Source organism: Chanos chanos, chromosome 2 (assembly GCF_902362185.1).
Source record: "Chanos chanos chromosome 2, fChaCha1.1, whole genome shotgun sequence".
NCBI lineage: Eukaryota > Metazoa > Chordata > Actinopteri > Gonorynchiformes > Chanidae > Chanos > Chanos chanos.
In genome coordinates this window covers 8,691,360-8,757,317 of record NC_044496.1, presented here as the reverse complement: position 1 = coordinate 8,757,317, position 65,958 = coordinate 8,691,360, and the positions used below count along the sequence as shown (strand labels likewise).

Sequence of the window (65,958 nt, the reverse complement as noted above, 5' to 3'; positions counted from 1 at the left end):
TACCTAAACCAGCCATGGTCAAGGTTTCAGTTTGGTCACCGGGTACAGCGGCCAAAGGGTGACAAGTCAAGCTAAGCGTGTCAGATTACTGCTTCTTACGCTGAAATATTCATCAAACAAATCAGTGGAAAAACTGAAATCAGTGAGTTTTAAAATTGCTTCTCAGCTCCGTAATTGATGAGAAACAAAGAAATATGAAGGAGAGGCCATTAACTCTTGATTAAAGTCTGGTTAGACAGAGAAATATCTATCTCTTCATGTATTTTTCAGAGCCACAAGGTAGAGATGACAAAATGAACAGATCATACTCTCTTGTGCTCTCTCTTTCACAGACACACCTATCCAAAAAGAGATTTAACCCAGACTGTGATATTTTTAAATTCTACCTGAATCTGCACAATGGGTTGTCCTGTCCGTCTGTTTTGTCCTATCATTAAAAAAATTACATTTAATTTATTAAAAGACTGCTGATTTTCTCAGACAAAAACAGGGCAAAAATATTGTATGGGAGATTGGGGTGAAAATGAACATAGGGCAGTTTTAACCTTGAAATGTTTGGAGGTCTATTGAAGCTATTGTGATATTTATAGTTGAGATACCGGAAGGTAATCTATTTATTCCTCCTAAGAGCAGCTAACCAGTCTGAAAAACCTTTCTAGACTTCTGGACAAAAGGTATGTTTTAACATCACCTTAGTGTATTTCCTTACTCTATTATGCTTGTATCTCAAGGAATCCATGATTTTCCTCACCATTTAAATAATGAATAGACAGGATAAGAGTCCTATTGGTTCATAGTGACTGTGATTAACGAAATATTACAAATGGGCTAACTAACTATGAATTATGGACCTTGCAGAATAATTAATCATTGAAGTTACCAATTCAAGTTACTCATTCAAGATATTTCTCAAATTCCAAAGAAAAGGTGCTACAGAAGTCAGTTATATTCTAACTCACTTCATGAAGGAAGTGAATGATAAAAAATTAGAATTTTTTTTTGTTGTATTCCCAAATAGATGACTGAATTTAAAGTACTTGCCATGAACTGACTGAATTTAACTGACCTCACCTTACAGGTTTTCTCCATACTACCTGATTTTTGTTACACAAATCTAAGACTTCACATCTGTATGGTAAATGGCATCATTATGAGTTTATTAAGAGGTTGACAGAGTCAAGGCTTTGTGTTTAAACAGGGGCTAATTTTAGGAGTGAAAACTCAATCACTTACAGCCTGTGTTGTGGAGGAGACAGATAAATCATGTTTCCGTGGTGGTGTTAATAACTCAGAGCCAGTTGGCAGAGCTCTCGTCGCTGATCCTATTCGTCAACTTAAATGCTCCTGCCAGCAAATGCAAATAAGCACCAGTCTCCTGACCCTGCGAGCAAGCAACCCAATAATGGCTCCACAGCATTTTCTGCAGGGCCACGACATGGCCTGGCAGCAATGCAGCAACTCTGTACAGGCACACACACACACACACACACAAATGAACATATACAAGCACACACACACACACGCACGTGCGCACGCACACACACAAGTACACATACATGCCTAAATGTTCACTTACCATACTCCTTATGGGACCAATTTCACATTTTATTGCAGGTGAGAGTTTAGAAACAAAGATTTAGGACATACACATTAATCCATTAGTGTGATAAACTATCTATAAGCATTTTATAATGTATGTTCACTACTGCATAACTCCAAGAAAGGCTGCTCGCTGTCACTGCTGGATTGATGTGCATGTCTCATGTCATTCACATGCAGACCCCCCCCCCCCCCCCCCCCCCCCCCCCCCCCCCCCCCCACACACACACACACACACACACACACACAGACACATACACATTAACTGTCCTACCAAAAAGCAATACAGTACTCAATCAAAGGATTGTCGTCCTATAATCTATCTGCCTAGAAAGACACACTAATCAACCTAGATGATACATAAGAAATGAAGGAATCTGCATTTAAACAAGATTACAAGGTGGAATCAATGCTAGAAATCACATCCACACATATAAATAAGTAAACTGAGGGAGAAGGCAGGGGAGGGAGAGAGATAGAGAGAGAGAGAGAGAGAGAGAGAAAGAGAGAGAGAGAGAGAGAGAGAGAGAGAGGGATAGAGAGAGAGAGGGAGAGAGAGTCTGATGCAGTACAGTATTGATCGTGTGGCGGCTCCTGTCTGGTTAATATGGAGGGCAGGGTGATGAGCAGACTCCAGAGAGCCATTTACTAAGTCTGTAAGAATCAAAACCGCACCGCCTCATTGTCAGACAGAACAAAGCCCACTGAAATACGAGCCTGGATTGTACCTGGCTTCTATAGCTCCCACTTTTTCATTAAAAGCCACAGAACTGCAGCTGAGGCTCCCCAGTGTCACAATGCACGATTGAAACACAAGGGCAAACACATGCGACCTGCTCCTAGCCTTCAAATTAGAAAGGAAAAAAAAGAAGGCTTTTTTGCAACAGGTTTGAATGTAAATGGATGTTCGAATAGAGATTGGGTTTGTACACATGTCTGTCTGTGTGTGTGTCTGTCTGTGTCCTCTGTGTGTGTGAGATTGGTCTGTCTGTGGGCTGCTTTACAGTAATGGCTCTGACCACAACCTCTCTTTCCCTTTGTGTCTTTTTACTCGTTTACTCCATAGAACACAGTCATTACTAAAGGCCATTATATGTAAAACCAAGCTCTCCATTAGAGGATACTATTACAGACATCTGCACCTCAGATGACATGGATAAGGTATGCGATAGTACATTAGTGACATATTAAACAGATTTCATGTCATCTCTACAGTTCCGGTTATTGTCCATGTGCAATGGATGAGTGTTCATAGCTGTATGTGCGTGTACCTGTGTGTGAGCGCTTGCGTTTGTGTGTGTGTATGCGTGTGTGTTTGTGTGACGGGTCAAACTGTAGAGTAATTACATGGTGAACGTTCAGCCCTCAGCTACATCAGAAATGCTTGACTGTTATACATCACCATCTGCACATGACCCCCGGCAGCCATAGAGATGACCCTGACATATTTCTGCCGTCGTTTCAATTTTGCAGTGTTCACAAAGGTCAGTGGCATTTTTTTACTTACCTTTAATGAGGAATGTGGCCATTCAGAACTGATGTAATCTAAACAGGGTGTGTTTAAATGACCTGTTCCACTTAAGATGAAGAGTAGAGAAAATAAAGTCACATCATAACTGTAAACCAAACAGTTTATTTGAAGACAAATAATTTATGTATGACTGATGTTTGTTTTTCTTCTCCGATGTAACTGAGGAAGTCCTTCATGGGCCCATCTATTCAGCATTAGTGGAATTGACAAGCCATTGCTAGGTCACAGGAAAACCCAAAAAAACAAATTCATAAATTAAAAAAAAAAAAGAATTGAAAAGGGCAATCTTATCCCTTTCAGTTCACTAATTATGATGGCAGGTTATCTAACATGTAATCAAAAATGATTCATAAAAACCTAAAATGGGTCTCAACAGCACCCTCTGATTCTAACCATTTAACACTGCCCTCTAGTGGCAGACTGTAGGTTTGTAAAGGACATGTTCAACTCATGCAGAAACACTTAAAGTGGATTTGATAATGATTTAGAAGGGTGAGGAAGAGCAAGAGCTCATACACAGATGGTAAAACCAAAATGTTTGCTCCAGTTTTCCTACCAAAGCTTTGAACTGCCTGATGAACTCCCAAGTAATTGCACTGTAACACCTATGTATTTACAGAGTTAAAGCTGTCATAAGTTCCACAAAGAAGCAATTATTTCTAAAAAAATTTGTACAATAATCACTTGTGTAGTCAGCATTATATCATTAGCAATCTCAAGCCATTTCTGGAACCAGAAATACAATTTGGCAGTCAATGTTTGGGGAAAAAACACAGTGCAATGTAATTTTTTTCCTGATCCATCTAATGCAGAACTCCCATTGACAGTCCTAAGAGAACCAGATCTCATTCCAGAGCTGAGGGTGATGAGATGGGGAAAGCTGATTGGATGTGTTTTGCGGAGCTGAGTGACTGAGGAATCATCACTGGGTTCTGCAATAGGGCGAGAAACAGTAGGCAGAGAGAATGGTTAGTGCCAGCTATTACTCCCTATGGACTAATCTAAACTCTATCCACGGGGTGGACAGTATCTTCTACATATTTGCCATCTGTACAGTTGGTTCTCTAATCCCTGACATTTGTTTCCTTTGTAGGTATGACTCTTTGTCATCAGACTTCATCCTGTTCATGTATTGGATCGATTAGCTGAAAATGTAAATAGCAGTTATGTGCTAGTAAATGAAACAAGGTTGATTTCTTCAATTCAGTCTGTGCTCAGAGACAGCCCTGTGAGAGCAACAGCATATACACAAATGTAGACAAAATGCACACGCGTAGATGAAAACCAGTGTCAGGTCCATCACAGAGACAAATCGCCACAGCCTGTCTGTACTGTCACACATTAAAGACATACAGATAACCGTAGAATTGCCCGCACAAAGTTTAACATTTGTAGTTGGGCTTGTTTCCATTGTGGCCAGCATTTTTGTCGTTTCAGCAGTCAATTCTTGGCTCTCAATTCAGTTCAATTCAATTCGAAATGCTTTTTGGCATGACAAATTAGTTATTGTTTTGCTATAGCCTACACCAGCAATACAAATATGTATACCCTTAAAAAAACAAAAACTGTATGTGTGTGTATTACAGTGGAGACACTCTTAATGTCTCTCTCTCTCCCTCTCTCTCTCTCTTCCTTTCTCTCTCTCTCCCTCTATCGCTCACTTTTACTTTTATCCCTACTCAGGCCTCTGACACACTCCTGAATTGTGCGATTCCTGCTAGGTCAAAGGTCACTCCTTAAAAGAGGAATTAGTTTATCGACACAAAAAGACATGGCACTTTATTTGATGTTCTATCACCCTGCCTCCTCTGCTGTCTTGCGTTTGAAATTCGATTGCTCTGGTCCCAAAGGAGGAACAAAGACAGCAGCTATAAAAATGAGAAACGTCACTCTGGTGTTGCCAGCATTAGGAGCAATTTGCTCCACAGTATCTGTTTCATATTGGTAGGTTTACCAGTGATATTTTCCAGCCTTTATGAAGACATTACCCATGCAATTTTAGCAGTTATTGTAAGTAACAGACAAAAAACTACAATACAACATTCACATTTTATATCTGAGATGTAAGGTCAGGACGCCACTACAGCTGTATCATTGGAAAGCTAATTGAAAAACATTCCTTGAATGGTCATAGAGCCACTACACATTTTTGCTCCATTACTACTAGAGACTGTTGCAGAGCTGTGATAAAATACTTTGGTTCAATTCAATTCAATTTTATGTGTATAGCACTTTTTACAATGGGCATCATCAGAAGAAGCTTTACAGGATGCTGGACCTAATACCCCCAGTGAGCAGATCCAAGGTAACACCGGCAAGGAAAAACTCCCTTGTACGCACTTAGGAGGAAACTTTGGTAGGAACCAAGACTCAACAGGGGGAGAGTTTCCTTCTCTGGCTGACCTGAGATGGTTACTTTGACTGATAGATTATTACATAAAAAGCGACAGAAAGCAAAAAAGATCTGTGAGGTTAGTCCAGGATCGTGATCCGTTATCTCATGGGTTGACTGAAGGTTTCATGGTTGTCCTCCGCTAAGCTAACAGAGAAGGAAAAGTGTTTCTGGGTCTCAGGGAAGATTCACCCTGCAGGAGTGAAAGAAGAAAAAAGGAGAGCATTAGTGAGTGTATGAGGAGGGATGGTGTATGAGTTGCATGCTTAAGTAGAGCAATGTGGGACTCCAGCAGGCCTAGCTAGGGCAGCATAACTAATAATATTAGTTGCACGGTTATGAGGGCTCCATGAGATGCCAGCATCTCTCCAACTGCATAGTCAACTAACAGGAGTGATGCTTGAGATGGAAGGGTGACAGCGCCAACAGCCCAGTTCATCAAAAAAAAAAAAAAAAATGTCACCGGCACTCCTCCAGCTTCACTGCTTGGCTATAAAGTTGACTGAAGAGGAATTCCTGATTTAAGCATATCTAGTTGTTAGCTTGGCTAAACATGTGTATTTATAACCTGGGTTTATAGATTGAGAATATGTCTGAGTCCCAAACATTTGTTGGAAAGCCGTAACTGTGGCACTCTGAAGGCGAATGCTCTGTTGCCTGCTATAACCTTTGAAATTCTAGAAACTTGGGTGCCCATATTTTGGTTTTCGAAAAAGAGGTCAGGGCAGGGCGCATGGGGGTGGGGGGTGGATGGTGGCGGGGCTGATGCATTCACCTCAACTTACGGGAAAATTAAAGTATATGTCACTTTTGGTTCCTATCGTTGCGCATGTAAGGCTGATGGTTGACAATGCAATGAGAAACTGCATCTGTACTTAACTGCCGCAGTACATAGCCGGCTAGTCTTTAATAAGACAAATAACTGCTAGCATAATAACAGTGGCAAGATGACTTTATTTCTTTCCATTCAAGTTTTGTGGCGTGACGGCTTTCCTACGGTCTCTTGGCTGTTGCTGTGGTGTTAACGGTAATGAATCAGATGCAGTTTAACCAGTGTTTATGGCATGATAGTGTGCATGACCTTCCATTGGTGGCATGCGAGAGAGCGGGACCCAAAGAAAAAGGTCAAAACAATGCAAATGCACACGCAAACGAATGGCAACTGTAGCTAAATCCAGGACAATTTTGGCATTTTAGAAATCTTGGCCGGACATGTCCAGGAAAAAGAGGACGTATGGTCACCCTATAGAAACTGCCATAAAACCTGTGCCTTGTGAATGGACTTGCTGAGAGGAATTATAAGGAGCCAGCACAAAGATACAGGAGAGTGAGACCATTCAAAGCTTTGTAAGTGAGCAGCAGCAACTTGTAATCAATGCAAAATTTAATAAGATACCACTGTAGGGCTAATATGCTCAAATGTTATAGTTTTAGTGAGAATTCTAGCAGCTGCATTTTGAAATAGCTGTAGACTGTTCAAGGACACTAAAGAACATCCAGCAAAAAGAGCATTGCAGTTGCCCTGCTTGGCAATGTTTCTTGAGTGAAAAAGGCTACTCTATATATCTTTCCACTATGAGAATCACATGAAAGTTCTGTATAAATAATAACACCAAAGTCTTTGATAGATGTAGCAGGCACAAAAGAGAAAACAGCTGGGTTTTCTCTTATTCCTAGCACCCTTTTGTTTTAGCAGCCTTAGGACCAAGCAACAGTACATCTGATTTCTACAGCTGTGTATCATCAGCATAAAAATGAAGGTTTATAATATGTTTACATATAATATCAGCTAGAAGTAGCACATGCAGGGAGAAAAGCAGTGGCTCAAACATGGAGTCTTGAGGAACACCAGATTTTACTTGAGTGAGCTCTGAAGATCATCATTTATAAATACAAATTTGTAATGGACAGGTAGGATCTAAACAAGGAGAGTGCCTATCTATTTCTGCCATCAAAGTTTTCCAGAGTATTTATGAGGATATCATGATCAATTAAATTGAATAACCCCATCAAAGATATGCAGTCATGATCTGAAGTGAGGTTCAAGACCTTAGCAAGAGCAGTTCCTGTACTACGGTGTACTGGGTAAAGTCTGATAGAAAAACTTTGTAGTATCACTTCAAGAATGAATATAACTGTTTGGCCATAGCCTTTTCTAAGATTTTAGAAACAAAACAAACATTTAAACTAGGCCTGTGGCTGGACAGATCATTTGGATCAAGAGCTACTTTCCTAATAAGTAGTTCAGTAACAGCTACTTCAAGTGCTCCAGGTACATGTCCAATCTCTAAAGGTAAATTTAGTGGTTTGCAAATTGAAGGTAACACTTTTTAATAATTTTGTAGGGATGGGATTGAGAATACAAGTTGAGGATAAAGTGACCAGAGCAGTAAATTCTAAATTTAAATTACTAAGTTCAGTCCAACTGGAGGGAAACAAACAAATCATTCTCTAGGTTTTGTGGTTAGTTCAGGAGGCAGAGTCCAGATGAGATATGAGAGAACTTTGAATTTTATCTCTTATCTTTACTATTTTCCCATCCAAAAAATCATGAAGTCACTGTAGCTAAATCCCAATGGAGCGAGAGGCTTTGCTGCTGTCTGATTCCTGGTGAGTTGTTCCTATTGTTTTTAATCAGATAGGACAGCAAGTATTTGTTTGTATTCTAAGAGACTTTTTCCCCCAAGAAATAGGTAATACTGTCAGTTTAGTCACATGCTATCTCTGTTCCAGCTATCATGTAGCCTGTTTACGAGCTAAAGTCTGGTGAATATACTGGGGTGCACATTTCCTCTCCCTGACTCTTTTCTTCCTAAATGGTACAACCATATCTAGAGTATCATGTAAGGTAGCATTTAGGCCTTCAGTTGTATTTTCAAGAGCAGCTATATCACATGCCTTATTTATGAGTAATGAAGAGTTAGGGAGGTTGGCAAGGAAGTCTACCACAGTGGATGAAGTAAGAGTGTGACCAACACAATATGTGGGGGCTAATACAGTACGGGAAACAAATTCCACTTCAAGGGGTATAAGACCTTGATATGAGATAAAAGCGCTCTGATGAAACAAATACATTTTCCACACAAGTACCATGGCTTAAAATCAAGTCTAGAGTTTGATGACTGCGATGCATGTGCCCTAATACATCTTGGGATGTCATGTGTCAATTTGCGGTCACATACTTAAGAGTGACTTGAGTTTTCTATTGTCATATTTAGTATACCATAATACTTTAAAGGTATACACCATAAGTTCCTAAATACTCTTCCTCTCAACCTGCAGGTAAATAAAAAAGCAGTTCTCATTTTGATTTTGATGAGGATAAAGATCATATCAGACGTGATGAAAATGAGGATTCACAAGTCTTTGCTGTAGCCAAAGAGTAAGTTAATAACATTGGTCTTATGGTGATACTGTTTAAGGAGGTTCATTCGTGATATGACATAAGATGTGACCTGAGGATAGCCCATTGATTCATGCTTTACATTATATGAGCTACAGACCTTGGCACTGATTTTTCTAACCCTCGCAAAGTCATTCAAGAATGTCTACAGCAGAGATCTTTGGTTTACCTATGTTAAGATTAAACGTTTCTTAGAAAGAGAGAGGGAGAGAGAGGGGGGGGGGGTTGTTTAGACATCAGACTGCTGGTCATTAGACTGCTTTGTGGCTCACAGGCCTGTACTGTCTAAAATTTTTGCCACAACTCTCTCTCTCTCTCTCTCTCTCTCTTTCTCTTCCTTTCTTTCTTTTTCTCTTTGGAGCAGGTGATAAATGCCTATGCAAACCAATCAATCTTGAGATCAATCAAAGGCCAACTCTCAATCCTCAGATCAATACTACTCTTGTTCCTGGAAGAGGACAAAATGGCATAATGACTTTGGCACTTAATTATGTTGTTAATTGCTGTGTTAAGCATTGTGGAGGAAATCCCTCAGGTTGGGAATTGAGGGTGACTCGACCATCGAATCCCAACACATTACATTTATTCACAAATTCAATAACTACAGCTGAGTGTTAATGATTCTTAAACCCAAGCTCATTCATATGGCTCAGCCCTCACTGTTAATTTGCACACAGAGCAAATATGCCACATTTTCCAGCACAGTCACACCTAATGATTGAATGAATGACATTGTGAATTGCTTAATAGTTTTTATTCATGAGAATTCTGATAGACCTTGGAAAACATTGTTCAGGGATTTCTAGTGAATAGTCATTTTATGTCATATGTCACTTTTTAAGATAAGTCTCATAACAAAAATAACAAAAACATGCTAGAGAGTTTTAAACAAAATTGCATTTCATATATATACAGAGAGAGAGAGAGACAGAAAGCGAGTGAGACATTTGTGGGGTTTTGAAAACAGGAGAATACCGTGTCCTCCATGACAGGCTGCCAAAACACTGAAAAGACACACAAGCGATGAAAAGATTTATTAATGTTGATTCAGTGGGGGGGGGGGGGGGGGGATCTAAACCTTGTTTTGGATCTGAGGAACATATGAAGAACAGTGAAATTGAGTGATGACATTAGAGGTTAAAAATTGTTTGGTTTGAATGAAAATGATCTTTTTGGGTCTTGCTTGCAAAAGCCAAGGGTACGTTAATTTATTCGCAGCATTTTAAAGAGTGATAAAACTGTGAGGTTACAATGGGAGTGCAAATTTCACAATTTGACTTTAAACACAATGTTTACTGTCCACATTCCAAACATCAAGGTAAGGGCTCCTGGCTTTTGCATTACAAGATTCTTATGAGAGAATGAATTGTCAGTCACGTACAAAAAAGTATCGAATGAACAACATGTTTCATTATTTTCCATTTTTTTGTACATGCCGATGTCAATCATACGTTTCATTTTTTTATATAAAAAACAAATAAATAAATAAATCACTTGTTCCATCTGTTGAATCTTCGGAGTGTAATTTCCTGATGAGTTTAATTATAAACCGTGGCAGTGGCTACAGAGCCCGTTTCTTTGGAGAACTTCTGTGAAGTCCAGCATCTGAACATTCAATTCCCACGAGCCCTGACACGTCACCCAACCAAACACCCCGAGGCGAACACACTCCATCATCCTTTTCCCCTCAGGCAACTGAATAAACAGTTTCCCAAAGCAGCCAGTTCAACAAGAGGCACGCTTCCCACGCATTTACCCCCACCCGTCCACCACCCACCCCACCCCACCCCACTCCGCCCCATCCCACTCCACATCCGAAAAACACCACATTGTGCTTGATTCTATATGGCCTCACAGGGAGCTGTATTCTTTCCAGTGACTTTGCAGGCTCTGCTTCCCTGCTGAGCCCCCCAACACAGCTAATAATTAAACAATATGCAGGCAGTCTGCTTTAGAGCATGGGACTGAGTTCTTCTCTTCGCATCCAGGCTGTAGCGAGAGAATTACAGACGCGCTATAGCTCCGAATCGGGAAGGGATGGGTAGATCTACAGCTGGTAGTGCAGCAGTAAAAGCTTCACACTCCCATTAACAGAAGTCGTAACATTAGCCTGTACTAGGCCATGGTGACTGCACAAAGACAATAGAAGAGCAAACGAGTGAACTGAGGAGAGCAATAACGTAGCTGTCGACAGTACTTGATGTTAACTGAAATCTGTTTATATAAATGACTTCAATGTGGGACATTTTGTAACTTGATGTCATAATATCCATTACGGAAAGTATGAATACAACTGTTTTTTTTATTAAACGAATTGTACATTTCCCAAGTAAAGGCTCCTAAGTGTACGCAAATTGATTTTCTGTAATTCCTCCATTATCTTACCAAGTAAATGCCACAAAGATTCCCTCCACTTTTCTGAAGTTTATGTAAATGTGATCAAAGTGATAAACCTGAGTATGGTGTGACTATGCAGTGGTTTTAGAAAGTGACCAGGTTATGGAGAGGTGGGAAAGACACTGAGGACAGTCAGGACACTGAGAAATAACCCCTATGTTCCTCACTCCGCAAACAGGCTTGCCATTGATTAAAACAGCGAGGTGTGCAATAAAAGCCTAGGCAAAGTGCTGGGACCATATGGGCTTAAAGGCCTGAGGGTACAGGCTTGTGATGGAGCCATGCTGCTGTTCTCCTTTCTCTCTCTTTCTCTCTCTCTCTCTCTCTCTCACTCTCTCTCTCTCTCTCTCTCCTCTACTCTCTTCTCTCTGTCCCCAGATGGTGAAAACACAATTTAAAGCCCTTCATCGCTCCACTACAATAGGTCCTGGCACAGATTCAACCGTTTACTCCAGTAATTAACAGCACTGATACCACAACAATTACAGGCTGGGTACTAACACTGTCACCCCATGAAGTAGAAGAGAGCTAATAGCTAAGGGGTACGGTCGTCGTCCAGCAGCCCGCGAGACAAGAGCCACCGACAAACACCGCTGCCGCTTTGGGTGAAAAAAAAAAAAAAAAAGGGGGAGAGAAATGAGAAAAGGTAGTAAAAAAAAAAAAAAAAAACCATGCTCATAGCACACAATGATTACCTTGTAATTAGTTTACACAAAGCTTCTCGTCTAATGGCGAAACCCAGTAATTAACGTGTGACAGAAAATCAAAGGCTACTTTGTAAGTGCAAGAAAAATTTACATTTCAGGCCTGAAGCTGTATGTACTGATTACAAACATATTAAATCAATGCACTGCTAACTGCTCGGCATAAATAAGCCATTTGGTGAAGAGCCTGTAATTGCAATAGAATACGAGAGAAATTTCTCTATGTCCATACAACTGGGAGGACCAAAAATTATTGGTGACACTATTTTGCACAAAGTATAATACTCTATAGCATTATTATCCATTGTCCATTCCCAAAAGGGCTCTGACCTTCAAGCAATCCACATTACAACGGATCAAAGCTTGATCCACTCTAATTATTAAATCATTATATCTGAAGTCCACTCAAATTACCCAGCCAGAGAATGCATATTGTATCAGGCTCAGCAAATAAGACGTATTGATACGTTACAGCTGAATGGATTTAAATATCAAGGACGTACAGAAAACAGAACAGTGGAAGAGGTGAACATATTTATGTTGAAATGTTTGTGTAAACAGATCCTGGTTGTAAAAACATAATTCAGCGAGTTCAATCTCGTCATGAGTTTGAATGCTTGGTGCTTGTTCAAAACACTCAGTGCTTTCCTTAGTTGACCTGCCTTCATAAAGGATCAGAACAGGATCTGATTTATACTGATCATACTCTATCAAAATGAAAATTCAACACTAGATCAAACAGTAACGCCATTTCTCCTCTTCCTTTCCACATAATCATGAATAAAAACGTAAAAGATATGCATTTTTTTTTCATGGTAGTCACGGCTTTTGAAAACCTGTGAGTATGTACAGTAGAACAGTATACTAGCTTGAGGTGGTTTGACTTTAGTCCTTTCTGTTGTTCTGTCCAGAGTTTGTCTCAAGACATTGCTTATTTTATTGAGCACACAACCGATATGTTATAGAAGGCTGCTTGGGGTTTGAGATGTTTAGGTCTCTGCGTCATTTAAACTCAGGGACAGGACCAGTCCCTCACATCTTAAGAGCAGTGAACTTGCAACAACCTCTTTGGGAATAGAACTAATTACTTCGCATCTGTATTTATTTAATCCACATTGAATTCTAAACTGTGTCACGAACAGGAGGCGATGCCAGCCTTCCTGACACTGATTCACCTCTCTGACATCTCTGGCATAGTTTACCATCAAACCTGAGACCAAATCAATAGGAGGAATGGAGAGAGAGAGAGTGAAAAGGACTTGTGTCTGCACTTTTCCTTAAGGAAAAAATATCACACAGACACCTGAAAGTCGTAAATAAAAGTTAATGAAGACGGGCGCTCTCATACTTGCGGGATAAGTTTGTTTTTGAACTGTTGGGAAAAGAAAATTGTGTACTGTGCACCTTTTCCCATTCAGACACATGGACTCTCAAACACAGCAGGTTAGAATCTGAGAAGGGTGGGAGTATGACTGGTAATGAATTGAACAGGTTTATTTTTAGTGACCCCTGGAGGTTACCAAGGGAATGATACTGTAACTCTTCTTTTTTTCACATAAACAGCTTGCTAACAAACACAGAATGTCGAATTTGAACTCAAACTACTTGAAATTGTTACAAACCGCTGATGACATTCGACAAGGAATTTGATTGCACTAAACTCCAGGCATTATCAACATCCTGAACGATAATTTGAAAAGAAAAAAAAAATTCATAAGAAAGCACAAGCCTGGTAGGACAGCAAAAACCCTCTGCTGACAATAAATGAAACTGTATTGTGTAGTAAAAACAGCTTTAATAACAAACATCTACAGTTGCTGAGAAGTGCTACTACCAAATTTATTACATGGATACACGTTTATAGAGCTTTCCCTAAGACATTTCAACTAGGCTGGATATTGGACTTGAAGATTTCTCCTGAATTCAGTTCTTTCCTATTAGAGCAGCCACATTACACATGGCCATATGCTGAAGGGGATCCAGCAGGGTCAAAACGCGTTTAATGCAGGTTGATGGAAATTGAACAATTGGAGATGGTGTTGAATCTGATTAACTCAGCGGGACTCCAGCAGAATCCTGGTGATTCTGACAGTGGCTCGCACCACAGGTAAACTAGCTTTGCTATTAGCACTGTGCGCTACATCAGGAGAGGACAGCTCAGACACAAAGCCCTGATGCATTAATTCTGCCGCATAGAGCATCTGAGCCTTCAAAAAAGTTACACTGCTTAAAAAAGCATAAATGTAATTAAATAATTAAATTAGCACTAATTAACACTAGAGTGTTGATTATTAAAGCGTAAAATGAAAGAGAGAGAGAGAGAGAGAGAGACAGAGAGAGAGAGAGAGAGAGCTGAGCTCAACTTCTTAATTATTCTTGTGTACGCAGCCTTTCTGCTGTTCAGTTGCCCTAAGTGCAAATAAAGCGCCCATCTGCTTGTAATTAGATCTAAATAATTTCAGACATTGCAGCTAATCATTTTGACTGCACATTTGATTAAAACTGGTAGAGAAAACTTGCCAGTTTGTTTTGTGTGTGTTTTTTTTTTTTGTTTCCTTTTTTATTCCTGATGGGTGAATTCAGGGTTATTGAGGTCCATCAAAAAATGAATAGACAAAAATGCATGATGGGGACAAAAAAAAACAAATGAAATGATGAAATGATCATTCTGAAGTCTCATGAAGCCAGGGTGTTAAAGAGGGAAAAAAACACACACATAAAACAGTAACTCGCAGTCTCCCAATCTTTTATAGCTCATTTCCTGTAAATGAGGTGGAATTACAACGCGTCTCTCCTGCCTGCATCTACAGCACGAGCTGGCATAATGGCTTAATCTCCAAATTAAATGGCGTTTGAAGCCAAAGACTCTCTCTTGTCTCTGCATTATAACTCTCATCACCAGGAGGACATTTGCCTGCCGAGACCAATTTAAATAAGACAAGCAGACTGTGTATGTGTGTGGGCAGGGATGATGTGGGACTGAAGTGTGTGTGTGTCTGTTTGTGTGTGTGTGTGTGTGTGTGTGTGTGTGTGTGTGTATGTGCGTGTGTGTGGCCTGCGGGCAAGGAGGAGGGATTTCTAATGATGGGAGATGGGTAATAGCCCTCCTGGAGAACCTGATGTGTTTCCAGTTGGCTGCCAGCTGCCAGAAATCAAGACCAGCATTGATCAGTGACAGGGCAGTGATCTCATACATATACACAGATGCATGCACCCACACTCAAACACAAACACACATGCATGCATGCCCAAGCACACACATGCATGCACAAGTATGCATACATACATGCATAGGTATGCATACATACATGCATAGGTATGCATACATGCATGCACAGGTATGCATACGTGCACACACAGGCATGCATTTGCAAGCGCGTAAACATGCATAGATTTATGTATGTTTCTACAGCGTGAGCAGCACATGTTAGATGTTGCAAGTATAAATTACTTTAATGAAGTAGTTACATGCATCTCACCGCCATAAAATCAGTTTGTAAACAACATCAAATAACTGCCTGGGAAATCTGGGAAAAGTTATGAGATGTAAATAAGAATGTTAAACCACATATGTTAAGCCACACACACACACACACACACACATGCTCAATCATATAACACAGTGTCTCTTTCATTTCTGTGAGACAAGAAAAGCTGACAGAAGGAATATATAGCCTTTGTCTTCTAATAATCATTCTAATGCTTCCTCAGGTGTCTGAATGATTTCAGAAAAGATATGCAACTGCTGAGTGAAGCCATACTGTACTATACTGTCCTACCTCTTTAAAGCATATTTATATGTGTGTGTGTGTGTGTGTGTGTGTGTGTGTGTGTGTGTGTGTCTGTGTCAGTGTGTGTGTGTATGTGTGTGTGTGTGTGTGCTTAAATGTATATGGGTTTGCTGTTGTGAAAGGATACTAAGGGTGTGAAAAAGAGAAAAAAAAAAAGAGAGAAAAAATGGAGACTCAGTGCTAGGCTATGCTTACCACTACCCTGGTAAGCTAATATTCTCCAGATGCTGAATTCACTGGTGCCAGTCTGCCCACAGGGCCTCCCGATGCTTCCTGTCTGTGGATGCCAGGAGGTGCCAACTCTGCCCATCCGAGACGACACAGATATAGATGCCCCCTTATGGCCTGCCTACTGCTTGTCCCTGATGCCTTTACCAGGTAAGCCATCAAAATACGACGCAAGCATTTTTAAAAAAAATATCTGTGTAAATGCATTATATAAAAGTTACCACAACTTCACTCTACAAGGTGTACAAGTGCACAACTTGTATTTGATGAGGGCATGGCTTGTCTGAGTTCTGTAGTCACCTCAGTGTCTGTCTTCATCATTGTAACACAGGCCTGAGAGGGTTATCAGGGATCGTGATTAAAAAGCACTTAGGTCAGTGTATTAGAATTCATACAGTAGGCTCATGGGGTATTTAAATCTACAGCCATCAAAGCATCATTCCCTGAGACTAATGGCAGTCTACTTTAAGTCTGATGGGCTGAGATGCATTAGAGACAAAGCAACAACTCTCCAAACCCAACTCTCACTCATCGCCATCTCATTAGTAGAATAACATATGAAATCAGATTAGTGTGCAGAGGAGGAAGTCAAAAGAAGAGATGATTTATAAGATCTTCACTGAGAGGGTCGCAGGTTTGAATCAAGCTGTCAATGACTGCTTTTTACATTTAACACTCCCTTATGTTCAGGTTGAGTTGTACTGAGTCGAACCAAGTCTATGATGTCAGTGATCCCCACAGTAACGCTGAACGTGTATTACGTCAAAACCCGGCATCAGAACATCTCTCAGCACTCGGGTTGGTTACAGTCTGTACGTTTTGGAAATATTGCTCATGGAACTCTGATCAGTTAATCGCGGATTGCAAAACTATATCCATGGGGCAAATACTTTGCGTTGGTACGAAGCTCTGCAGCAACACGAAACATCTGGCAGAAGGAGACAGAGGACAACGCGACATGACAGCAGAACACGAGCCTGAGGCCCCATCACATTCCAGCTGCTGTCTGCTCTCTTCCCCCCAGCTATACTGGCATAGCAGAGAGATAGGGAAAGATAGAGGAGAGAGAGAGAGAGAGAGAGAGAGAGAGAGAGACAGTGAGAGAGAGCAGATGTTGTATTAACAAACTGGCAGAACGTGTATTCATTTTTAGTTTCCTTTTGTGTTTTTGAATATAAAGACGTTTGAGTAGTTGTGCAGAAAATAAACCCTCAGTGTTGTAAAAAGGAGATCATCTATGAATGAGATGAGGTTTGATTAAAAGAAATGTTCGTTAGCTTTTTTTTAACTTTTCCCGTTGTGTTCTCAGTTTAACACAGCAAACCTCCATCTACAGACTTGCGTAAAGAGCATGAGGGATTAAGAGTGAAAAATCACTGAGTCTTTTTAATTGAAATTTCACTATATCCAAATGATGGCACTGACACTAGTTTGCATTTTTACTTTTATTTAATTTCATCTTCCTTTTGGACTTGAAAATACTTTTAAAATATTAAAACACTAGGAAATGACTCCTTTATTTTGTAACTGTCAGTTTGAGATATCCATATATGTTTTCCGAATGTGCGAATCTGTCCGCTCTTGAGTTTCAGCTAGTTCTGTTGTCTGTTTACTCCAAAGGGACGCTGGTCAGGGTATACACACATACGTGGCAGAGGAGTGGTCGTTTGGAAAGGTTAGATTATTAACCTCCTGACCTATTTAACTTACAGTCTCCATCACCACCGGCTGCCGCTGCATTGTCTCTGTTCGATAACTCACTCAGGTATAATGTTATTAGTTCAGGGTCACTGCTTTGAAATTTCTCTCTTCTAAAAGGCTCCTTTTCACCAGACAAAACTGTTGGCAGTCATTAATCTACAGTCTGACAGCTGGTGGCCAAAACTGTATTTTCAGAGGTTTTTGTCACATGACAAGGTTTCTTTACACTTGTTTATTTGTCCCATTTTATTTGTTTGTGTTTTCCTTTTCTTTTGAACTGTTTCATGTCTTTATCAACTTCTTTTTTTTTTTTTTTGTCGACTTTCAACAAGACCAGTTTGCAGTTAACTTTGCAAAGAGATATATTATTCTATCTTGTGATAGCACTTTTGCAGAACGTTGGCTGTGAATTTAGTTTCGCAGTATTTCTTTTGTCTGGTGGCAAGCCGCCCTACTATACAAACCGTCTTCATCATCCCCATGTGTCCGCTCCCCCCAATTTGTGCTTGCACGGTGCTTTTTTTTAGAGAGTACAGCTCTTAACTGCAACAGAGAAAGTAGCCAGGTGTTCATATGGTATTTGTGATGAGGAAAGAAAGGGAGTGTGAAAGTCTTTGACGTGGACAGAAGGTTTTGGAGGGAAGTGCTGGCTGGCATCCGCGAACACTGGCAGGCACAGGGCCAGTGGGCGCCAGTTTGGAAAGTGAACAGCGGTCACATTGGCATGCAGAACCGGTTAGAGGCTTTCCGAAGGCTTCTGTCCGCGGACAGCTGTAAGGCAGCAGCCCATAGCATTGCAATCAGGTGTGAGGCACTGTTGAGGAATGCTGATAATGCTACAATCTGTGATACGCCGAGCCAGGCAGCCGGCTAGCAGCCCGGTCCATCCCAATAACAGATTCCCTACGCTCCTCATGACAAACATTGAGAAGGCGGGGGGGCGGGGGGGGGGGGGGGGGGTCGAGGATGAGAGAAAGCGAGAGAGAGAGAGAAGGGGGGGAGGGTGTCCGCTCAGACAAATGGCGACCTTTGGAAAGATTAATTTGTTTACCAACAAATGCGGCGCTTGTCACTGGCGTGCTGAGTTGACCTATTACCTCACTTTGTGCAGGTATGGGCGGAGATGAAGAGAGTCATCTGTTCCTTTTAACTTTTCCTGTCATGCCTCTTTTAGCGGCATCCAACAAGCTACAAAAATCAAATTGTGGTGGAGAGAAGGTCGATGACTGTCCATTAATACACACTTTGTCTCTGTTAGAGATCACAAACCCAGTAATAACTCTAAATCAAATGCACCTAAGTGGATGCAGAAATTTAGATTGATAGGAAATGCAACTTAGATGGCTGGAGTTGAGAGGTATCCAAGTTATTACTGAAATAATGACAGTGAAAAATGAACATATGATGCTTGTAACACACGCTGAGAGAAACAAATGACCTCTGACCTCTCAAATGCTGACATAAGTAAGTAATAAGACCTATACTACAATGTAAAACAAATTGCCCTCCAACGTGGACCTGACATCAGCTTTATTTTCCTGGTAATACTTTAGGATAGGATTTGAGTAGTTGGCCATTGCCCCTAGTTCACCATAAAAGGGCAATTACTGCCAGGAGAACCAATGGCTGGACATGAGCGGGTTTTACTCATTTGCAGGATTTTCCGTCTTCTTCTTCTTCTTCTTCTTCTTCTTCTTCTTCTATCCCTTTGAACTACAGCAACTGATTATTTTTAACAGTATGTTTAGGTTTGGCCAAAGATGCAAAAAAACGAATATTTATAAATAAATAGGCCTAGATATTCAACCAGAAATAGTCCGTATTTGTGACTTGCACTGGCCCACACCAGATCCAGTACAGTGTAATATTTTTAACGTCAGAAACGTGCTAATGCTCACGAACATGCCAAATAATGTAATCAATTACGTCAGTCACGACTCATGTTGAATAGCGTTTGTCTGGAGATTAAATCTTGTAGTTTTAAAGACATCTCAGTCATTGCCTACCCATATGACTCCTTTCTAAATCTCATTGTGCAAGGAGGTTGCCTGTTCCTATCTATCTATCTATCTATCTATCTATCTATCTATCTATCTATCTATCTATCTATCTATCTATCTACTCACAAAGTTTAATATTTGTTTTTTAGTAGATTCTATGCAATTCAGACGCAATATTCATGCCACACACAGTATCTTTCCTATGAAAAATGTGGTGTTTTATCCCAGAAAAACGCGAGTACAAACTGAGGCGGGTTAGACGATATAAATCACTCTCTCAGTAACCCTGAGGAAAACCAGGTGTTATATATTTGGGAGCAAAGTCTGACAAAGACCTTAAAACAATCGGCTTTGCACTGAAAAAATTCAACAGAACAAACAAAGCCAACATACCAGACACATCTGTCTTCGGCTGTTTGTGTGCGGTTATTTGTCTTATTGAGTCATCGCTCTAAAACACATACGCACTGACGACAGCGGTGATTATTTATTTTACCAACTTCCCCCTTTCACCAACAGAGGGAGCCAAAACAATCTAATCAAATGACGACTTCAGACACCCGACGCCTTGTATTTTCAGTGCTTCACCGGTAAATAACCCTTACCTAGTATTCAAAGTATATACTAAAATTATCGACTAAAAAATCTGCCTTATCATCTTAAATTTAATTATGTTTTATGTCGAACTTCCACTGCACAACCACACATACCCTGGCAAACTGAATGAGTCATAGCCCCTAGTGTTAGTTGGGTTTTCACCCAAACCTCAGCCTTAATTATTCAATAGCAGGGTTTTGATTGAGAGCTCAGGGGTTTTCCTGGCTGTCTGGTCACTGTGTGAGCCACGAACTCTGAGCTACCTGTACTAACCTAAGAACGTTAAAGATGTTTTACTGTTGTGTGTTTCCACACAAAGTCAGGTAGAACGGCCAAACTGTCTAGAAGCTTTAAATAGATGTAATAATGCAGTGTATGAGCACATGAAACTATGATTTATGAATATTTTATTAATGTTTATTTCTGCTGTGGCAAACAAAAATATTAAATTCATGCCACATTATGAACTGACTCTTTTTAAAATCACTGTCATCTTAATTTCAATGCCAATCCATGTCAGTCAGTCAATGTTAATGACATTTTATGGGCTGAAGAGATGGCAGATTACTATGGGGAGAGTATTGTCTAACATTGAAATAAATGTGCTGAACTATGTAAGAAGATGGGAAACCACACCAAAAAGACACAGTCACACAACGGTGGGAAATAATAAACCATTTAGAAAGCAATACCAATACTGTACTGTGAGAGGTCCAAAACAGAAGTCTTTATTAACCCAGACTCCAATTTCTTAAGTGTCTGGTTAGGTGTGAAAAAGGTGCTTCCCTCCTAACCCTTAGGGCAGGAGGAACAAAGGCTGCCTTCATGTAATTGTGGAACCCAACATGTGTGTGTGTAGGCACAGACTGACTTACTTTACCAGTAACCCAGCAATGCATAAACACAGACTCACAGATCCAGACATTTTCACAATACTTGATTGTAACTGTCAGTCTCAATCTGGCAGATTGGGAAAAGAGAACAAACGTAAATGAGTAATCTCACTGACTAAGATAACACAGACAGGATGAAAGCCATCAGCAGTACTGAGGCATACTGTACACTCTGCCTCTGCTGACCTACCTGGGCTACAGATGAAATATACACAGAATTTAATATATTACAACAAGAACATCAAGTCAGTTCAATCAATCAAATCAAATCAGTTCTTATGTTTTCCTTATATAAATGAATTTAATATAAGAAACTCAAACTGTATATGTAACAGGAACTGCAACAAATTTGTAGTATAAATGATGTATACTGTTGTTTTGTGATGTAAAATTACTCAAAGGAAAACAAGAACGAAAACAAAACTGTGATACAATTTTTTATTAAAAGACCAACAGTAACAAACAAAATACAATGAATTATTTCGAACAAACATTTCAGATGCAATGAGAAGAAACAAGGAATATATATTTATACAAAAAGACACAGTTCTAGCACAACAAATGCACGACTAACCACAAGACTAAAGTTTAAGAAAGTTAAAACAAGCACATTAACCGCACATTACTCAAAATTAATTCAACAATTTGTTGATAGAATACAAAAAAGGATACTGTTTTTTTTTTTTCTTCTCAGAACCACCAACAGCATGTTTCACTGGGTTTAACTGACATTGAGCAGTAAGATGGTAATCTCAGCACCTCTGTGAGGCTGACAGTAACTCAAGGATACACACGAAAATGAATCATATAGTCACACATACACAGCAATAGCTTCCACGTTTAACCACAGCAATGTTTCAATGCCTGGGTCCAAAAATGTCAGGCAAGTTCAATTTAGATGTCATATATCAAAAAAAAAATTAAATTTGAGTGCTAAAATGAATTCATTTTTGAATACAAAATTTACCTGTGATTTCCCCAGAAACACACTGAAATATCTTTGACACACGGAACATATCTGGTATCATCTCTATCAAGCATCAAATAGTAAGATTGCTGATTTAGGATCATTTCCTCCAAGTACATATACATGTATTTATTAGTGTTGTGAAAGGCAAAATAATCCTAGATCAGCATTACTACTCTGAAAAATTTGATAAATACGATCTGACTGAAAACGAATTCTCCGTATAAACTGCAGTGTGAAGTGACAAAGTTATCTCAGAGGTTCTTATAAAAATCAGTCATTTACATAGACACAAAGGCATGCAAAGCACTGCTCTAACCAAAAGCAGGTATAAACACAACCACTCACTGATTAAACAGGACTTGGCTTGTACAATGCCAATTTTAACAAAGGCCCCCCCTCTCCAAAAAACTTCCTTTGTGCCCAGTATAAAAAAATACAAGGGTATCACTTGAGTCTCTGCCAGCAGCATCATCTGTCTCAGAAAATACAGAGTATAATTAGACCATAAAATATCCTTCCCATCTCTACAAAAATATGTGGTAGCAAAATAGAATTTACGTTATAAAGAGAGAAAATTCCCCCACCCCAGCCCCACCCCCCAAAAATAAAAGCATGCAATGTTATTTTTGAAGATATATTTACACATTATTATTTTTTTCAGTTTTGCCAGAGTAAAAATTCACAACAGCCCTGAAAGGACAACATGTGTAAGCCAGATAATCTGAACAGTAAATATCTAAAGATATATGCACATGTTCTGTATATAATGAATGAAAAGTCTATATTTTCAGATGCAAAGGCACACTCATATAATGTTGGATTTTCACCACCAAAGTAGTAAAAATGTTGACGGGGGCACAAAACGAGAGAGCTATTTTCACAGGTGTCAAAGACTGTTTGGCTGAATAGCATAGACTCAAATCTGGGCCATTTCAAAGACTATGTCCTGCATAACATAGAGTACTAACAGAGTATTAACAAAGGAAATTAATCACTGAATAGTTCATCTTATCTTTGTGTTAATATAGGGAAGGAATTGATTTTATTCTGGCAAACATACTGACATAAATTCAGAAAAACGTTTGAATTCTATTCAACTGTACAATAACTGGCTTTTCAAAAAGGCTTCCACACACACTGGAAGAAGTTTTAGTCTTGGGAAAAAAAAAAAAAGTTAGCATGTCACAGACAACAGGCAGATGGCCTCTCAGTCTGACACCCCTGACCTTGAGATAACTCTTAACAGACTTTCCCATTCAATTTATCCTCACGGCGCGGTGCTTTGATTCTTTCACCAAAAACAACACGGATGAGAGTTACGGTAACTGCACAGACAGGCTGGTTGATGGATGAGGGAGTGCCTAGGATCGTGTATGTGTACGGACAGGCCCATATCTGCGCTCAGAAGAAGGCCAAACACCCCAGGGACAGCTGGTACACAGATTAAGCAGCCAGAACTGGCACGTCCCAAACGGAGAACAGAGACACCTGGCAGAACTCCACAGAGACAGATTACAAACACTAGCTAGAGACTCTGTTTAAAGGATGAAGCATCCTTGACGCTGTGCCCGTGGTGCCCTTAACAATGACAAAAAACCACAGAAGTGACAACGCTTAACACTTACGGATCTGCGGATTCATCCAAAGGCACTGTTTCATAGAACTCAAAGTGAATGAGAAAAGGGATTTGAGAGGACACGAGGTTACAAATGTTTAAAAAGGATCATTCTAACACAACGCTTAAGCACAAAAAGGTGGAAGAGATGAGGAAGCTGGATGGAGAACACAGATAAAATACAGAGAAAATATTTCTTTTAAATCTACTGTTCAGAGGTGCAGGTGAGACGTCTCTCATTCTAACACAATATCATATACAGTATATAGTGCCATTAACATGGGACGAATTTCTATAATTTTGCTAAAACCAAAACAAATACAATCTAAACAAAGATCAATTAAGTGAAATTTATAAAACTTCATTATTCACAAAATAGCACTTCCTTTACTTGGTTTTAAAATACCTCAACTGTCTAATGCAACTGCTGTGTATATACACAGCTAAAATTCGAATATAAATTTATAAGACAAAAAGGAAGGAAAAGTTTTATTTAAAAAAAAAAAACAACAAAACAAAACAAACTATGATACATATGCTTACCTGCTTTGGAACTCAACACCAAAACAATAAATCTTTTACAGAAATGACATGATACAAACATTGTGTACGAGCATTGTTCTGTGTAATGCACTCTTCCCCTTTGAGACAAACATGTATAAAAGTGCTACCAATGACAGGGTGATAACTGAGACTACAGGATCCGTCAGGCTTGGGAAGCACCCTCTGCCCTGACAGGACCCATCTTTTTCTATTTCTATTTTTTTCCTAGATTTGGTCTGTACACTTCCTGTGAGGTTGTGAAGAGGGGAGAATTTTTTCTAGGACACGCTGGAGCAACGGATGCTGGGGGAACCCATTTGTGTGAGCACCTTATCCAGCCACTGTAGGGGCCCGTTTAGATGCAGCTCAATCCAGCAGGGGGTGCTAGTGACTGTCTGTCGCCTGGAGAGGAGAAAAGAGAAGAGAAGAGAGGAGATGAGAGGAGAAGCAAGGAGAGGAGAAGAGAGGGAAGGAGAAGAGAGGAGAAGAGAGGAAAGAAAATGTTATGTGCAAAGGTTTCATTCAGATTTAGTTGTTTTAATGAAATATTATTCAATGGATACTAATCAAGTCCTATCCTGGGTGTGTCTCACTCAGATGTTCTGCTTCTCGTTGCGTATATCAAAATACCAGTAACTCCTGTTTCTAAAATAAGACATACACATTAAAAAAAATAGCTTAGATTCACCTTGGGAAAATAATTTTGTTTTCAGAGATTTCCAGCTCAATCACTGACAATATCCCGAAAGTCTGAGAGCCAATCCCAAAGCAGCATGCAGGGCAGTTCAAAACGGGATTTTTGTCACAAAAGGACTGCCCACCTGTCTGTCCGTCTGTCTGTCCGTCTGTCTGCCTGTCTGGATATGAGCTCAGTCCCACACATAGAAAACTCAGCACAGCACAGTAAAGCACAGCTTTATAACAGTTAATGTCCCACACAGGGACAGGACGCCCTGCCAGACACAGAGTCCTGCATTCCAGCCCGCTTACACAATACTGAGTCCCGGCCAGTCTCTGAGAAAGCAGCCGGCCTCCTCATACTGCTCACGTTCTGTTCTTACTCTCCCGGGCGCTGTGACCCACAGGCACACACACACACACACACACACGTACACGCACACACACACACACGTACACACATGCACACACACGCACACACACACACGCACGCACATGCACGCACACGCACACACACGCACACACACGCACACACATGCGCGCACACACACACACGCACACGCACACACATGCGCACACACAGACATGCACACACACACGCATGCACACAGACACGCATGCACACAGACACGCACACACACACACACACATGCACACACACACACACACACACACATACACACGGTTCTTTCAGTCCCCCTTTTGTTTGCTCTCTTTAGCGCTTGCTTGGGTTTCAGGAGTCACTTTAGCACTTAGAGAGAATGTTTGAAACAAAAGCAAAGAGAGCAGTTAAAGCACTTTGACAGACAGTTTTCTCCAGAGCTCTTTAATTCACTTGTGTTCTCCTGTGAGAGTGTGCCAGACTAGGGTCTCTCACCTGCCACTGTTAGAGCCCTTCAACGCTTAAGAGGCTGCTGGCAATAAATCAAAGTGAGAACACTGTGCCTTCAAGCACTCAGCTGGCCAGAGAAAGAAGTTCTGACTGAGAGGCCTACTGCCACTTAACCACACTATCCTCTATCCTCCAGTTCAGCTTCAGAAAACAGAAAACGGGTTCCTCTGTGGGCAACTTAGAGAAAGCAACATAAAAGACAAAATCAAACAACAACAGAAAATCACATGACCATACACAGGTACATAGCAACAAAACCCACTAAAGAAGCATTTGTTGCAACACTGCTATTGGCAGAATGTTTCTGATCTCTTCTGTTAGGCTGACAAAGTGCGAATCATGTAAAACAGACAGAACAGAATAGAATGCAGCAGAGTACAACTGAAAAATACGAAATGAATAAACGCAATAAGACACCCATCTTTCATCATAAGGCGCTCATGCTTCCTCATGAAAACGTTCACAGTTAAAAGAGATAGAGAGGTCCTCCTCCAGCTTTGCATCAACATCACAACAATCTTTCAACTGTAACACAACATAGCATTGCCCCAAGTATCTCACTGCTTTAGTATACTGCCTCTAAACCTGAGACATCTCCAATTATATACTGCATTCCTCTCATTAACATATGGGACAAGTACATACGTAGCCTGTCAGTGATTGGTCAACAAATTTCCCCATAATAAGTTTTACGAGTGTATTTATGAGGTCCCTACACCTATATACACTTATCGTCAATTGTGTGACCCAGGCTCATGCTGAGAAATATGGGTGAAAGAGAGATATGACAGAGTATAAAGAGTAAAAGAATGAGAGAGATAAGAAAGAAAAGACACAGACCCAATCACTCACACACTCTCTCTTCCTGTCTCTCTCTCTCTTACACACACACACACACACACACACACACACACACACACACACACACACATTTATGAGCCCTGGTTGCTATACTGAAGTTTCAGGGTTCAAATAGTAATAGTGGCACAGTTTGGTCACAAAAAAGGAACGACTGGCCAGGGACGTAACATGTTTTGAGTATATAACTTTCACAAGGGCATAACTGTGGTATTTTGCTCGACAGTATTTTGCTTTCATAGGTCATCTTAAGATGAAAAACAAGACAGAGAGAAACAGTCAGAGAGAGATGGCAAATGAGAAAACTGAGACTGAGAAAACTGGAGGGGGCGTGAGAGAAAGAGAGAAAAAGAGAGAGAGGAAGGGAGAGAGAGAGAGAGAGAGAGAGAGAGAGAGTGTGGAGAAAGTCTTGGGGCTCCAGACAGTTAGGCATGTGGAGACACTTAAGTACAAGCTCAGGTTTCAGCAGACACCCACTCTCCCTCTCCCTCTCCTTCTCCTTCTCTCTCCCTCCTCTTCTCTCTCTCTCTCCCTCTCCTTCTCCTTCTCTCTCTCTCTCTCTCTCTCTCTCTCCCTCTCCTTCTCTCTCTCTCTCCCTCTTCCCTTGTCTCTCTCCCGCTCTCTTTCATGCGGATGTCCCAAGTGGAAACCAACAACTGGCTCTGATCAAGCTTTGGTTCCTCCCAAGCAAACAATGAGATTACTCACAGTGGACCACTGGATGGGGAAAAAGAGAGAAAAAGAGAGAGAGAGAGAGAGAGAGAGAGAGAGAGAAAGAGAGAGAGAGAGAGAGAGAGAGAGAGTAGGAAACTCTGACAGCTCCCCAAGCACAGCGCATGTGTTTGTTTTCAGAGTGGTGCAACTAGCTATAGGCAGACCTAATAGTTTACACGTCCTGCATTCGGAGCTGGTGGAGTCCAGGTGTTAGTCAACCATTAAGCTCTGACTGACCCATTGGTCAACATGCCCTGCCCTTCTTTCCCCTCTCGCTCTCTCCGCGACATGCACTCTCTCTCCACCACAGCCCCCAAAGAGGAAGACCTGCCCCATAAGACCTGCCCAAAACCTAGATTACTTGAGTCAGGCACAAATTCTCCTTTTTTTCATTTCCCTCTCTCTCTCTCTCTCTCTCTCTCTCTCTCTCTCTCTCTCTCTCTCTCTCTGTTCAAGATTGTGAAAGATCAGGACCAGAGTTAGATGAAACACAGATAAAAATTGTGAAATGCCCTCTCCTATAGTTGTGAAACCGTACACGGTTAAACTGCAGGGTACTTTCATGTGACCTTCCCAACTTGATTCACTAATTCAAGGAATCAGGAGGCAGGATGTACTGCCCACTATAGTTAGTAAACACATATCATAAAATCTTTTGATGGACTTTTATTGACTACCCTACATTAGTTTGAGAAATGACCTGTGGCGTTATATGTAAAGTAAGACAAAGAGATGAAGAGATGAGGAGAAATGAATGGTACTGTACCTGTATTCTGCGCCCCAGCCTTTGACAAAGCTCATACGGATGGTGCACATACGCGTCAGCTGATACACAGCCTCAAACCCCTGGTTTACCGACTGAGCTAACAGAGCTGCAAACTCCTGATTGTTGAAGATTTTCAGATTACAGCCTGTAAAAAAAAAAAAAAGGGAACTTTTAAATAAACAAATCAATAAACAAACAGCAAACAGCAACAGCAATGATCAGGGACGCAATGACACGGTGACAAAAAAAAAAAAAAATCAAACAGCCCAGTCCAATCTGTAGGTCGTCAGACCGTACCATTTTATTTAAATTCAGCGCTGATCTTGATCAGAAAGGCAATTCAAATTCAAATTCCTGCTACATTCCATTTCTTCCTGATTCAAATGAAGCCGTGTGCGCATCTCACCTGGTGGTATCTTGCAGACTGTGGCAGGGTGCCAGCCGTAGCGCTGGTTACAGTTTGGGCTCTGGACAAAGATGGCACTGTCACTGAGACACTCTGCAAACACTTCTCCGCCAATGTAGTACAAACGTACGCCCCTGCCTGAGGAGGACACAAACAGTCCAAAGAACAGCTATAAGCAATGGAGACAAACCAGGCATTTACAAAAGACAAGTAAGGGCTCTTAACTTTGGAGTGTACTAACCAGTGCCTTAAAATGAAGTTTAGTGATCTACACGCAAAGTCAAAGTCACTGTATAAGTTAACACGGGTGCGGGGGAAAAGATTGATTCAGCAGAAAGATCACAATTCTTAAGGGCAGTGACTCTCAGATTAAAAAAAAAAATAATCTCAATAAAAATGGATTTTTTTCTGGGGTTTTTTTTTGTAATTAAAGGCTGTAAAAGCATTTACATAACATGGAGATTTGCTTGTCTGACTTACTTACTAATACTTTCGTTTAACGGCGTTTTGGGCGCCATGTCAGAGCACTCTGACCCTTGCTGTCTTCTGACACAGTCAGGCACTTTCTGTCACCCAATAGCCAAAGTCACCAGCAATCTGTAGCTTGGGGAGGTTTCCATGCCCCCCGACGGTAAAGGCAGGCATTCTCCGAACAAAATCTCACCGTGTGCAACCGAGCATGAACTATGATTATTATAGCAGCTTAACTAATAAATCTGCACAATCTCATCTCTCCATGAGAATAATTTATTAAAGTAATTTGGCCGCACACAATTTTATTACTTCTACTGCCACTGTAATCCACGGTTAGATTTTGTTGATGCGATACACGGATTTGCTGCTGGGGGCACTTCGGATACCGGGCGACAGAGAGTAAGCGCTGCCCGTCTGAACCGACGGTGAGAAAGAAAACACGACAGAACGCGTGCACGCCCAGGTTCACACGGCGCCCGGGCTCACTCGGGATTTTACAAAGTCAACAGAGAGTTTGGCATGAACGTGGCTGTATGCAAAATCTATCTCGGAACAGTAAGGTATTTTGGTGAACGCTGCTATGTTCATTTGTTAAGTGAAACTCAATAAAAGCATGTTACTTTTGAGAGATGCTGTCTTTGATTTAAATGTTGGCCTCCGTTAGTACGTTATGTTATTCAGGGGAAGAGATGTCAAAACGCTGGAGGTACACAGGGTCTTTAATAAACTTTTTAGACAGGTTTCACTTGCTTTCCGCAAAATGTAACCAAAAATCAGAAAAAAAAAATCATAACATTGAAACACAATACTAAGAGAACTGCAATACTTTAAAAATCACAATAAATATTGACCCAGCAACCAAATATCATGGTAGTATCAAATATATGCCAATTCCCACCCTTATATATTAATGTTAATTTATGTCTAATTATAGATGATATCATTACATGTAATCACACTGTCTAACAGCGTTGCGTTAATGTGTTTATGTCAGATGGACGAGACATGTGTACCAATATGCCTGCGTGTGAGCTCCACAGCTGCATTGCGGTTAACGTTGGACAGCAAGCCCAGACAGAAGCGCTCTGAGTTGGATGGGTCAGTAAAGCCGTCCACTGTAAGGGAGGGTTGGGAGGCATGGAAGGTCTCACCCACTCTCTGGTTCAGCTCATAGTAGGATATGGAGCACCAGAATGCTGGCTCACAGTACGTCACAGGCTGCAGGTCTAAGAGAGAGAGAGAGAGAGAGAGAGAGAGAGAGAGAGAGAGAGATGGTAAGAGGGGAGCAGAAGAAAGTGAGAGAGAAAGAGAAGATGAGAAACAGAAAGAGAGAGTCAGAGAGATTGGACGTATGGGGTGAGCGAGCACATAAGGGAGAGAGATGATGAGAGAGAGAGAGAGAGAGAGAGAGAGAGACAAAGAGCATCAGAATCTGTGTGTTATGTGAATGAAAAGCAAAGAGAAGGACTGAAAAAGGGAGGTCAAAAATAACACAAGCGTGGGTGGAGAAACACAGAGCGAGAAATGGAGGAAGGAGGGGTGGTGGGTTCAACATCATCATGATGTCAAGAGTGAATGTCGATTCCCAGAAATAAAACCAGAGTACAGCCACCACTTGGACACAAAACAGAAAAGACAAATTGTAGGGTGTTAGAGCACAAGTCTGGTAAACCCAGGAAATATCCTGTGATTGCTTAAAAAGACAGTGTTTTACTGTCGGGTTCGGTCTTTGAAATGACAGTGAAAACCGTGTGAAAATGTGTATTTATTATTTTAACTGTATAGCGCAGGATAAGCGCCCTGTGTTCTTCTGCAAAAGATAATACTCAACAGGATATTGTTACTAATGTAAGTGTGGGAGGCTTTGAGTTTGGTGTTTTGTTTTCATATCAGACGGAGAAACAAAGGCCTCATTCAGAGATAGCATCCTCTGAGCATAACACAGGATAGAGCTTCCAAACACACGCGCGCACACACATGCACACACACACATATATGCATACAAACACATTTAGCAAAGCACGTACAGACATATAAAGTGACGCATGATTTGTGCACACGTACACATAATCCAAGCAGGCACACACAGAAGTACACAGGCACGCACTTTTACACGCACACACACACGCACACACACACACACACACACACACACACACACACACACAGACTCAAACACATAAAATACTTTGTATCATGGTTCCCTGAGTCAAAAAACTCAAACACATCCACTCACACACACACCTTCACACACACAGACACAGAAAAATGACTAACCTAAATTGCTGTGTGCTGGAGAGACTGGATTCGGAGACAGGTTTGGAGAACCTACAGAAAAATCAGTACAATAATAACACACTGTTGTTAAGAAGTGTACTACATTGTCAGAGCATCATACAGCATAATTATATTGACTACATTCCAGCAAAATTCCAGTTTCACAAAGTAATTGGCTTGTGCTTGTGGCCATGTTTGTAACACTTTTACCTGTGTCCATACTGTGGTTCATCTGATGATCACTGGTCTCTCCATCCTCACTGAGGTAGCCAGGAGGAGGCGTTTCTAAGACATACACACATACACACACACACACACACAAAGAAAGAAAGAAAGAGAGAAAGAGAGAGAGAAACAGCACAGTGAGCCAGGAGACAAGATGGGAAATAAACAAAACACATTGCAGCAAGCAGGTGCACCACACCACCAGACAATGACTCACACTTCTCTTTAAAAATGAGCTTAAAACTGAGCTAACGGAATCAGTCTAAGGTTCACCTGAGTTTCCGCTGCTGAATACTTCAGAAAAAAGAAAAATATTTTATAGACTGAGTGGATTTCCCATCTCTGAATTAAATTAGCAGCATACAATGATTTCCCAATCTGGATTTGAAATGGATGAAATGGAAATAATCCCATCTGTTTTTAGGCTGGGGTTAATCTTGTGTGTCATGTATATGACTTTGAAACACAAAACTGGATTTACAATGGGATTACATTCTTTTATTTAGCCACTTCCTCTTCTTCTAATGTGTAGAGAGCCGAAAAATTGAAACTGAGAGGTAATATTTAGTGTCGATTCATGTTTGTATGTCTGCAATAGTGCGTTCTACGATTCATGGTAAAGTACTGCCAGACAAGGTGAGTGTGTGTGTGTGTGTGCGTGTGTCTGTGTGTGAGTACCTACATGCATACATGCATATGTTTGTGGGTGTGTGGATGAGTGTGAGCGTGTGTGTGTGTGTGTGTTTGTGTGAGAGAGACAGAGATACAGAGAGATACAGAGAGAGAGAGAGAGATTTGTCCACATTGCAAGGGATAAAAACTTTATAGTTAGGCTGAGAAACAGAATTTAGACATGAAAACCCTTACACATTAGTGGATGCACTGCCCTGAACAGACAAAAACATCAGTCATTTTTCAGTAAAATTATTATTTTACATTACAGTAACATTACAGTAACTTGTTAACAAGCGATAAACTTTGCTAGTGCAAAATGAAATGTTTGTGCATGAAATGGTCTCGCTGAAGCTGAAATTTGAATTACGCTGTTTACATTCAATATTCTGTTTTCTAGCCACGTGACCATACGTTCAGTCTTCGGCATATTCATATGTGCTTGTCATGAACTGATGTGATGGCTGTGCATTTCAGCTGGGTGCTTATATATGTGTTCAACCTCTGTGTAAATCTTGTCTAAGTTTTGATCTTTCTGCATTCAAGTCCCACCCATTAGCCGTCATTGAATAAAAACTCTATCACTCACACTCAAACAACAGGAAAACCACTGGCTGGTGTTTGTGTCATGGCCTATCATAAAGTAGAGGGAGTTTAAAAAGCTTAACTGCTACAGCTAAACCATAGATGTTAGCATCTCCGTACTTCTCTCTCTTCCTCTCACTCTCTTTCTCTTGTTGTCACTCTCTTTCTCTTTCTCTTTCTCTTTCTCTCTCTCTATGTGTGTATGTGTGTGTGAGTGTGTAAGCATGCGCATCTCAGAGTACGAGGTTCTCTTTTGTGTGTCTCTGTTGTAATTGTTTGTGTGTTCTTTGCACCAGGGCGTCACTGCACTCCCGGAACCGTTGCGGTGGACATTGTGAGTGGAGGCCAAGTGGGTGAGCTGTCTGCCTGCCTGCTTATCTGTCTGCCTGACCTAGGTGGCAAGAACCTCTGCTTTGTATCTGCCCACACACGCAGCTGAGACCACAGACTACAGAAGCTGTGGCTACAAGCTCAACTCATTTACACACACTTCACTCCACAAAATGAAAACCACATAAATAGGTCGTGACAGTTTATTGCAACTGAAGGGGAACATAAAATAAAACATAATCCTATTATGATTTATCTGGAATGTTTCACTGTGTAAGCGTGGGCGTGGACAGTTTCTACTGTTAAGCTTGTTATAACAAGTGTTCATTTATACATAAGACTTTGTAATAAAGAACCAGAGCAAACAACTGTAAAATTTCCTTTTACTACCACCTCCCCCCCCCCCAAATCTCTGCTTCTGGTAATACAAACAATCTTTGATTCATTTCTCTCTGATTTCTCATCTTTCTCTCTCTCTCTTTCTCTCCCTCTCTCTCTCTCTCTCTCTCTCTCACCTGGTATGTAGTTGCTCTGAGGTTCAATTCCTGCAGGGAAATTGGTGTTCTCCGGGATAGAGTGGCTATAGTCGTCCAGAGGGGGGAATTCACTTGGGATCTCTGTGTGTCGTGGCACCAGAACCGGAGGCAGAACTAAGACAGAAAAAAAGACAAAAAAAAGACTGCACTCAGACTGTTTCTCAAAAGCCCCCACACTCATTAAAACCGTAACAGCGAGTCTTGGTGAAAGGCTTTGCAGGAAGAATCGATGAATCCAACACATCCACTCGATTACATGCCTTCAGTTATCAATATCTGTCTATCATATCTCTCCAGAATGTCTATCGCTCTGCCTAAAAGATAAAGGAGAGAAAAACATTGATGTATGTAGCAGCTACAGCAGACAGCTTTTAACAAAGCCCATCTGCACTCCGAGTTGTGAACTGACAAATGTAAATGGTAACCGTTCGAGTGTAAGTCTGTATACCTGGTGTCTCTACGCGCTGGTAGTGGTAAGGGTTGACACACACTTCATCCTTCTTCATGTGGAAGGCGTACTCACAGAGCTCCACAGCCCGCAACTCATGATGAGACTGGAGGTCAGGCCAACGCCACAGTCTGCAGTAGATAACATGAGGAAGACCCTTCCTGTGAGACACCTGCAAACGCCCGTCCAGAGACCTGGGACGACACAGGTGGAGGGAGAGAGGGAGAGGGAGAGAGAGAGAGAGAGAGTTAGCTCCACTGCTTGCTTTTATGTCGCTAAGGTGAGCAGGTCAAAAGCCAAGCCCAACCAGAGGTTGAACCATTAATTGTAAGTTAGTAAGTTAAACATAGCCACTGACTTTATGCATGGGAAGGGCAGTAAGATAAAAGAAGACAGCTCAATGGTACAATAGACCATATAACAAAACAAAATAAGCACTATGCTAAGGTTCAACATTCAGTCACACATCCAAAAACAAGACAAAAATGGAAAAAGGTCCACTTAAGCCAACAGGCTATACCTGATAAAGGGTACTAAAACAGGTTGTCAGTGTAGTGAATTCACTGAAGCAACTCTCACTAGCCTTTTCTTTAACAGACGGATGAAGATGCAGACAGCATAAAACAGGCTGCCATAGTTTCACATTCACAGGCAAACAGTGTAGTTCAGTTTCCTGCCAACAGATCTGTGGTCACAGAGACATGCCTGAATGATCAGTAAGAGCAGGAAAAGGAACAGGAAGACCAAAAATGGAGATCGCATCAGTTAAATGATGTTCGCATGTAATCCTTAGGAGTGCACCAAACGTTGGCAGAAGGTCAGCTGTAATCCTCTGCTAAAGTTTAAACCATTCGTACTGGAGGAGTTTTAACATCGGCCCTAAACCCCTCCCTAACCTGCTACAGATCTATCAGAACTCACTCAGCCATAATAACCCCATCTTACATGGGCTTATGAGATCACACACACATGTGTGTGCTCGCACTCACACACACACACACAAACACAAACACACACACACACAAACACACAGACACAGAAACACAAAAACGCGCACACACAAACACACACACATTCTGAGGGCCTACGATGGTAAAGCCCTAAAGCTCTTCTAAGCATGTCTGTCAGGGAGTGTGCAAAACAAGTGCCCCCCCCCCCTTCCCTCCCCAACAGCCAATCAGCTTGCTCTATCTGCCCTTCCATCCATCCCAGAGACTGGTACCCACAGCAAGGTCTGTACCAAAGCCCTGCTCTGCTGCTCCCAGAAGGAAAATGTGCTTTTAATTTTTCATGGCAGCTTTCACTCTCCTGGCACTTAGGGAGAGGAAAAAAATAATAATGTAAAAACCAGATGCCCCACTGATTGCATGTGTGTCTGTGTGTGTGTGTGTGCGTGTGTGTGTGTTTGAGAGAGAGAGAGAGAGAGAGAGAGAGAGAGACAGACAGACAGACAGGCAGGCAGAGAGTGAGAAAGAGAGAGCGTCCATGTCTGATGGGAAGCACTGAAAAAACAAATCTACAAAATAAAAAGCCCCATTAGAAATGAATTATGTAACACAGAGAACTCAGTGTATTCAGACATGCCCCCATTTTAATAATCCACATGTCTTATCTAATAAAAATAATTCACTCAACGCAGCGTTAGCGAGGGCAAAGCCTGCTCATTCATATCGGGCCAATGTGTAACACTGAGGAAGCTGGGCAGCACAGTCTGTATCCAAGAAAAGTACTTCTAGCTTTTATCACCTTATAAACCAGAATATAACATTTTAGAGAACCATCACTCATTTACCAGCATAAATCTAGTGTCCCCAGAACACATGAGGTCTATAATTTTTCAAAAGGTTTATAACATAATCAAAATACCAGGAATTTTGTCTTTCCAAATCCACAGTTAAGGCTATAACCACATAATAGGTAAACCTGGAGAACCTGCAAAAAGTGTATTTCCTATCATGTGTATCATTATAAGCAATTCAAATCTTAAAACATCACTGAAATTTCAGACCGGCTTACATTTAAAGTTTAAAATCACCGGTCTTTCCATTGCCAAAGTGCACAGACCACGCAGTTCGGCAAAGATGGTTATCCCGCCGTGTTAAATATCAAAGGACTCCTACGAGCCATACCAAAAGACCACAGAGGCTTCTGTGAGAGCATCCCAGACAGAGATGGGGACAGCACCAATTGCGTCACAGAACATCTCTAACTGCGTGTGCATTCAGCTGCGGTCGCGTCACCAATGCAAACGCTGAAGCACTTCACGTTGAAAATTTTATGTGCAACAGCAAAACCGCACCAATACGCCATTAATAGTACATTATCAAGGACCGGGAGACCAGACTCCGCTCTTTCAGAACCAGTGCTTTCGCTTTAAAAGCAGAGTTTTATCTCCCGAAACACGGCTCAAGTCCATTCAAACGACGCCCTTCTGAAGCAGGGCCTCAAAAACAAGCCTCTGTGTTTGTGGCCAAGCCAAACAGTGTCAGTCTCCCCTCAGGAACAACTATTCTGCTGCCATGTTGTTACGGTACCCTACAGTAGAGCTTCAGTCACTCTAAATATGTATTATACATGGCAGGAATATTACGCATCTCAAACATGCACCATCAACCCAGACAAACTTCAGCTCCAATGCACTTTCAGGCCAGCAGCCATCGTCTCATTGTTGGACTCTTATATGAAGGACAGAGAGAGAGAGAGAGAGAGAGAGAGAGAGAGAGGGAGACAGTGGAAGATCAAAAGCTCAAGAACCCTCTTGGAAATGTTAGGCAGAAATAGGCTTCCTTCTCAAACCGAATACCCAACACAATACAGGCACAGACAGCAGAGACAGAGATGACTGTCTTAGACGATGTACAAATTCTGAAAAAGCTCTCAGAAAACAAAATCTCAAAAGCTCTTGAAGCTGAAAGGGGAAAAGCAACACACAACACACAGTTCCAAACCAAACTTCTCTTCACGAGGCACGGAAAAATTTGCACACAGCTATAGGCCTACATGCTAACTTTAAAGACACACAGATACACATGCATACGCCATTGACGCCGAAAAGGAAAAGCTCAATCACTGATTTTATAGTAAGCAATGGTGAGTATGGTAAGAAGTCTGGGGTATTCTGTAAAATGATGATGAGGGAGCCCATGTATAGCTACACAAGGGCCAGCAAAGGCTTTGGTTCTCTAATCCATTCCAACACAATGCAGCATAGTTTCATACTCTACACTGTCAGATACGAAAGCATGGGTGAGGCTGATGTGAAAGGGAAGAGATGAATAAGTATTGATTTTGCAGAGAAAGGGAAATTAGGTGAACAGCACTGCAAATCCAACAATACCAAAACTGACCCCTGTAACACCACCCAACCCCAAAACCCTGGAGGGGAAGTCTGCCCTCATATTCCCCCAACCGCCTCCCCCTTCACACCGGCTGTCACTTGAGTAGAAAGAGGGGTGAGATTTTAGGGGTAGAGAAGAGGTCTGGTGTGGGGGCAAGCGGAGTGGGGGTTGGCTTGACAGGGCTGGAATAGAACTTTGCGTGTGTGTGTGTGTGCGTGTGTGTGTGCGCGTGTGTGTGTGTGTGTATGTGGGCGGGTGAGTGTGACACAGACAGACCCATACGGGCTCAGCTTGCCTGGGCAGCTTTAATCTGAAGAATAAGGCAAGCACTTGAGGCACGCAAACAGTGAGACGTCTGAGCAGTGTACATTTTGTGCCCCACCGAAATAGTTTTCTCATGTGGAACTTTAGTCTGTAAACGACTTGAGAAAAGAACACTGAAAGAACAGCCTTTTTTCCTAAGAAAAATTCAAGTTCAGCTGATGTGTTTGAGCAACAGGAAACAGGACCTTCCTTAAGCGGTAAACACGTTTACGTTGTTTGTGGGAAGTTGTCATCTATATGAGACAAACATTATGTCAAAGAAAATCCCAGACACTTCACTACTGCATGCAAATGGGAGGAAAAAGAAAAAGAGAGAGAGAGAGTGAGAGAGGGAGGGAAGGCTGGAGAGGGTTCTGAGGACAAAGGAAGTGAGACGGACAGACCGTCTATGGAAATGCACTTGTCTAACACAAAACCACCCCCAGACACCCCCTACTCACTCAGTAACCCCCCCCTTTGCTATAACTGCTGCTAGCCCTCCCCCACCCTAAAAACCCCCAGACAGCATACTATGACAGAATGGTCTTTTGAGTAATAGTATGCAAGGTTATATGAACACAGCCATGTTTATAGTTGCGGTAAGGTCCATTTGAGTTTATGGTGCTTTGCCAAATTTGACATAGAGCCAACTTATTCTCTGCTCATTGAGTGGGGCAACAGTTGACTAAATAGGACAAAAGCAGGGATAGACTGATCTGCTATTTTAATCTGTGAAAGCTTTACTTACTAAAGGGAAATCAAAACCTGCACAAAAAAAACTTTATCTGTCTGACAGAACCAAGCCAGGAACCACACCAAAAAAAAAAATATATATTCTGGAGTGTTTTGTTTAATTTCACAAACACATATCCTGGTCTCTTGGTGGAGGACAAAGCTGATAGAACTGAGCCAGGCCAAAGTTAAAAAATAGCATCAGTCTCCATCCTTCTGCTAAAGCCATTAGGGCCTTCCTTATGTAAACAGAAAATAGCTCAAGCCTGATCCACAGGTGATATCACTGGCTAGCTGCGGGGGCCCAATCTCAGCAGGGGACCAGAGTATGGGTAGACCCCTTCTATTAACAGAGACAGAATACTCCCATACGGATATGGGACAAGCTCACAATACAATTGACTTATTCTCAGTTGAGGCTCAATGCAACTCTCTGTGGTACAGAGGTATGTAAACAGAAAAAATATGCCAAACTTACTCCCAAACAGAGACAGAATGTTGTACAGAGTCCGTAACGATCAAATTCTGAAAACAGCTCCGTCTAATTAACACATCTATATACAGGATCCTGTAAATCTGTATGCTTCCTCTACTCAGGTGTCACTGCTCAAGCGTGTTTACATACGTAAAACACATACATTTGTTTAAACTGAGTTTGGTTTTGAATTGAGGTTAAGCCAACAATATGAGCACATGTTGAAGAGCAAGTAAAAATGTATCAAAATAAGGTATTTAACATCCCCCTGGGTCATTCAACAATCGAATCAGGTTGAAAGACTCGGGCTCACAGCATCAGCAACAGCTTAAGTGGAACGTCTGCAGGAATGAAAACACAGTCAGCACTTGACACATAATCATGTATTCTAGTCAGTGAAGATGTTGCTTTTTCTCTGTCACTTTGGGGAACTGTTTGCCCAACGACAAAGAATCCTAACCTCAAAACAAAACAGTTAAGCCACCTTGAGTTACAACCATACAAAACTGTTTCAGTGATCAAACAAAACACATAAGACAGCGGTGTGACCTGAATGGGTTATGCTGACAGCATGGATCAGGCAGAGTAAACCAGCAAAGCATTCATTAAGAGTGAGATTCCTGTGCACGGTCAAAACTTCAAAACAGGTCCACCACCCCGTTTTCAAACACTCCACATCCTCAAAGCTGTGCTATTTTCTCACAAGCTCCCTAACCAAAACCAGCAACAGCAGCGGGAGTAGCATTAGTAGTAGTGGTAGTAGTGGTAGTAGTAGTGGTAGTAGTAGAAGTGGTAGTCGTCGTAGCGGTCCTAGGCAGGATGACATCGGAGCACAAAGCAGACTTGTTGTCCGCACACAGAGTGTCTATTGTCCCCCGCAGATACGGAGGCGGACAGAGCTTTCTAAACCTTCAACCCCTGACGGAGCCGCAAAGCAAGCAGCAAGCAGCCCACACCCTCCCCTGAGCCCGGCAGCACATTCCACAGGGCTGAGTAAGCTCGCCTCACACTGCACACAGAGACGACAACTGCGCAACTCACACACACCAAAAAACCCCTGCCAGACCTGGCACAGTCTCTGAGACCCGTCACACTCTGGCTGCAGTCAATGGAAGTACACACAGGGCAGACAGACAGACACAGACTCACACAAACACACACAAACTCCCACAGACATCTCAATATAGGCAACCAGTTTAACATAACACGGGAAAAACCTGACAGTAATTATACCAAAAAAAAAAAAAAAACCTCCCTCTTCTACAGCTTGTTAATAATGTAGTGTAAATAGATTTTTTTTTTTTTTTTTCCAGAACTAAACATTTAGTGGGAAAACTCTCTAACTCTTTTAGTGGGTGCAGTGACCTTTGTAAGTTAACAGTAAACATAATAAAAATCCACATACTGATAAAGCAAAGCTGATGTGCTTAGGAAAGAGTTTGAGGCTTTCCACTTTCTTATTTTTATTTCATCTCGCTGACAGGCAGCTCAAATAGTCAATATCTTCAGAACTAAAGAATTCCACGACAGTGGAAATCTAACTGCCACTTTGCGCACCGGGGCTTCTACGCTGCGTCGCCTATGCAGACAGCCTCTGTATTTAGTACTCTCCACAGAAACACACACTGCACCACTACACCAGCTGCATTCAGACTCTGACATCCTCTAACAAGGCCGGGCGACACAGTTCACACTGTGGCTGCTTTAGCCATCACTCACATGTGATTTTCACAGTCTTTCACCATCAAGAGACACTGAGAACACCCTTAACATGACACCTTTAATGTCAGTTACCAAACGATAACTGTGATTCATCTTAGGCGTGCATTCAGTCCTTAGGTGGAAGATCTGCATTGTTGGAGGAGGCATGCAAGTTCACGCCGCACACTTGACAGATCAGTTAAATGGCAAAGACATTCAATCTTCTCCACTTTGAAGTGAATGACGTCGGACTCGGGTTTCAGGATGTCAGACCTGAGGCCCAGACATCCCTTCAGGCTACAGACAGTTTCGTCTTCAAATACACGACTAGTGTGACAGTCAGTGACACCTAAACTGTTTACATGGATAGTCTGTTTGTGGATGCTACTGCCAGACAGTGCTAAACAATAGTGTACAGGTCTCATTCACAAAATGCTTTATCTTTGAGGTCGCTCTGAATAAGTGCTCAGAGAAACAGAGCCAACAAGTCAGTAGCTACACTGTATGTTTCTCATAGAGATGGATGTCACAGACATCCTCTCTGCTGCTACTGGGCCGGATGTCTGCTCTACTGCCGCTCTCTTGGGACCAATGGGGAACAGCCCAGCAGGTGTAGACCTGAAAAGGACAGGTGCAAACAGTGGGTTCTATAACAACCATCCACATTCTTCCTTATTATACAAAATTAATAAAAAAAAAAAAAAAACTTCCAGACGACACTCTTTCATATATTTTATGCAAAAATGTCAAATGACACGATTACCTCATTTGGGTATCTTTACAAACGAAACACATGTCAGTGAACAAAAGGTTGCTCCCAAAACTGTGTCACAGTGTCATTTCCATTTTTTTAAATTATATTTAACGGAGTACCCTCAAAGATTTTGTTTTGATAAGTTTAGAGGTCCAGCATGTATTGTATTCATTATATCATATTAATTAGAGATGATATGAACTGTAGCCAGCGCTATTTAAAAAGCAAAGCAGCAAGTTCATTTCAAAATAATATTAACTGTGTGGACCAAGAGAGAAGTTCAGGTTTCTGGTTTAAATTGAAATACAGCAAATGCTGCTTAAGTCACTGTCTTCTCACTCCTGACCTCTTATACTGTAAAACTGATGCTTACTATCACCGTCAAGACCCTTACAACTGACATACTGGACTGGTCCTCAACACAGGACAGAGAAATGTGCTTGTTATCAAAACTGTCAAAAAGACACCCTCATCTCCCATCCTGTCATTTCTCTCTCTCTCTCTCTCTCTCTCTCTCTCACACACACACACACACACACACACACACACACACACACACATTTGAACAAAGGTGTTGCTCACTGCATTGGCAGACTTTGACAAACTCTCAGCTTTTGCAGCATATGAGCACAATACAACATCCCTTGCCTGGCCAAGGTCTAGTGCCTACTGAAAGGCTATCTAAAAGCAGGCAACTAGGTGTGAGGACTCAGGGACTGTGTGTACTGACAGAGAAGCAAAGACTACTGTCTGAGACCTGGCAAACCCAGTCCAGAATAGAACTCAAGACACTGTGCTGATTCAGGTTACACTACACAAACAGTAATAAAAAAAATTATTCCATATTTAAGGCCTGATTTATTAAAACGTCTGTTTACTGACTAGTGAGGAAAGCAGTCTTACTAGTATGTAATTAGGTTTTGGATATTTAAAAACTGTGTTTATTGTGTGATGTAAAATATATCAGATTTATGATCAAATGATCTACATATAACCCAACTGTGATATTTTCATAACCTCTTAAAAAGTTTCTCTTGACTTACGGCCAAACTTAGACACGCTCATTGAAGCACAGAGCACACATTTCTCAAAATAGGTCTGGTATATCTTTAAAAAGAGATGGAATTGTTGCTTTTTTTTTTTTTTTTTTTTGCTTTCCTAACAGATGTAGGCTGCTCATATTTAAGTTACTGTCACCACAAAGCTGCACGAGAGGTATAAGGGAGGCTGCACGAGAGAGAAAGTAGGGCCACACCACAAAGCCACAAGTGCTCTCCAGAATGACTGTGCTTGGTCTTTGGCAGCAAGCCCTGCTATCTGTTGTTTGGAAACAACAATGCCGTGAGCTAAGACCACAGCTGCTCGGCCCATGAAAAGCTGTGACGTCCACGCCACCACATAATCATGCTGTGGGCTAAATTTAAAACAGGCTAAATAGGAGTTATTCTACAGAGAGAGAGAGAGAGAGAGAGAGAGAGGGAAAGAGAGAGAGAGAGAGAGAAACAAACAGCTACAAAAAGTCCAACAATACCATGTGGAGCGTCAGACACAGTCTTAGCAAAGCACTCGTCCTGGATACATAGTGTCAGATGGGATGCTGGTGGCAAACGCTAGTGTCTGTCTTCCTGATGCTGACTTTTTATCTCATTAGGCACCCATGTGTTTTAAAACAAAAAGCCTGATGAGCTAAACTCCATTTCTTGTTTGTCGATCACAAAAAGGGGAGTTAGAGCATGCTCACAGAAGGCAGTCAAACCTTGGTGTTGTAAGACACCTGTGAAATTATTCATGGAATATGTGGAATCCCATCAGGGTCTTTGCTGAACCAGGTCTTATGGAAGCTTGGCAGGAAATGCTTAATCTGGTTTAGGTGATATTCAAGTAAACAGCCCAGGGATGTTAAAGTCTGGATCTTAAGTCTAGATATCTTTCTGATTGACCACTTCTTTTGCTTCCAATCTGATTTCTACAAGGGGAAAGTATGAATGCACTCATAGAACCAATCAGTGATTCAGTCCAGACAACAATCCAGCAGAGCAGGACTTGAGAACAAACAGAAAAGCCCTTTTTTTCAATTTAGCTGTAAATACAAACTAAGAATGACCTCAAATCTGACTGTACGTCTTCAACAAACCGACAGCACCTTTGGTTGCTATGATATGGTTGCCTGTGAAAAACATCACTTTTCATTTTACTTAAAATTCACTGAAAACTATAGCTATGGCAGGGTTAATCTAGGAAATTCAACACTGGGCAGAGTATAAGGATCACAGATGCAGTAGACATCCTATTGAGAGGAGGACACAAGCCTGAATGGAAAATAGGCTTTTGCCTAGCAGCAGCCAACGGCTGAGTGACATAATCAGATTAGTTACTGTAAAATAATGAAGTCGTACAGTAACCTTAACAGACCACGAACATATAACCCCTTCTATGTTGTGCTAAAGGGTTTTGAAATATAAATATATGTATACAAGCACATAAAATGCACTCTGGATATAAAGCTACGCGGTCATATTTTAATGAGCACAACACAGTGGCTAGAAAGCACACGAGATTAGGCACAGATTATATAACACTAACAGACAACACTACTGGGGAGATTCTGTGCATCAGCGCAGCTTTCAGTAGGGATCCACAGACGCATAAAACGGTAGCCTGTAAAAAAAATATTATTTTATAACATGTGGATGTACTTAATGGTAAATGAAAGAAAAACGGAAGCACTTTGATTGTGAAATACGAACTGCTTGACAACGTCTGTGATGAAATAATGTTGACTGTGGCTCTAGAAAACATTTGCGGTAACGGTCTCGTTTAGGCAGTGTAAACGTTTAATTCAAATCACATTTAAGACAAGATCTGCATTAAAGCGGTTGTTTGAGGAACACATGTCAAATATGTGGATGAATGCTTACTGACCTGACGTTCGCGGAGCACAGTATACAGTAGTTGGTTTAAGGGGCTGCTGTCAAAGTCGCATACCATAACAAAAAGCACGCAACTACTTCGTAAATAAACACGCTGCCGTCATGTAACAAACCCAAAAGGTGCTAACACACCTTCTGACACCAAAATCCCGCTAATGTTTGCATAATCTGCCGTATAATTTCTGACCAGCAGTTAACTTACCTTGGTATTGTGATACATTTCGTGTTGACATTCTGAGTTGTGATGGCTTTCTCTAATTCATCTAGTTGTCCTGTCTTCTTTAGTTTCTTGACAAGACTTTTAACTGCTTTTTCACACCATTTCTCCTCTTGTCCGTTCTGTTCTCCCTTTTTCCACCCCAACAGCCTTTTTACTATGGGGGGAGTGAAAGGCAAAATTGACATATTCACTAAAAGTACTGTCCCTCAGGTGTCCGAGTCTTCACAGTAAGAAGACGTAGTCAAAAGCGTTTTTTCGACACAGTTCAAGGACGAATCGGAAAACGAAAAGTAAACGAACAATAACATAAACGAAGAGAAGGAGAGAGATTGCTCCTACTTCGCACACAGACTACTCTGCATTTACACTGCCTGCATGCACAGACCGCTGAACACACGATTAGCAGTGTATATATTAATCCGCAGAGAAACGTAGTCCCCGTTCCACCCCTCTAACCAATTTCTTTCATAAACAAGAAAACAAGTATTTCAAAACAGCCCCTGACGTTAAAATACAATCGATCTATTTAGCTGAAAGATTTTTGAGTTATTGGTAGTTACGGAACTTTCGTCATGATGAAAGTTTTCCTAAATTTGGAATCATCCGCCCTACTACTGTACTGCGGTAAATGCCTGACTCCCTCTCGCTCTCTCTTAAGGAGTCTGCCTCTAATGCAAATATCGGACTGCCTTGGTTTAGACTCACAAAAGCGTGCGAGAAAGTGAACGGGAGATGAACAGTCCTGCCTTGGAGCTTCTTTAAATGTGTCTACAGTCAGGCCAATTTATGTTGATAAACCCGAACTAAACACACAAAAACTCCCCTCCGTCTAAACTCTATAGTTCTGGCAGTAAGAGAGGTAATTCAGTTTGAAAGCCCCCAACCCCCTTTGAAGCTGCGGGTCCTTCTATAACTCCACAAATGACCATAGGATTTTCAAGCATAGTGTTAAGGGTTTGGTGGGGTAATATGAAGGGAAAAGCTATTGTATGAACGCTGCCACTTGCTCTGTGTGTGTGTGTGTGTGTGTGTGTGTGTGTGTGTGTGTGTGTGATTGTGATTGTGATTGTGCATCTCTGTTGATGTTTGTCTCTGTGTGCTTCTGTGTGTGTGTCATGAGGGGGTAAACATGACTGAAACCATTGTATAGTTTTATTGCACCACTTCCTTCACTTCAATTGAACCCACTTGTAAAATACAGACCTAATAGCTAGTACTAGACAGTGACACTCAGGAAATAGGCGAATTGTATAAAACCTCACTGTTTACAAACTTCCTGTTCATTTCAAGAGTGTTGCTGAAATGAGCCCAAGAAAAGAAAAGCTCTGTGTGTGTGTGTGTGTGTGTGTGTGTGAGAGAGAGAGAGAGAGAGAGAGAGAGAGAGAGAGAGTTTGCCAGCACTTTTGATTTGGGGCAAGGTTTTCCCTCTGTCTGTGCTTGTGTCCCATTGGGACATGTCTAATCTATCTGATACTCTCCAGACTCAGGCAGCAGAGACTGCCTTTTTTTTGGGAGATGGTGCAGGGAGGGGTTAGGAGGTGGGTGGAGGGGGGGGGGGCATAGCCAGGCATGCAAGCAACCTGTCCCAGCTCGCCTGTAGTGCTCAACCAAAAACTATAGACCGCAGATGAACATGGAGTCTCTCATATTTACTGGAAGAGACAAAGACTCTTTGACCTCACTTTGTGACATACAAAAAAATGTGAACACACATAAACACAAACTCACAGCCACACAAATTTTCTCCCCAGATCTTATAACTATATAAGTTAAGCATAGAGTTCATGTAGGTCAGATCAGTGAATAGGAAACTGTTAGATATGGACTGCAGGTGGGGAAAAAAAACAGCACAGAAAAACTACTGCTACATTCCATATGTGATTTTTTCCTATTCCTTGCAAGATCCGGTGGAATCGTTAACAAAACTCCCAGAACAACTTCTTGTGTTCCATTTAAAAGCAAACAACTTAAAAGGAATTTGGTAAATCTTGTTAACACATCTGGTGAGTGTGGGTCAGTGTGGTCAACAGATTTGATCTCCTCAGGATTTTATGCAGTGCCAAAAGTAACACCGCAGAATGAATGAAATATTCGTGCTTCATAAACGGACCTGCTCTGATGATCTCGGCCTGATTTCTACCGAATTTTTTTTTCCAGATTAAAAAGCAAATGAACACACTGCAACATGTTTGACCAATCACGCAGCCTTTCAGTCGATAAAGAAAGAGGAAGCACAACACTTAAGCAGGTGGTTTAAAACTGATCTTCTCTATACAGCTGGATTGTCCCTCTCTTAAAACATTACACCAGCTGTGCTAAAAATATACAAGGCTCAGCACTCAGCGTGGTAGGTCCTCTTCCTTTTATCTATTTCAGAGAGTGGTCAATGTATATTTTCACATTCTCTCTTGACTGTATCCCTCCCCTTTCCCCTCATGGTAACAGTCAATAGATCCCTCAAACTTTTTTGTTAAAAATAGAACTTAAAAGGTTGTACCTACGCTCTTTTCACGGGTGACCTTTTTGACGTTTACATGAGCTTGTTTAACACCATGTTTTTCAAGTTCAGCAGAATCAAAGAACTCTTGTCTGCCAAACAGTTCAGTTCAACTTTTAATCAGACTTTGTGTGAACTAGAGGGGTGTCTTTGGTGCAGTGCAATACACGAGAAGATCAGGTGAGCCTTTGCTGCAAGTTAAATCAAAAGATTCTTTCTGAAATATCAAACTTAAGACCACAGAACCATTTAGCAATACCAAAAAGCATGTACATAATGTACATATGGATGTGCATGAAAGGAAAAATGCTCTTCCTCATTTTTTATCGCGTCATTTCTTTTCTACAAATAGATCCACCCAAACTTATGTAACACATTGGCCAACACCTTCGTTTCAGGTCATCAGCAGCATTTTGTTTGTTAGAGTTCATTCATAAGAACTTGTTTGTTCATTTGTCCCTGACGCACAACCCTGGTATTAATATTTGTTGAACGATGCGGTAATCTATGTTATAAATATGTTGTTACCATCACAGAGTATTGGTCTGCTGAGACATTTAAAATTAAGAAAGGAAGCAGAAACAATAAAACCATCTTTCTGTTCCTCTCGCCTGGCGATGCTGATCAGATCTCCAGCCATTGAGTGTTGCCATGTGGCTCCTGCAGAAGCCAGCACAAGCCCAGCACCTGTTCACTCCCTAAGGGACACCATGATCTAGACAGCTGGTTTGGGGTGTGGATGTCTGTGTGTGTATGTGTGTGTGTGGGGGGCAGATGGGATGCAGCATGCAGGCTCGGGGAAAGATGTGAGGATTTGGGAGGGGGGGCAGGATAAAGGGGCGAGGGCATGTGAAGAATTGTTGGGGGACAATAGCCATGCAAGCAGGATGAATAGGTAATAGCTTTGCAGAATCCGATGGGTGATAATGGCATTGTGAAGGTCTGGCCACTGGGGACTTGGAGGGGGGGGGATGCAGTATGGAGTTCAGCTCAGCCCCCAATGGAAGACAACGGGGATGACGAGAAAGAAACGGTGTCTCTAATCAGCTGTAAAAGCAGCACTTGAAATAAAGTAACAGCAATCACTGAAGTGCCATGGTACCCATTCAAGTCTCCAAATCATTTCAGTTTTCTCAAACTAAAAAATGGGAAGTAGCTCTTATTTACTGGAAAATCTTGATCATCGCACATTTTCTCCTGAAAATTATAACCGCAATGTTACAGTTTTACTGAAGTCCTGAAATCATCATTAAATAAATATGCACTGTTAATATTTTTTTTTCAATCAGCAACTGTTGCCTGCATGCAGGACAATATTTACTGGCTCACTGAAGCAGGCAGAAACTCAAAAACAGTCTGTGCTCTAACAGAAACTTATGGAAAATGTATCTTACGTGACAAGACCAAGCCAGCGTGTTCCCAGTTACTGATACACTGAGGTAAACAAGGACACTGCCAAGTTCTGTGTGCGACTGAGTTTACAAGCCTACCTGAGACTTTGGAGGCAGTGTGGGGTGTTATTAACACGCGTTTTATTGCACGTCTGAGGCTTGGTACGCCGATGGGAGGTGTTGAATTCGTTTTTTTTTTTAATCTGTTCAGCCAGTGAGATACAATACATTCTGATGTTTTCTCTTCTACACCCATCAGTCTCTCAACAGTCTCTAACAGGGCCAACTCTGAGGCAAACTCTCTAAAAATACGCCTGATGAAAGATGTCTGCTTCGTCAATGTCAAAAACATATCTTAGTCTGTCAACAACACTGTCTCATTTTCGTCACTAACCATGTGCCATAGCCTGGGGCTCTCTAAAAACTCCTGAAAAGTCCCACAGTTTTGGTTTGACAGAACAGAGGGTTACAATGACTATACAGGCTAATCTACAGCAACTCTAGTTCTGCTTCCACTTCCTTATGAGAGAACTCCTGCGTGTAATTTTATTTGAAGTTAAACCGATTTTACATTCAACAGAGAATCACAGTTGTCAGAGTGACTCTTGTGAATTTTGGGCAAGAGTTAGACTTGTTATGAATGTGATTTGCCTCAGCTTTTCAGATATTCTTCAAAGAAGATCTACATGACTATCTTTAATATTAATGGGGGGGGGGGGGTGTGTGTGTGCGTGTTGTTGCTGTAATTCCTGAAAATAATTTGTAATCACCTCCAATTCTGATGACCTAGAATGGCTGTGTCAATAGGCTTGACTGTCTGTGTTTACTCTGCTGGTGTATTTGCACACATTTTGATGACGACGCTGAGTGAAAGAGGACAGGAGAGGGTCAGTGGGTGCAGACTCAGCTTCATGAGTAATTTATCTTCGCAGTTCTGTTGTGTCTTCCTTCATGGCTCTGATGATTCATACATTGATGTGTACATAGGGCATGTCAAGCTGTTCATACTATTGTCCCGTGAGTGACACGTTCAAGTCCCAGCACATGCTTCCCAGACTGAAGAGTCAACAGAATACTGTAAATATAGAGGATAGAGATAGACATAGTAAGACATGCTGACTCAAATATGAGATGAGAGTGAAAACACCATATATGGTTATTTATTTCAGTTTATAGTTGACCGGGAAGTCTCATTATTAAGATGAAAAATGGTACTTGAAATAAAAAATTATGCTCCTGAGTAATGTTATTATGGCAAATCATCAGGAATAAATATTTCTTTTTTTCTGAGCATATCACTTTTTGATTTTCAGTTTTTTGAAGTTCCATGGCTCTAAATAGGTTTGGGAGTGACAGTGTGATAGAGATTCTCTGCCTCCTCCTAGTGATTAACTGAAGTATTACAATGGCTGTATGATAGGGAATCTGTGTATTAACTCTGGTAAAACAAAAGTTATACCAGTGTCCTCCTCAGAAGTCGCAGATAGGAAACATGTATATGTTGATTACCCAACTCCGAATAACGGTTTTGATGAGAAGAAAATACAACTAAAAATATTTTTATACTCTGCACACAATTTTAGAAGTTACCAGTTGTTTGCAAGTTCATATACTAGAAAGTACCCCAATATATGGGAGGGACAGCAGGGCTGAGCTGAACTGAGTGGTTGCAGTGCCCAGGGCAGGTCATGGCCTCATTGCAAAGCTGTGTGGTATCTCTGTTATAGTGGAACTGAATGGCCCTGACTTAGCTGAATGGCTCAGACTTAGTTCACAAAACCCTTTTAATCCATCATTAACCACTGAATGTACACAGCAAGAACTCTAAATGTTCACAGAACCAAACAAGAGAGCTGGATAAAACAGGATTGAGTACAGACATTGTTGTAGCAACACAGGCTATTATTGTACAATACGATATGATGCAATCTGATACAATATGATCCGATATGATACGATGCAATATGATGCAATACAATGCAATATGATACGATGCGATGTGATACAATACGATACAATGCGATACAACATGATACGATACAATATGATATGATACAATACCATATAATACGATATGTGCTCACCATCCACTTTATTAGAAACAACTACCTTGCATCTACACTCACTAACTGCTTTAGCGGGCATATATACTTAGGTACACTCTATAGGTATATAATTACAGACAATCACCCATCCATTGCTATGCACAATTTGTCAGCCATCCTCTTACCCTGGTATGGGTGAAGAAGGCACAGCAGTGTTGCTGTTACATACGTCACTGTAACTGTCACTGTCACTGTCACCACCAAAAATATCCAGATAACAGCAGTCTTGTGCTGCAACTGCCATTTGATGATTTTTGACAAATTGTGCATGGCAACAGATGGGCCATAGTCTCCAATTGCACATTTACAAGGTATGTGTTTCTGATGGAGTGGCCAGTAAGTGCATTTGGAACATATAACATATATTATTATAACTTCATATATGAACATAACTGAATTATACTTGGATATGTGGTACACTAAAAGATATCTTTTTTTCAGTTGGTGCCCTTAAATGTGTCCCTAAGTGTATCCTTGAGTGACTCCACACTAGAGAATAATTCTAGAATAGAAAATTAGGAAAGTCTTTTTGCAGTTTCTTTCGTAGTAGTTTTTCAGTTATACTTTGAAAAATTGCCTACTTATACTGTGGGTTACACATACTGCATATCACTCTCATCTCAAATTCGGATGTTGTGAAATAGTTTTGCGCATCTGCTGGTGAAATTGAGGAAATTAAACAATATTGAGGCAATAAATCACCAAATGTCTCACAGAGCTGTTCGGGCTCAAACCCGAGCCTTTATGAATGGTACCAGAAAATGCCAAACCAAACACACAAGGCTGCACAATTCCTACGAGCTTTCAGATCAAATGTTGCTTTCAGGAAAATATTGACTTAATGGCTGCTCTATGGCTGCTAGCCAGGGTCATACGACATCAGATCGTTATGTCTGTTTAGAAAAACAAATGAGCAGTGAAAACACAAATACAGTTTACCACTAGGTGGCAGCAAGTGTCGAGTTACAAAAAATATGCATGGAGCACACGTCTATCTATCTATCTATCTATCTATCTATCTATCTATCTATCTATCTATCTATCTATCTATCTATCTATCTATCTATCTATCTATCTATCTATCTATCTATCCATCTATCTATCTATCTATCTATCTATCTCACACAATTAAAAAATATAAAGATATCTACTTCTGTCAAACTAATATGCTCAGTGAAGTTACTATCTCTGTTTAAATGTTTAGGGCACAATAAAAAAGTGATGGCAATTATGCAACATACAACTCATTTTCAGCCATTATCCAAATTAACCACAGAGAGCACTAATAAGTACCTTTACACATCTATATACTTGATCACTCAGCTGAACTGTGTTAATGCAAATTTAAGTGGACATGAGCAGTAGAAGCTCCACGCACTGATATAACATAAAGACCAGTGTCCTGTGCTTCAGACACAATGCTCATCATTCCTGAAGCTTATTGTCCATTGCCAATGTTCATTTCCTGTCTTTGCAAACAGATTACAGAGAGGAGTTTATGTTATTGTGTGATAGACTCACTCTCTCTCTCTCTCTCTCTCTCTCTCTCTCTCTCCCTCTGTGTGTGTGTGTGTGTGTGTGTGTGTGTGTGTGTGTGTGTGTGTTGCACGCACTCACATAAGATGAAAACACAAAGAGGATTGTTTTTGTGGGGTTTTTTTTTACTGTTGTTTTTTTTACATCTGAAAGTAACTTTGTCTTGTTGTTTGTGTGTGTTTATGTGTATGGGCATGTACACATTTGCATGTGTGTGTGTCTGTGTCTGTGTGTGTGTGTGTGTGTTCAGAATCAACAAGCTTGTTTAGCTGCCTCTCTGTGAAAGTAAACCTGATGACAAAATGTCTGGGTATGTGTGGATGCCCAGTCCAGAGTGGAGCCAGTCCGTCTGCCGACCTCCATCCTGCCTCCAGCTAACATCCGATCCTCCAGGGGGCACGTGAAAAGAGAGAGAGAGAGAGAGAGAGAGAGAGAGAGAGAGAGAGAGAGAGAGAGAGAGAGAGAGTGAGAGAGTTGGTCAATGCAGCATATTTGTACGTTCTCAAATGTGCATTGGATCAGTCTGTTAATTTGCTTGGTCAGTTGTCGAACACTGAAAGTGCCCACATATATTTACGGTGAATCAACATGGCAGGATAGAATGTGCCCAAAAACTACACCTCACAGAGAAAAGCATACACACCATAAACTTGTTTACAGTGTTGATTTAGGAAGAACAGGGCTTTCCCTGGACACTGCATACACCACCCAGTCTGCTGAAATTTGTTAGAATCTGTCGGGATGATCCATCTCTGCTTCGGCAGTAATGAATATTGTCCAGTTCAGACTGGCATACTGATACATTTCCATTTATTAACAATTTTAGAGAAGTTGGGCAGAAAATTCTACCTCATTAACTTCAGAACAAAGCCAGAGTGCAAACAAAGTCGTAGCTTGCAGGATCAACCTGTCTCTTAATGACACAATCAATGAAACTCTTCTAAATCCTAAAACAGAGAAGGGAAATGATGACTGGTTATATTTTAATGTATTCATTGGCGATATTTGACATGTTTCAATATTAATGGCACTTATTAATCCTCTAGTCTCATAATAATATACCATGTGATCACCAGGATGGCTTTAATAGACAGCACTGATCATGGTAAAGCATGTGTGTGTGTGTGTGTGTGTGTGTGTGTGTGTGTGTCTGTGAGAGAGAGAGAGAGAGAGAGAAAGAGAGAGAGAGAGAGAGAGAGAAAGAGAGAGGAGAATAAACATGTCTAGTTTCATTCACTCTGACTCCAGCCTGGAAGAGGATAAAATCCTCTAAATTCTGTGGTTACTGGAAAAATTAAAGCTGCTTGCAATCAACAATTTTTCAGAAACAGAAGTATTTCTGTGATCTAACATCACCTCCCTGCATGAATCCCAGAATGAAACAATACATAAGGGTGGAACGCTACCTTTGAAAAAGGAGCTGAGACAAACACTAGTGTTCTTTTATTTATGCCACTAGGAACAAAGATTTGGCATGTAATGTCAAACCCTTTAACCACACCATGTGAAAAAATAAAGGATATTAAGAATACCTTACCACATTGAAAAAGAATCCTAAATTATATTCCCAAGTCCACATGGAGTAAAACTATACAGATTTTAATGAGACACTCTTTTGATCTTGTAGGGGCCTGGTTTATAGTGACACCTAACATATGTTGTACCCCTCACTCTTCAAGGCATTCATAATGATTAATTATTAATTATTTTATCAATGATTTTTTTTTTACATTAATAACTATAATACCTATAAAAATGCGATAAGTACTACAACTACTACTATTATTACTACTATAAGTTATTATTATAATTATTATTATTGTTGTTGTTGTTAATATTAGTTATTAATTATTTGATTAAGAATTTTTTTTTACCACAGGAATCAGGGTCAAGGAGAAGGTAGTTTAACAGGATTTTTAGATGTGAATAATCATACACATTGCTCTGGACAGAATGTATTGTGAACTAAAATGGGAGATTTAGGAAAAATAAACTCCTCCATACCAAGTGAGAACAACCCCCTCTGTGTGATAGGATAAGAACCTAATCATCTAACCGAACTGAATCATTCTAATCATCTAACCGAACTGAATCATTCTAATGAAAATATGAATAGCTCGGCCTTTTGTCTTCATCTAGTCATTATCCCATTTTAGATCACAAATTCCAAAGAACTCTGTAATTCAAGATGAATTAAATTTATACGTCTAAAGATATTTTTCATGTACTGAAAGCGCTTATTATTTTCATCTAGTGCTTGCGAGCAGATGCTTTGCATATCGGATTATTTTCTGGTGATAAAATCTTCCCTCTAGTTACACGCAAACACAAATACCATCTATACAATAAAACCTGCAGAGCACAGACATGCCATGCTGAGACCTAAGGCATACATACACACATGTGGACACTCACTCCCACAAACAAACATACACAGATGTTGGCGCACACTTTTCTTCACTCTTTTCAGCACTTTTCAGAAAAAAAGGTCTGGTTTTCCCTAATTGAGGTTATGAATAAAACAGAACTTTTTTAAACAGAACGCACAGATAAAAGAAAAGAAAAGAACAGAAAAGAAAAGATAGAGAAGGAAGGGTTTGATCAATGCTTGTCGAGAAGAGCAGGGGCATCTGGGCTCCAGGCTTGACGGATAAAACATTGATCTCTCTGCAGAAGTATAGATTAGGATGTTAAAGGAGACTGAACCGAGTTGAACAACGTGCATGATCGTGCATATTAATTACAAAGCCCCAGAACTCTTCACAGCAGTACTCTTAATTACTTCTTTTTTACCTCCATGACAACTTGGAACTGGACCACGTCACGTGTTATCTGAACCTGCGACAACTGCTGTACGGCACACTCTTCACTTCCCTTTACATGAGATCGAATGACAGAAACTTTGTTTCATGGTCACAGACTTAAAAAAGGGGAGAAAAAAAGCAGTTAAATACGCCCTCAAGGATGAATACTTATCCAATGGTTTGGGGTTAATTGAAAGAAGAATGCTTTTGTGATTGAAGGAAGAAGGGAGAGAAAAAAAGAGAGAGAGAGAGAAATGTTCTTGGCAGCATGTCAAGAGGAGAGTCTGAGAGCTGCGTTTAGGCTGAGAGTTGTTGAAAGAGTCGGCTGTGTTCTCCCAGTCTCACTGTCTCTCTGTAATTACTACCGTGGCTGACAGACACGCTGCTTAAAGAAATAAAACAGAGACAGAATTAAGAGTAAACATGGAAGCAAGTATACACTGTGAATACACGCAAATGAAAACATACACTTCTGTGGATGTCTTCATTTGAGGTTAGATAAATTAACTTGGAGAAAAATGTCTTGACAGGGATAGAAAAAAATATACAATATATACATTTATACCAATAGGCTATATATGTGTGTATGAATATAAATATATACATATAAATATATACATATTCATACATATATGTGTGTGTGAGTGTGTGTGTGTGTGTGTGCGCGTGTGCGTGTATAATTGCACTTCCATCAAATTAAGGTAAATTATATTTTTATATATATTATATTTTTATATTATTATATTATTATATAATCAGACATGGATTACTGAACTATGTTTGAATTCATAACATGTGCAAAGCCAAAATAAATGAAATGATTAATTTCCTTGTGAGTGTTTCATCCTTCATGTTTTGATTTAAAGCTTTTTCTCCCCTTTTTCCAGTATGTCTGAAGAGTGAAGAGGGACACAGAGAGGCCAGCAGGGATGGCTATGGTACTCTGTCACCATACTGAATGTAGGGTGAGGTGCCCTGCCTGGGGGGTATAACTGCAATTCACTGAACAAGGGAATTCCATCATTATTCATTATGTCATTGATTTATACTCCTCTCTGCATCCCATTCAAACTTCAGCCTCTGGTCTAACAGCCTAGCACAGTTTTACCAACATTAGGAACCCTTGTATTCTAACAGTTACATGAGCTTTATAGGCTGTGCACTGGGTATCCGTGAAAACAAGTATTTTTTTTCTTTTAAAAGAGACTCCTGAACACTGACAATTTACAAAAAACGTGCTTGCATAATAATTACAATATATCGTACGTGGTAGCTATATAAGTAAATACTGTCAAAACAAACACGTTCAAAATGGCCTATAAACTGCCTCAAATATTAAATGACACATAAAAAAATTTGTACCTGTGTAGTTACAATGCCCTACTGCAAAAAACCCATCTCAGAGGAACACTAATAAAATCTTTTTTTCTTCTTCTTTTTTTTTTTTATCCCAAATTGGTGGGATGGGATGTGAAGCAGAGGATTCCTGACCATGCCAGAATCAGCACACTTCACCATTCCAGTTCAGAGCGAGGTCAAATCCCGCCTCAAATCCTCCCCACAGCCAAATGCCTCACACTACAACAGCTGAGCCTCGTTTCATCTGGAAAAAAAAACTGTCCTCACAAATCTGACAAATTAAAACAATTAGCACATCAACTATGAGCTCTCACACAACAGCACATGGAAAATGAAAAAAAAAAACGGATGCAATATTTCATGAAACTATGGATCTACATATGCTCAACAGTCAGAGGAATGGAATTACTCTCATACCAGAAGAATAATGTATCAAATTGATTTCAGACTTATGTAAATCGTTACGTTTACGTACGATGACAGCAAATGAAATTACAATATTAAACCCAGTAGCATCTACTGACTGGTATTTAAATGTTTTGAAGAGCCTTTTTTTTTCCAGCCTTTTTTTTTGTTACTGAATATGCAAAATATAAATTTCTGTCATAAGGAGTGAAGCAGCTCAGCGGTAACTCCCCTCTTGCAAATAACAGGCAGTGAAAGGGAAAGGAAATAAGTCGAGCTAGCGTCATTAAGCAAGGGGTTTAGCAGCCCCACTTTTCCGTTTGGATCTTGTGCAAATGTGCCAATTTCTGTCAACTGTCTCTCCACAGTCATAATATAGCATTCATAGCAGAAAGAATGTGTTTGCAGCTTGGAGGCAAAACCGCTGCATAGAGATAATCGGCGTGTGGCTTTCTGGGAGTCTTGTTTTAAAAGGGATGAGGTGGGGCCATACAGACTGCTGACTTAGCAAGCCCAACATTGCAGTCGCCATCCAGAACAAACACACCACTCAAAGAAAGCTTCTAAGGACACTGTGCTGTTCCTCCGTGCATTTGCATTTAAGATTAGCAACTTCATATCCTGTACACTCAAACAGAAGTCCTCATGTTTCTTAAGTTTGAAGCCCCTCATGATTTCATGTTGACTTGCAAAAGAAGTGTACAAAATGCCCTTACAAAAAAAGCGTGATGATCTTAGTTGAAGAAAGTAGCATATATGTTCTTCAGTTTTTGGGCATTTGCAGTTCTGGTCACCTACATATTATGTGTATATACAAGAACATAGTTGAATATGTGCTCAAGTAACAAGCTAAGATTCTATCCCATGCAAATTCAATCAGCAACATTTATACTCAAAGTGAGAGCTCCTTCTTTTATCTTTCGTGCAAGATACAAACTCAGACAGGGCAAATCTGAAAGAATCTGCACTATGTAGCTCCATCATAACCACTCACAGCAAATTTGTCATTGTTAAATGAATTCTTTGAGTATTTTACACCCTCACACAGACAATTCAATCACTCTCAGAGGTCATTTAAAACTGGTGAATTTACTGTGTTAAAACGCATAATGATTCAGGAAGACCTTTAGCTATAACAACATGCAGGTGAGCAGGCCCACATCTAAAACTTGTGCTTCAGTATTGACCAACCCTTCCACTTCAACGACTTAACCCGACAAACCAGTGTGGGCTTTCCTGTAAAAAGCCTAGTATCAAGGGCCTAGCATCTCAAAATAATAACATGAAAGAAATCTTGGCAGTAATTGCATGTATATGCATTTTGGTCTCAAGCCATCCAGAGTGCTTCAGGCAAAACATGTCTTATCCAAGCCTGGTAATTCATATCTGAAAAACAAAAAGGAAAATAACTATTGCTGCCAAGTGATTTTTTTTTTCTTCTTAACATTTTTCTAAGGCATGCTATCTTCCAGATTTTTGTGTATCTGTCTCTCAAGCATGTATATAGCAACAGTGAGAGAATAAAAACTGTAATTACCTTCACAAATGACCTGTATTCACTCATACATTCTACATTTTGCGGAAGATGGCAGAACACTCAAGCTAGTTTAATGAACTTTCAAGAAAAGTCACATGAATCAACTGCACAATACATGTGCTGAGAATAAAACAAAAAAGGTGTATAATGCACACCAGGCACAAAGTTTTGCTGGATAATTCTTGGGTTGGCAATTTTTCAGTTATTGAATTACTCAGCACATAGTCCAGACGATAGGCCTAATGGCGTTTTTAAGAGTGGTATTTGGACAGATGAAAAGCATTTTCCGACAAAATAGCATAGACAGGACCTGGATTGCATGAATACTTTATTATCAATGTGTGAATGGCATTTACGCTTTTACCTGGGTATTGACAGTATATAAAAACTATACCTCAAATCCAGTTCATCACGTTTTTTTACTTTTTCTTTTCTTATCTTTTTTTTTTTTTTTTCTTTTTTGCAAAAAGGTTTTGAAAGATTCTACATTACTTAATAGAATCCAAAGTGCATAACCTTTGTCTCTTTTCATCTTATCCATATGCACATTGCACCATACATAAATAATTACATTTTACAAATGACTCGTTATTTTACAAGTATAAGATATCTCATACAATACGTATATAAAACTTTTATATTAAATCTAGATAGATTACATTTGGGATAGTGTTTGTATATCAGTGTGTGAAGTGGGAGAGCGTATAGATGGGTGTTTGCTATCTGTGCTTGTTGAGCAGAATCTCCAGCCAGCAGGGACACGATGTGATAAACTGTCTGGAGTAGCAGGGGCCCCAGCCCTTGGCAAAGCTGATTCGCACACTGTTTGGATCATACGGTCCATCCACATAGACAAAATCCACACCCCGCTGTACATGACAAGACTTCTCAAAGTCAAACACCTTTAAGGAGTATCCGGGCAGGACTTTCAGCACAGTTAGACTCCTACAGTGGGGAGAATCCAGGGTGGGAGAGTTCACAAAGATAGGGTGCTGGCTGCGGTTATAGGCCCAAACTCCATCCGGCTCCTTGCTGAGAAGAATACCATGGCCAATCTTGGCTCGCGTGCGTTGGACAGAGCTCCCGCAGGCCTCCAGGGGTAGCTGGCCCAGGCAAAAGCCTGAGCCCTGAGGTAGATCAAAGAATATGCTGGTGAAGGGCTCATACACAGGGTAGAGGCGGCCTACGCGAGTTCTGTGCTCCCAGTATGCAACGCTACACCAGGGGCGCTGCGTCACCGAGACGAGGGACAGACTGGCATCTGAGAGAGAAGAGGAAAGATAGTCAGAGATTATAACTTAGCCATAATGAGTTCATAACAATTTAGAATTATTTAGTGGAATGAAAGAGAGAAACGTCCTACGTACATGGCTTTATAAAGGACAACAGATACAAAATGATAACAAAAAAATCCATGCAAGCCAGGCTGAAAGGTGATAAAGGTGCATGAAACAGTATTACATTAAGATGAATCATAGGCTTTAGTATGTGTCAGATTTCACCTGGGAATTTTTCTTTTGTATTAAATAATACACAGCAGGGTCATACACACTCCTTAAGCATTTGATCCAGGCTATCAGGCATCTATGAGCCTAGAAGTGTTCATCATCTGATGATCTGATGAACTCGTTCCGTAAGCACAAATCTCAAAAGCCACCAAATATACTCTCAAACATTTATATAACACAGTAAATGTGTTTCAGCACTAGTAAAAGGCTGTCATAACAAATTGCAACGGTGCTAAGTCACCACTATAAATGTATAAAAATAGGCTTTTTATACCACATCTTGCAGGAGTGTTGTGCACTCAGTTTCCAAACGGTGCATTTGAGAAGGCAAAAGAGCTAACAATAAAGCATAAATCTGTCATCTCCGACCATAATGCCCCCAATCCCCTTCCCAGAATTCCAATCTGCTGTGCAGGCCAGTCAGGGGTCCCCTTTCCCCCTCTGACCGCCAGCCCAGGGCCGGCATTCAGCTCCCTGACAACTTAGTGCAAGCCTGCGACCCTTCGACCTCCCAGCTGCCATGAAATCAGTTCTGATTAACTCACATACAGACTGATGCCATTATTTTGCTTCACAGAGTCCATTGACAGAGAGAATCTACAGCCTGCGCCTGTGGCCCCATTCCTTTCACTCTGAACTCTCCACTGGGCCAAACCACCTCCACTCCACTCCGCCTCTGTGAAACAGTGTCCTTCAAGGCAGGGCATCACTACACACAGTCTACCCCTATCCTGTTGAGAGCTAAATTCAGTTGCATTCACGTTCTCTCAAGAGATTCGTGTTAGGAAAACTTATAGAGGTATGATTAGCTATAACTTCCATAGACGGAGGGGGGGCGGGCAGGAGGAAGGGAGGAAAAAAGAGAGTGAGGGTGAAAGAGAGGGAGAGAGAGAGAGAGAGAGAGAGAGAGAGAGAGAGAGAGAGAAAAAGAGATATTGTTGTAAGGTCAGGAATGCAAAATCTCTCAATGGAATTTAGAGCTGCAAGCAATAAGTAAAGCTCATTAGTATGTCAAACATTAGCTTGAAAACAGAAGAAGAAAGGGAGGACAATTCAAATCCAGAAAAATTATAATAAAACTGAGTTTTGTACCCAGTGTCCTTCTTTTGCATTTAATAACAATTATCTCACAGCTTGAAACAACAACCAAAACAGAAAAATGAATAAATCTGAGTTTCTATCTTTAACCCAAAGACTCTCATTAAAGGTAAGGCATTAATCCTTTAATTGAGAAAAAAAAAAAAGAACTAAAATCTGCCTTAGCCAGCAGCACAAAATGAGAGGGTAGGGGTGAGAGTGGAGGTGGGGGGGGGATGAAGGCAGGTTTGTCATGCTGTGCTAAACAATAGCTTCCCCTCCAGCAATTAGACTCTTCCACTGAACCAGCGGAGAGACAGGGAAGCGTCTAGGATTGTTAATGAAAAAGCCACAGACGCTAAGAATGAAAATCTCAGTCAAATGACTGCGCTGTAATAATTACTTTAGCCAAAGCCATGGCTACATGCCGCTCAATCAGATTATTGGAAATGTACAATTTCAAACATTTACACTGCCCCCCCCCCCCCCCCGCCTTCCTTTTACACGCACGTTACCTAAGGGGCCTTCAAATGAATACCACCGTGAAATGTCAAATATTACATATTTATCAAATGAAGAGTATGAAATGACTACCGTCCGCCCCCAAATATTGTTCTGAAGATGAAGAACACATGGCACTATAAGCACATCTCAAGAAAGTGGGAAAGTATGTGTCAAGACAGCATAAGACAGATCTTTCGTCACATCAGTCAATGTGGAGAAACACACGTGCCTCGAGAGATACAAAAGCCAACATTTAAAGCGACTAGAGACCACCTCTTAAGCCAAAACATAAAGCTCCCCTCTCTGCTCCGCATAGACATATTTAACCTCCTATTCCACAAAATGCAGGGGAAACACTCTCCAACAACTGATAGAGTCATTGCTCGTCAACATCTGCAAAGAATCTTTGCAAAGACTGGCAGGATTTCATTAGGCAAATTGTGTGCTGGCAAAAACTCAGACGGCTAAAGGAAAAGCCGCAGCAAGCCCTGTAATTTAAACCTTATTTTAAAATGCGACTGGCTGGCTGCACTGACTGCATTGCAAAACTGCTGCGGAAATAGCAACATGCAAATAATGGAGAAAAAATAATATATGACACACCAAAAGGAGGATCTTGTTCCTTGTCTTCAAACCACAAAATAGTCAGTAATTACCAAAGTCCTGTGAAACTTACCATTGTGGATGTGAGCAGGAGGGGCTAGAGCATAGTCAGCCACTTCACAAACTCACCATTGTTGATTATAATCTAATTTACAGAGATGGCCGGAACATTGGAGACTGTGGTGGTTACTTTGAGGAATTTGCATGTATTCCACTGCTATTCCCCCGCTTTAGGCTATCTATCCACAGACCCCTTTTGTATTTTCTGGGAAAGGAGACGTCCCAGATATCATAGTCTCAGATTAAAGCAATGTAAAGCCACAAAAATTCATAGAGGCAACAATGTGATAGAAGGAGTGAGAGGGAAACGGTTTGTTGTGAGCAAGAGAGAGATAGAGAGAGAGAGAGAGAGAGAGAGAGAGAGAGAGAGAGAGAGAGAGAGAGAGAGTGCGAAAAGAGAGAGAGAGACAGAGAGAGAGAGCAAAGAGAGAGAGAGAGAGAGAGAGAGACAGAGCGCGAAAAGAGAGAGAGACAGAGAGAGAGAGAGCAAAGAGAGAGAGAGCAAAGAGAGAGAGCGAAGAGAGAGAGACAGAGCGCGAAAAGAGAGAGAGAGACAGAGAGAGAGAGAGCAAAGAGAGAGAGAGAGAGCGAAGAGAGAGAGAGAGAGACAGAGAGAGAGAGAGAGAGAGAGAGAGAGAGAGAGAGAGAGAGCGCGAGAGAGAGAGAGAGAGCGCGAGAGCGCGAGAGAGAGAGAGCGAGCAAAGAGAATCTAGGACTCTTTCAAGACTTTTCCGTCAGAGATATGATGAAACTTGCTTCAGGTTGTTTATAAGCTCCCCTAGATTTCTCTAGGGGGAGGGCTTTCTCTCACAGATGCTGCAGCATCAAAGCTCTTGCATGCATGTCGCCTGCTTATTTCATCCTGTAGGTTACGACATCTCTAACCATAACTATAACCGTATGCATGCAGCGCACCACACAACGACAAATCTCTCTTGTTATAAGACCATTTTACAAACAAATATAAACAGCAGAGAAAGAATGATTATCTGACACCCACACACTCTCGAGTGGAAACCAAAAACCCATCCTGGTGGAAAGCACATATTCTCCATGTTTGGTCTGGTGTTAGTTTACATTACCCACAGACTGACTGAGCAGCTTTCTGAATAAACATTACTTCAGAATTTAGCTTTAAAACCAAAGTAAGCCAACCTCTCTCTCCTGTCTCAAAAAGACAACAAATGTCACAACCATGCACCAAACAGACAAGGGGGTAAAAAGGATTATTCATTTACTTTCAGTAACCTCTACTATAAACAAGTACCTTGAAATGCCACCAGTAGAATATGATTAACTCAGTCCATCAACACACAGCTCATAATGAACACTAAACCTGTACTGGGTCAAACACTCACCAGAGAAGTCCCCTGATGTGACACAGGGGGAATGTGTGCCCTCATTTTCAGTCAGAGGCAACATGGGATTTGACCGATCTACAGGAGAGAGAGAGAGAGAGAGAGAGAGAGAGAGAGAGAGAGAGAGAGAGCAAGAGCAAGAGTGAGAGTAAATAAGATGACAATAACAGGAAGAAATTTTTGAAAAATTCACATACACTTACCACAATGGAACCTATCAAAACAATACTGCCACAGTGTAAATGATATGGGAGAAAATCAGAAAAAAAAATAAGCGAAGGAAGGATGTTGAGGTGATGACTTACCCAGTGGCTTGTGTCCTACTGTGAGAGAGTGTCTTGAGTAGGGAGGGGGTGGGGAATCTGGAATGTAAAAGACTTATTAGGGGTCTTGTCAAAATACAAAATCAGAGCTGATATCTTATGAATTTAAGACAAACAGATGTGGCATTAAACAAAGCAATTACATAGACATGATTTAGGACTATCAAATGACTGATGATCCAACACAGCCATTAGCTACAGAGGTACAAGACAAGGAAACTGCCTATAAATCTATGAATCAACAGTGTATTTTTCATTTAAGCAACTAATTTGTCTGTTATCACAGGTACAGAAGCATGATAGCACTACATCACCTTACTGTACTGCTTTCTAGCCATCACACAAAACTCGAGCTTCAACAGAAAAAATTTAAAGAGAGTTTAAAAGCAACATAAGTCATTTGACTCTACTCTTAAAACCGCTCCGAGAGGTCACCTGAGAGGAAACAGCGGCTTCTCCCCCCACCCCATAATAGATTTTTACATTTGCTAAAATTCCACATTCATAATTCATGCTAGACCTCTACGTTCACAGCTGTGTCTGACCGTTTCGTATAGTTTGCTGACTCCGACAGCAAAAAGCGAAATGTCACAGCCAGCATCAGAACTATGGGGAAGGAATCCCAGGCGGTGCGTATGCCAGATAAGCGGGCAGACAGACAGTTCCCAAACTGATAAGATTGTTAAGTTGTTTTGACACACATTTTAATGCTTCTTTCATCAAAGCCACTCAAATGGTGCCAGACACGGTATGTAAACTTCAAATGAAACAGAGCACCATGGCCTGCATGATAATATGATGGCGCCAGCATGACAATGGACAGTGCGCACACATGGACAGCATCATCTGTCCCTGTCAAACCTGATCAACAATAGCTTTGTTTTTATTAGGTGACTCAGGTGGTTGACAGTCAGTTACACATGGGCAGGTAAATTACTGTAACAGAAGAACAAACCAGAATTTCATTACATCAGTGATCCATACAGAGAAGACAGTTTAATTTGTTTTTATGTATAATTAAGTGACTAACTGGAAATTCTTGGTGTTCACTCAATTTATTTGTATTTATTCTCCTTGTGTCTGTTCTCTCTCCCGTCTGTTGCTGATTTACTTTTCCTTTTGTTAACACAGAAAACAGATGTAGCTACAAAACAGTTATATTAGGGGGGAAATGTTTTTTTTTCTTAGCAATGCAAAATATTGGTGTAAAAAAAAAAAAAAATAGTTATCGTTGTCTCATGGTGACTTAACACCAATGTGGTTCACCGCATGCAGAAAGAGGGGATACAAAGCACCCTGTGGAGAAATGTGCAAGGACCTGTTGTCTGCTGAACCTTCAAAAAGCCAATGTAACGTCACATAGCAATTCCCTCTTCCAGCCCATTGACTGCCAAAACATGATTCTTCCCCGGTCTTATTCACTCAGAAATGTGTATAAAAACCTGCAGAAGGACGAGTATGCTGCCTGTGCCATTCACTTCTCTTTTCTTTACAGCAGGTGATCACAACACGCACAGATAAGCACATTTGCAAAAATGACCAGGAAACTCGTTTCTGCAAAACATCAGCTCAGATTTAACAAGATGATGGATTAAAAGTCAAGTGATACACTCTTTGTGCCCTTACAATCCAAGTCAATCCATATATTATTGTGCATCTGAATGCAATCACGTCAGTGACTCTTAACCAGTACTTACCTGGCTAAAATGATCAGTCTTCTACAATTTATGAACACTGAGACTTAGTTGTACTCTTTCTAGGTCAATGTCTACAGTAACAAAATTGATCCATAGGATTTAGTGCATACATTTTTTTTTTCAGTAACACAACTGCATCCTGTATTTAGCAAAAATGCTATAGTAAAAAAATCAGTATGCATCAAAATGCTATTGATGTATTATTTGTTAAATGGAAAAGTATCCTTTTTTTCTCCAATTGTTTAATTGCTTTATTTCTCCAAAGACACAAAGCTCTGATTTGGCGACCAAAAAGACAAATTCATTCCAAGTGAAGTATTCCCGTTCCTCCTCTATCTACGCCATTTCCTACTGATCTGTTCTCTAGGTGGCCAAAAAAGTTGATCACTTTGGTTAACAACGGTACTGGTCGTGACTTTATCCTCACCCTCTAATTTAAGACTGATTTCTCTCAGGAATGCTGGTGTACACTCTTCATTTAATCAGTGATATAAAGTTGGGCAGAAATAGGACCGA

At 40.8% G+C, this 65,958-nt stretch overlaps 2 protein-coding genes across 3 annotated transcripts in view; both read right to left on the bottom strand.

Moving 5' to 3' along the window:
- Positions 1–24,246: 24,246 nt before the first annotated feature.
- Positions 24,247–45,004, bottom strand: smad3a (SMAD family member 3a). 2 transcript variants are annotated; one of them, XM_030792669.1, is made up of 11 exons: positions 44,661–45,004; positions 42,784–42,799; positions 35,574–35,584; positions 34,226–34,482; positions 33,757–33,891; positions 31,640–31,714; positions 31,430–31,480; positions 30,166–30,378; positions 28,679–28,816; positions 28,273–28,417; positions 24,247–24,766 (listed from the first exon to the last, which is right to left on the bottom strand). In XM_030792669.1, the coding sequence occupies exons 1-11, from the start codon at positions 44,861–44,863 to the stop codon at positions 24,643–24,645; spliced, it is 1,368 nt and encodes a 455-aa protein (XP_030648529.1). In that variant the 5' UTR covers positions 44,864–45,004; the 3' UTR covers positions 24,247–24,642. The 2 variants fall into 2 exon arrangements, with proteins under 2 accessions (XP_030648529.1, XP_030648537.1); XM_030792677.1 differs by lacking the exons at positions 35,574–35,584; positions 42,784–42,799 and having other exon boundaries at positions 34,226–34,419.
- A 14,027-nt stretch (positions 45,005–59,031) lies between these two features.
- The window catches only part of smad6a (SMAD family member 6a), an 8,155-nt gene continuing 1,228 nt past the window's right edge, over positions 59,032–65,958 (bottom strand). Inside the window, exons 2-4 of the mRNA XM_030764770.1 lie at positions 63,728–63,784; positions 63,423–63,500; positions 59,032–59,573 (exon numbers count right to left, since the gene is read on the bottom strand). Coding sequence (XP_030620630.1) covers positions 59,032–59,573; positions 63,423–63,500; positions 63,728–63,784 — 677 coding nt within the window. The remainder of the gene's footprint in view (positions 59,574–63,422; positions 63,501–63,727; positions 63,785–65,958) is intronic.

Bases quoted from the DNA above. Each gene is read 5' to 3' on its own strand.
- smad3a (XM_030792669.1), bottom strand. From the start codon at position 44,863: ATGTCAATTTTGCCTTTCACTCCCCCCATAGTAAAAAGGCTGTTGGGG. The intron at 28,418-28,678 runs GTGAGATGCGCA...TTTTTTTTACAG, and splicing joins AGTCTGCAAGATACCACCAG to GCTGTAATCTGAAAATCTTC. The intron at 24,767-28,272 runs GTACAGTACCAT...TCTCCTCTCCAG, and splicing joins GGCTGGGGCGCAGAATACAG to GCGACAGACAGTCACTAGCA.